Raw genomic sequence first — 72,089 nt, 5'->3', positions numbered from 1 at the left:
GGAGACTGGTTCAAAAAACACACAGGGAAAGGAGAGTATGAAAAGGTTTCAGAATATTGTGAGGACGGCGATATCTAAGGAATGCAGCCTGCCTGAGCAAGGAGTAGAATATGATTATAACATGTGTGTGTGTGTATGTGTGTGTGTGTGTGTGTGTGTGTGTGTGTGTGTGTGTGTGTGTGTGTGTGTGTGTGTGTGTGTGTGTGTGTGTGTGTGTGTGTGTGTGTGTGTGTGTGTGTGTGTGTGTGTGTGTGTGTGTGTGTGTGTGTGTGTGTGTGACCTGATGGTCAGGAGAGCAGAGGAAAACATGAGCTAAACCCAGGTACAGTGGAAATAAACAGCCCGCCTACAGCGGGGTGGGATTTTTCCTCTGACGTGTGCGTATAAAAATATTGTACGACCATTTTGTTGCAGAGCGCTCTCACGAATAAATATGCTGACCATTGCAGGATTGAGTCTTTGTTTAATGTATTTAAACGAAGAGATTTACAACCTTTTGGGAATTATTCTAAGACTTAAGAAGTAGTTGGCTTCAACCATTGAGATAACAAAATTTTTGTGACAGCTTGGTCCTTCAAGCCGGATATCAATACCCGTCCTCTGTCATCCGGGGGACACCGAAAACCGTGCACGGGTGGATGATACATCCGTATAGACAAAGACCTGCCCTCCGAAATTGGGGGTTCAAATACTGGCCGGTAACAACCTGGAGATGACAGAAACGGTGACGATATCCAACCAAAATTGAGCTGCAAAACTAAGGTCAGTAATCTTTATTCATTGGATTTTGGGGGAATTGAATCTGTAACCTGCAGTAAGGATTTATGGAGTTTAAATTTGCTGTAGTGAGGTTCCGTCAATAATCCACAACGGGATCGACATCCCGGTAGCCCGTTTTTAAACGTTTATCTAGAGAAACCCAATGCGGCAGTATTCTAGATAAATAAAAAAACGGAGGTGAAACTTCGAGGAGGGAGAGGTGATAGTGAGACGGTCTGGGACCGTCAATAAATATCAAGGAGGGAAATAAATATTCTCGTGTGAGATAGATACATTAAACAAGTCAAAAGTCATAAACAACTGTCGATTAGCCGTAACTCTATCAGTTTCAGTGAAAACTGGAGCCTTACAAACTCTGGGTTACCGATAGTGTTAACTAATAATCATATAAGGTTGTATACGTGTGAGACCTAATGATCCATCGAAAGTCGCGATAATTAATTGTTTCAAGGAAAGGACTGAAATAGGTCGCGTGAGAAATAAAGTTAATATAATTGAGTAAATTTGGACGGTTAAGATCACTAGAAAAGAGGGAGAACCCATTTCTGTTGTATGAGACTGTCAGGAATTGTCAATATTACAATTGAGGGGATAAATTACTCTGTAATGGTATGAGATAATTCTGGGGGACTAGTCAAGACTACATAAACAGAAAGGGGTGATTCCAGGTGTTAGGTGGCTAGAGGAGGGAGAACCCATTTCTGTTGTATGAGACTGTCAGGAATTGTCAAGATTACATTTGAGGGGATAAATTCCTCTGTAACGGTATGAGATGATTCCGGGGGACTAGTCAAGACTACATAAACAGAAAGAGGTGATCCCAGGTGTTGTGTGAAACTGTTTTGAATTACTTGTTATATAGAAAAGGAGTCAAGGGATAGGAGAAACCTCCATTATGTGACCAGGTGGAGGGAGAGGTATGGTTTTGAAGGACGTCTGGACGCAGACAAACTCGAATCCATGGTAAAACAGATGCACAAGGTGTGTAAAGGCAGAGTAGAGAGAGAGCGAGTGAAAGGGCTAGATAGGCCAGGGTGTGGCTCTCGGAGTCTCAAAAGAGAGAGGAGGGTGAGAGACAGAAAAAGAAAGTCAGAAAGGAAGGTCTAAGACAGAACCCACAGCTCCCCCTGTAGAACGATCTGGATCCAGATTATACCCCTCTTTGGCAGATCAGGCCTGGAGGGAAAATCCAGACAATGAAGTAGTGGTGGTGAGGGGAAGGGTGCCACAGCAGGCTGCCGCTGTGGAGCCTCCACTCCATACCAGAACCAAGGGGAAGCTGAGGCAGAAAAGGAAGAAAGTACAGTTGAGGTTCTTAAGAAACTTTTGGAACAACAGCAGCAACCCAATTGGAATTGCAGAAATTAGAAAGAGAGAGAGAGAGAGAGACGGAAAGAGAAGGCTTAAAGTAACTAGAGTACTAGGGTACAATTGGGGGGTCAAGGGACCGAAGGGTGGATGACCCAGGTCCCTGAGGAGACTTGAACCCCACAACAGACTTGGGCCCCAGCAACCTCAGATATTAGGCCAGAACAAAGGGACAGTGTCCTGGAAATCACAGTCTTTGTTTTTTTTCAGTTCAGCTGGGAGTATATTTGATGAAGGGGATTTGTGTTGAATAAGAGGCTAGAGACTTCATAAAATAATAATTGGAATAATAATTATATATTAATTTGCTCACCCAAACGTAGACATACGTCATGGGTGAGACATAATTAATATGGGGTTTCTGAATAAATTGACCAGAAGTAATGTGGTTAAAGACGTGAGTTATAATATCGTACAAAGCCAAAATTAGGGTTTCCATTAAGGAACGTCAATCACTACATTGGATATTAATTTTATGGAGATAAATTAAATATACAGTGGGGAGAACAAGTATTTGATACACTGCCGATTTTGCAGGTTTTCCTACTTACAAAGCATGTAGAGGTCTGTCATTTTTATCATAGGTACACTTCAACTGTGAGACACGGAATCTAAAACAAAAATCCAGAAAATCACATTGTATGATTTTTAAGTAATTAATTTGCATTTTATTACACGACATAAGTATTTGATACATCAGAAAAGCAGAACCTAATATTTGGTACAGAAACCTTTGTTTGCAATTACAGAGATCATACATTTCCTGTAGGTCTTGACCAGGTTTGCACACACTGCAGCAGGGATTTTGGCCCACTCCTCCATACAGACCTTCTCCAGATCCTTCAGGTTTCGGGGCTGTCGCTGGGCAATATGGACTTTCAGCTCCCTCCAAAGATTTTCTATTGGGTTCAGGTCTGGAGACTGGCTAGGCCACTCCAGGACCTTGAGATGCTTCTTACGGAGCCACTCCTTAGTTGCCCTGGCTGTGTGTTTCGGGTCGTTGTCATGCTGGAAGACCCAGCCACGACCCATCTTCAATGCTCTTACTGAGGGAAGGAGGTTGTTGGCCAAGATCTCGCGATACATGGCCCCATCCATCCTCCCCTCAATATGGTGCAGTCGTCCTGTCCCCTTTGCAGAAAAGCATCCCCAAAGAATTATGTTTCCACCTACATGCTTCACGGTTGGGATGGTGTTCTTGGGGTTGTACTCATCCTTCTTCTTCCTCCAAACATGGCGAGTGGAGTTTAGACCAAAAAGCTCTATTTTTGTCTCATCTGACCACATGACCTTCTCCCATTCATCCTCTGGATCATCCAGATGGTCATTGGCAAACTTCAGACGGGCCTGGACATGCGCTGGCTTGAGCAGGGGGACCTTGTGTGTGCTGCAGGATTTTAATCCATGACGGCGTAGTGTGTTACTAATGGTTTTCTTTGAGACTGTGGTCCCAGCTCTCTTCAGGTCATTGACCAGGTCCTGCCGTGTAGTTCTGGGCTGATCCCTCACCTTCCTCATGATCATTGATGCCCCACGAGGTGAGATCTTGCATGGAGCCCCAGACCGAGGGTGATTGACCGTCATCTTGAACTTCTTCCATTTTCCAATAATTGCGCCAACAGTTGTTGCCTTCTCACCAAGCTGCTTGCCTATTGTCCTGTAGCCCATCCCAGCCTTGTGCAGGTCTACAATTTTATCCCTGATGTCCTTACACAGCTCTCTGGTCTTGGCCATTGTGGAGAGGTTGGAGTCTGTTTGATTGAGTGTGTGGACAGGTGTCTTTTATACAGGTAATGAGTTCAAACAGTTGCAGTTAATACAGGTAATGAGTGGAGAACAGGAGGGCTTCTTAAAGAAAAACTAACAGGTCTGTGAGAGCCGGAATTCTTACTGGTTGGTAGGTGATCAAATACTCATGTCACGCAATAAAATGCAAATTAATTACTTAAAAATCATACAATGTGATTTTCTGGATTTTTGTTTTAGATTCCGTCTCTCACAGTTGAAGTGTACCTATGATAAAAAATCACAGACCTCTACATGCTTTGTAAGTAGGAAAACCTGCAAAATCGGCAGTGTATCAAATACTTATTCTCCCCACTGTATGCTGGTCAACTACGGCATGTGTTTGGTGTTATTTGTAGCATAGTTAGAAAGGACAGTTACCTATATCTGCTGTATTCTAAACAATGACAGATTGGGGGTTTCATAAGAGGTGTGTCACGATCGTCTAGGAGTGAAGGAGACCAAAGCGCAGCGCGTTGAACGAACATGACTTTAATTAGAGTAAAGCACGTAAAATACAAAACAAAAGACGACTCGTGAAGTCCACAGTACAACGACTGAAACACGGAACAATAACCCACAATGCCCACAAGAAAACATACAGAATAAATATGGCTCCCAATCAGAGATAACGAGCCGACAGCTGACACTCGTTACCTCCGATTGGGAGTCACATGACTAATCAACAAAATTACAACACTTTGACACCCAACATAGAACCAAACCACATAGACTGCACACACCCTGGCTCAACATAATGAGTCCCAGAACCAGGGTGTGACAGTACCCCCCCCTAAAGGCGCGGACTGCGACCGCGCCTCAAAACCCCCAAACAGGGGAGGGCTGGGCGGGCATACCTCCTCGGTGGCGGTTCTGGCTCCGGCCTAGACCACCACCCCACCATCGTCACTACCCGCTTACGTAGGTTCCTCCAAATGACCCCCACCGGTTTAAGGGGCAGCACCGGACTAAGAGGCAGCACCGGACTAAGGGGCAGCACCGGACTAAGGGGCAGCACCGGACTAAGGGGCAGCACCGGACTAAGGGGCAGCACCGGACTAAGGGGCAGCACCAGGATAAGGGGCAGCACCTGACTCAATGGCGGATCCTGGCTGGCTGGCTCTGGCGGATCCTGGCTGGACGGCTCTGGCGGATCCTGGCTGAACGGCTCATGGCGGGCTGAAGGATCTGGCTGCTCATGGCTGGCCGACGGATCTGGCTGCTCATGGCTGGCCGACGGATCTGGCTGCTCATGGCTGGCCGACGGATCTGGCTGCTCATGGCTGGCCGACGGATCTGGCTGCTCATGGCTGGCCGACGGATCAGGCTGATCCTGTCTGGCCGAAGGCTCTGGCTGATCCGGTCTGGCGGAAGGCTCTGGCTGATCCGGTCTGACGGAAGGCTCTGGCTGCTCCTGTCTGGCGGAAGGCTCTGGCTGATCCTGTCTGGCGGAAGGCTCTGGCTGATCCTGTCTGGCGGAAGGCTCTGGCTGATCCTGTCTGGCGGAAGGCTCTGGCTGATCCTGTCTGGCGGAAGGCTCTGGCTGATCCTGTCTGGCGGAAGGCTCTGGCTGATCCGGTCTGGCGGAAGGCTCTGGCTGATCCTGTCTGGCCGAAGGCTCTGGCTGATCCTGTCTGGCGGAAGGCTCTGGCTGATCCTGTCTGGCGGAAGGCTCTGGCTGATCCGGTCTGGCGGAAGGCTCTGGCTGATCCTGTCTGGCGGAGAGCTCTAGCGGCTCCGGTCTGGCGGACGGCTCTGAAGGCTCATGGCAGACGGGCGGCTTTGCAGGCTCAGTACAGACGGGCAGTTCAGACGGCGTTGGGCAGACGGACAGTTCAGACGGCGTTGGGCAGACGGGCAGTTCAGGCGCCGTTGGGCAGACGGGCAGTTCAGACGGCGTTGGGCAGACGGACAGTTCAGGCGCCGTTGGGCAGACGGGCAGTTCAGACGGCGTTGGGCAGACGGACAGTTCAGGCCCCGTTGGGCAGACGGCAGACTCTGGCCGTCTGAGGCGCACCGTAGGCCTGGTGCGTGGTGCCGGAACTGGAGGTACCGGGCTGAGGACACGCATCTCAGGGCTAGTGCGGGAAGCAGCAACAGGGCATGCTTGGCCCTGGGGACGCACATAAGGCCTAGTGCGGAGAGCAGCAACAGGGCATGCTGGACCCTGGGGACGCACATAAGGCCTAGTGCGGAGAGCAGGAACAGGCCAGGCTGGGCTGGCGACGCGCACCGTATCCCTGGTGCGAGAGGCCGGAACAGGCCGGGCCGGGCTGGCGAAGCGCACCGTATCCCTGGTGCGTGGAGTAGGAACAGGCCGGGCTGGGCTGGCGCCGCGCACCGTATCCCTGGTGCGAGTGGCCGGAACAGGCCGGGCTGGGCTGGCGACGCGCACCGTAGGCTTCGTATGAGGCTCAGGAACAGGCCGGGCTGGGCTGGCGACGCGCACCGTACACTTAGTGCGAGGGGCCGGAACAGGCCGTACCGTACTGGGGACACACACTACTGGCTGTACCTCGGGATTAGGAACGGGCCGGACCGGACTGGTTACACACCCCAGTACCTCTCGCCGTGCCTCTACACCTTCCTTCCCTGCCTTTCCCAGTCGCCCCCTTAACCTGGTAGCCTCCTGAATCCGTCCCTTCTCTGCCTCCGTCAGCCCCCTTAACCTGGTAGCCTTCTGAATCTGCCTTGTGGCAGCCTCCTGCTGCTCAGTCGCCCAAGCCATATGCCCCCCCCCAAAAACTTTTTGGGGTTGCCTCCCGTCCTTCCGACGATGGCCCTGCTCCTCTCCTGCCAGGTTCTCCCCCTTCATCGCCCTCCGGTACCGGACGGCCTCCTCCTGGGTAATATGTCCCCAGCCGAGGAGGACATCCACCAACGTTCTCTCCTGACCCGGCGCCTCCTCCGATGTCCAGACCCTTTGCTCCTGGACGCGCTGCTTGGTCTTTCTTTGGTGGGTTATTCTGTCACGATCGTCTAGGAGTGAAGGAGACCAAAGCGCAGCGCGTTGAACGAACATGACTTTAATTAGAGTAAAGCACGTAAAATACAAAACAAAAGACGACTCGTGAAGTCCACAGTACAACGACTGAAACACGGAACAATAACCCACAATGCCCACAAGAAAACATACAGAATAAATATGGCTCCCAATCAGAGATAACGAGCCGACAGCTGACACTCGTTACCTCCGATTGGGAGTCACATGACTAATCAACAAAATTACAACACTTTGACACCCAACATAGAACCAAACCACATAGACTGCACACACCCTGGCTCAACATAATGAGTCCCAGAACCAGGGTGTGACAAGGTGGCTATAATTTAAGTTGATAACAGAGGTAATAGGATGTAGTTTACGATGCCTAGAGAAGCAAATGTCTTATATTCATGGGAAGTCAAGTAAGGGAACTCAGAATAATAGGATTATTAAACAAACACTAAGAATAATGAAACAGTGTTGGAAGGAAGCAGAGTACCTAATTGCCACTCTGGGAGAGATGGCAGGTAGAAGTAGATTCTAGTGAGGAGGAGACTGAGGAGCCCACTGATCCAAGTTTTGAGGTGTTTGAATTAGCTACTATTGACCTAGCACTTCAACAGGAACAAAAACCTTATTTGACATTGACAGTAATGGGTAAGAAAATTAAATTGTGATACAGAGGCCTGCAGGTCAGCCATCTGTTCAGCAGACAAACCAGAGGGAGTGAATATTGATGGGGAGAAAATCATTTATTGAAAGGTTATCAGCCCCAATAACCCTAAAACATGACCAATCAGAAGGAGAGGCAACCATACCCGTCCTGATATCTATGCTGTGTCCGGTAAATTTACTAGGACGTGATGTAATGACTAAATTGAATGTGGCCGTCATTTCCACTGAGAGGGGAATGAAAGCACACATAGTCAGAGACAATATGGTGGTCTGTGGGGAAGGGGAACCATGTTATTGGTATAGTCAAGACTTGTTATGGGGGGGAATAACTGATATTCCCAAATCTTAATGGAACTTGCTGATGATGTGGTACCAGGCCCCACTAAAATGTCCCCCGATGACCTACACTGTATTCTCTGGTATAACCAACACCCAGGTCCAGATTCAATCTATGAGGAAGCACTATTTAAAACCACAGAAAGAACTGTAGCACTAAAATGGTTTCACTATGACAATACCCACGCAGCAGTGGAAGTGGAACTAGGGCCCCAAAGTCAGAGAGTGTTTAGGGAGAGATAGAGCCCACATGTGTCCCTAGCAAAGGAGCCAGCAGAGGACTGGAACGACATAGGCCAGTGGGTATCCAAGGGTAAGAGGATCACTGATTGGGTCAACATTGAGAATGGAAATCAGCACAGCACATCCATGGATAGGTATCGTTGGAAATTGAATTGGAGAGCCAATTAAATTCCTGTGGTACATTTAGATGAGGGTAGAGATTGTAGAGGATTTCCTGTGTGAAAAAAAGTAATAGAAATTGGGTGATGAGAAATGTTGAATTGCATTGTTTAAGCAAGAATGGTATTAAATTCATGCTTTCTAGTTATGTGTATGCAAATATGTTATTTGATTTTGGTGGTGTGTGGATAGAATTTACTAATGCCAGGATTTAGTAAACAAAGCAGAGGGTAATGTGAAGTGGATGTCTGAATAGTTTGTTTATACAACAGTGAGTTATGCAGACAGTTCATATTGTACAATGGGAGATCATTTTTACTATTAGGCTGATGGTGTAATAAACATTTTTCGAAGGTTCTGGATTTATTAAACAATAGGTTTATATTTTAATAAATTAATGCAACAGGTTTAAATCAGTAGATTACCGGAAGGTGGTTATGGGCCTGTTATTTATAGGTTTAGTGAATTTCATTAAACGTGGAGTTATCCGATGTGTTCTGAGTGGGGAGTTTTTAGTTTTTTGTTTTTTCCCAGGATGGAGGGAAATCCCCTACAGTATATGTTAAGGGATAGTAGGAGACGACGTATCGATTTTTAAAAAAATAGATGCCTAGGAACAAAATATCACTGCTTACTTATACGAAGTAAGGGATTATATTGGCAAATTAGTGAAATATTGACATTAAGAAGGGTGACAGGAACAATATACAGGGAAACAGATATTTTCTATGTTCATTTTGCATTTTGGCCATTTGGCAGACGCTCTTATCCGGAGCGACTTACAGTTGGTGAGTGCATACATTTTCATACTGTAAAGAAAGGGGCAATCCTACAAGATAATGTCTGGCATAAATTTATTAAAGTCACTGTTTTGATATGCGGAAATATTGACACATGGGTAAAGCAATGTGTCAATAGGGGTATGGTAGAGCAGGTTAGATGGTAGTGCAGGTTAGGAAACACTTTGTGGCCTATGGTATAACGAATTACTAAAAAAATTATCACCAAGATAGACAGAGATCACCCCAGGGGGAATATCCCCCTGGCAAAATATCCAGTCCAGCAACTAGAAATAGATTTTATAGAGTTATCACGGAGTGAAAGGAAGAAATTGTGTACAATGTCTACCGATAGTATTAATGACGATTAGGGTAACACCAGATAAATTGGGTTGTCCCCCTTTGAGAAAGTGTTTGGAAGACCTTACAGAATGCCACAGTTGGCAGGACCAGAACAGGCAGACATAGAACTAGAGAATACACTAGCAAAACACATGAGAAAATTGTTCGTTAACCATACCCTTATGTCTAAGAATTTGTGTCCTACAGGAGAATTAAAGGAGAAGGTGACTCATAGTATACAACATAGAGACTGGGTGTGGATCCAATTGTGAGGAAAAAGGTTTGAAAGCAGTCACGCTGGGAGGGACCATACCAAGTCCTATTGGTAACTGCCTTCGCTATAAGAATAGCTGAGAGAGCCACTTCGGTCCACGTTACCCACTGCAAAAAGGTAGGCCCACATACCAACACCGCTGAACACACACAGAGTTAAAGAGAAGAACCGACCAACTAGGGTTCGGGGGTAAACTCTGTTAACGAAGAAACCCTACCCCGAGCTTTCATCACTGTGGGGTGTTTATAGAGGTGTGGGTATGGGGAAGTACCAGGCAGATGGGTCAGGGACAGGATTGGGATGGCAGTTTTTGGGTTTTTGGGGTACTCTGAGCTGCATCATCATGTTAACCATATTATGGATTAATCCAGGTCAACCTAAACAGGGACATGATGAACAAAATAATACCAAGGCACTGATTCGATCTCGTAGAAATACTGAAACCAAGAAAGACAATTGGGGGAATGATTATTTTATAGTTAAAGTCAGTTTAGGACAAGATTGGGGATTCAAGATACCATTGGACTTCTCCCATGAAGAGATAGGAGGTTTTGGGGGCTTTGGTAAGAAGGGGGCGTGTACAAGAATGTTAGGTCCTAGAAGGTATGGTAAATACATTTGCACTGGGGAACGCTTATGTCCTTGGGCAAGGGTGTTTAAACATACCTGGGGAACATACTATGAGAATGGAATGGACGCAGCACACCGATGGGGAATTAAACAAACACATGATAAATGTAAAACGGAAATGGTGATAACGGTAAAGTCAATTATGCAAGATGACATAGCAAGGAACTATTGGGCCTGTGTTGATGATTTCGGGGCATATATATGTTTGAGGTTCATTTTTCAGGAAAGAAATGAATATTCCACCTCCGAGACAGAACAGCAGGTAGATCCAATGTTATCACCAGAGGTATCAAAAAATAGTCTAATACCCCTTGAAAGGCCCTCAGAAGGAATCCTAAATAGCACTAAACCACCAAGAGTAGAAGATTTCCTCATGCAGGAAATGAACCAAGGAGAAGTAGAAGGAATTTCAAAGAGAACTTCTGGGTAAGGTGGATGAACTATACAGCTAGGGCGTTGGGTCAAACTAATTGTTATGCCTGTTCAACAGGTAGGCCAACCCGTTTAACTGCACCAATGCCTCAGACCATGTTCTCTTGTGTGATAGATTTGGGATCAAACCAAACCTCACCTAATTGTTCTGATATTAAAACAACCACTCTTAAAAAGGATAATACTAAGGCACCCCAATTCACCATGACCCCCGGAGATTATCAATGTTATAGACACCAAAGTAATGCGAATCACAGATCAAACATGAGAAGGGTTTACAACAACGTTTTTCTGGTGGGTTACAATTAATAAAAATGTTGACTGGATTAATTACATCTACAAAGGTTCGTTAATTAGACAAGGTATGCAGTGAAGGGAATCTCAGACCAACTATCCGCCACCTCACTCATGACCTGACAGAATAGGTTGGCTCTCGATATGCTTTTAGCAGAGAAGGGCGGGAATTTGCAAGATGGTGGGAGGTCATTGTTTTACGTTTATCCCCAACAATACAGCCCCAGATGGTACAGTAACTAGAGCACTGGCCGGTCTCACAGCATTAAGTGAAGAATGGGCTGAGAGCTTGGGGGTGAATACATCAATGACTGAATGGTTTGATAAAATGTTTGGTAAATGGAAAACTATTGTTGCAACTATTCTGGGTGCAGCTATAGCTTGTATGGGCATGCTTGTTCTTTGTGGATGTTGTCTTGTTCCCTGTGTCAGAGGGTTGGTAAGCAAGGCATTGGAGAAAGCAGTGACCTATGGGCCCATTCCCTACTTAGACCAATGGAACGACGACCCATATCCTCCCGTTCTAGTGGACGATGCAGAAGATTTTAACCCTGAGAACCTAAATTGGATGAGACAATTTTTGATGTTTAGTATACTATCTTTTCAATGAAAGTTACAGTGAAAATCCTAGCAAGGAGAGTGAGTTATGGTTGGAAGTAAAATTTGGTAGCAAAGCAAGACAAATTGTATTTTTATAGTGTGTTTTGTACAAGTGACTAATGTAATATGCAAAACAAGTTGTATGCCTTGTTGTGTGTTTCATTTTATAAGAATGTGTTTTAAATGTGTGTGTGAAATTTAGTCAAAGGGTGGATTGATAAAGAAATGTGTGAGTAAGATATGACTAAAATGTCACACCCTCAGTTAAACTAATAATGTATGACTAATTAGTAGACTAGAGCTTAGAGAGTTAATCAAATGTGTTTATATCCCAGCAACAGAGTACGATTGAAACCAATAACAGGAGACTGGTTCAAAAAACACACAGGGAAAGGAGAGTATGAAAAGGTTTCAGAATATTGTGAGGACGGCGATATCTAAGGAATGCAGCCTGCCCGAGCAAGGAGTAGAATATGATAAGTACATGTGTGTGTGTGTATGTGTGTATATGTGTGTGTGTGTATGTGTATGTGTGTATGTGTGTGTGTGTGTGTGTGTGTGTGTGTGTGTGTGTGTGTGTGTGTGTGTGTGTGTGTGTGTGTGTGTGTGTGTGTGTGTGTGTGTGACCTGATGGTCAGGAGAGCAGAGAAAAACATGAGCTAAATCCAGGGACAGTGGAAATATACAGTCCGCCTACAGCGGGGTGGGATTTTTCCTCTGACGTGTGCGTATAAATATATTGTACGACCATTTTGTTGCAGAACGCTCTCATTAATAAATATGCTGACCATTGCAGGATTGAGTCTTTGTTTAATTTATTTAAACTAAGAGATTTACAACCTTTTGGGAATTATTCTAAGACTTAAGAAGTAGTTGGCTTCAACCACTGAGATAACAAAATTCTCGTGACAAGTATGCTGGCCATGGAATAACTGGGACATTTTCAGTTTCCAGGAATTGTGTATAGATCCTAGCGACTTGGGGATATGCATTACTATGCTGAAACATGAGGTGATGGCAACATGTGGTCACTCTCCAGGGTTTTTATTTTTCTTGCCTCCACTATCCGTGCTCTACCCTTTTGGTTCCATTGTTTACAGTGGATGTGAGATTATTTATGGCATGCATGCCCAATGCAGACATATGATGTTATTAGTATTGGCCTTGTCAGCATGTCTAATGCACTTGTACATGTGGCTTTTCATACTGAAACAGGGTTAGCAAATCCTCACATATTGTTTACATTCTGTTGAGATGTTTTCTCCATTTGAAATGATACCATTTCATTTATACAACATGCCTACCACTTTGAAGATGCAAAATATTTTTCTTGTGAAACAAGCAAGAAATGAAACCAAAAAAATGAAAACTTGAGCGTGCATAACTATTCACCTCACCAAAGAATACTTTGTAGAGCCACCTTTTCTCTGGAAGACTGAAACAGGTTTCCCTCAAGAATTTCCCTCTATTTAGCACCATCCATCATTCCTTCAATTCTGACCAGTTTCCCAGTCCCTGCCGATGAAAAACATCCCCACAGCATGATGCTGCCACCACAATGCTTCACTGTGGGGATGGTGTTCTCGGGGTGATGAGAGGTGTTGGGTTTGCGCCAGACATAGCATTTTCCTTGATGGCCAAAAAGCTCAATTTTAGTCTCATCTGACCAGAGTACCTTCTTCCATATGTTTGGGGAGTCTCCCACATGCCTTTTGGCGAACACCAAACGTGTTTGCTTACTTTTTTTTTTAGCAATTACTTTTTTCTGGCCACTCTTCATTAAAGCCCAGCTCTGTGGAGTGTACAGCTTAAAGTGGTCCTATGGACAGATACTCCAATCTCTGCTGAGGAGCTTTGCAGCTCCTTCAGGGTTATCATTTGTCTCTTTGTTGCCTTTCTGATTAATGCCCTCCTTGCCTGGTCCATGAGTTTTGGTGGGCGGCCCTCTCTTGGCACGTTTGTTGTGGTGCCATATTCTTTCCATTTTTAAATAATGGATTTAATTGAGCTCCGTGGGATGTTCAAAGTTTCGGATATTTGTTTATAACTCAACCCTGATCTGTACTTCCCCACAACTTTGTCCCTGACCTGTTTGGAGAGCTCCTTGGTCTTCATGGTGCCGCTTGCTTGGTGGTGCCCCATGCTTAGTGGTGTTGCAAACTCTAGGGCCTTTCAGAACAGGTGTATACAGTGAGGGAAAAAAGTATTTGATCCCCTGCTGATTTTGTACGTTTGCCCACTGACAAAGAAATTATCAGTCTATAATTTTAATGGTAGGTTTATTTGAAAGAATAACAACATAAAAATCCAGAAAAACGCATGTCAAAAATGTTATAAATTTATTTGCATTTTAATGAGGGAAATAAGTATTTGACCCCCTCTGAATCAGAAAGATTTCTGGCTCCCAGGTGTCTTTTATACAGGTAACGAGCTGAGATTAGGAGCACACTCTTAAAGGGAGTGCTACGAATCTCAGCTTGTTACCTGTATAAAAGACACCTGTCCACAGAAGCAATCAATCAATCAGATTCCAAACTCTCCACCATGGCCAAGACCAAAGAGCTCTCCAAGGATGTCAGGGACAAGATTGTAGACATACACAAGGCTGGAATGGGCTACAAGACCATCGCCAAGCAGCTTGGTGAGAAGGTGACAATAGTTGGTGCGATAATTCGCAAATGGAAGAAACACAAAAGAACTGTCAATCTCCCTCGGCCTGGGGCTCCATGCAAATTCTCACCTCGTGGAGTTGCAATGATCATGAGAACAGTGAGGAATCAGCCCAGAACTACACGGGAGGATCTTGTCAATGATCTCAAGGCAGCTGGAACTATAGTCACCAAGAAAACAATTGGTAACACACTACGCCGTGAAGGACTGAAATCCTGCAGCGCGTCTGACCTCTGTGATTGCCAACAAGGGTTTTGCCACCAAGTACTAAGTCATGTTTTGCAGAGGGGTCAAATACTTCTTTCCCTAATTTAAAATGCTAATCAATTTATAACATTTTTGACATGCGTTTTTCTGGATTTTTTTGTTGTTATTCTGCCTCTCACTGCTCAAATAAACCTGCCATTCAAATTATAGACTGATCATTTCTTTGTCAGTGGGCAAATGTACAAAATCAGCAGGGGATCAAATACTTTTTTCCCTCACTGTATATACTGAGATCATGTGACAGATCATGTGACACTTAGATTGCACACAGGTGGACTTTATTTAACTAATTATGTGACTTCTGAAGGTAATTGGTTGCACCATATCTTATTTAGGGGCTTCATAGCAAAGGGGGTGAATACATATGCATGCACCACTTTTCCGTTATTTATTTTGTAGACTTTTTTGAAAAAAGTTATTTTTTCATTTCACTTCACCAATTTGGACTATTTTATGTATGTCCATTACATGAAATCCAAATAAAAATCCATTTAAATTACAGGTTGTAATTGTCATGTCTCCTCCCGTTGCTCCCCTCCAGCGCTCTGATTCGCCGGTCTACTGAGCCACCGGTCTGAGCGCACCACCTCGGTAACACTGGAATGGTGCCGGAGAAGGTATGGCGCCGTAGAATAATGGTGCAGGAGAAGATGGCTGCCGTTTTACAGCCCTCTAACCAATTGTACTATTATGTGTGTTTTTCCGCGTTATTTGTAATTTATTTTGTACATAATGTTTCTGCCACTGTCTCATATAAACAATAAGAGCTTCTGGATATCAGGACAGCGATTACTCACCTCGTATTGGACGAAGATTTTTTCTTCAACGAGGTGTCCGCGAAGGATATCCTACAGACAACTCACAAGGCCCAAATCCCTGTCATTCGCATGTGGAAGAGACAGAGATATCGTGGACGTAGGTCGGGGTGCCTTGTAAGGATCCGACGGCGAGCGAGTAAACTGCCACATCCATCAATCCTATTAGCCAATCTTCAATCATTTGAGAATAAATTGGATGACCTAAGATTACGGTTATCCTACCAACAGGACATTAAAAACGGTAATATCTTATGTTCCACCGAGTCGTGGCTGAACGACGACATGGACAACATACAGCTAGCGGGCTATACGCTACATCGGCAGGATAGAACGGCTGACTCCGGTAAGACAAGGGGTGGTGGTCTGTGTATATTTGTAAACAACAGCTGGTGCACAAAATCAAATACTAAGGAAGTCTCGAGGTTTTGCTCGCCTGAGGTAGAGTATCTCATGATAAGCTGTAGACCACACTATTTACCAAGAGAGTTTTCATCTATATTTTTCATAGCTGTCTATTTACCACCACAAACCAATGCTGGCATTAAGATTGCACTGAATGAGCTGTATAAGGCCATAAGTCAACAGGAAAACGCTCATCCAGAGGCAGCGCTCCTAGTGGCCGGGGACTTTAATGCAGGGAAACTTAAATCCGTTCTACCTAATTTCTACCAGCATGTTAAATGTGCAACCAGAGGAAAAACAACTCTAGACCACCTTTACTCCACACACAGAGACGCATACAAAGCTCTCCCTCGCCCTCCATTTGGCAAATCTGACCATAACTCTATCCTCCTGATTCCTGCTTATAAGCAAAAACTAAAGCAGGAAGCACCAGTGACTCGGTTAATAAAAAAGTGGTCAGATGACGCAGATGCTAAGCTACAGGACTGTTTTGCTAGCACAGACTGGAACATGTTCCGGGATTCTTCAGATAGCATTGAGGAGTACACCACATCAGTCACTGGCTTCATTAATAAGTGCATCGATGATGTCGTCCCCAGAGTGACCGTATGTACGTACATACCCCAACCAGAAGACATGGATTACAGGAAACATCCGCACTGAGCTAAAGGGTAGAGCTGCCGCTTTCAAGGAGCGGGACTCTAACCCGGACGCTTATAAGAAATCCCGCTATGCCCTCCGACAAACCATCAAACAGGCAAAGAGTCAATACAGGACTAAGATTGAATCGTACTACACCGGCTCTGACGCTCGTCGGATGTGGCAGGGCTTGAAAACTATTACAGACTACAAAGGGAAGCACAGCCCCGAGCTGCCCAGTGACACAAAACTTCCAGACGAGCTAAACCACTTCTATGCTCGCTTCGAGGCAAGCAACACTGAAGCATGCATGAGAGCACCAGCTGTTCCGGATGACTATGTGATCACGCTCTCCGTAGCCGATGTGAGTAAGACTTTTAAGCAGGTCAACATTCACAAGGCCGCAGGGCCAGATGGATTACCAGGACGTGTACTCCGAGCATGTGCTGACCAACTGGCAAGTGTCTTCACTGATATTTTCAGCATGTCCCTGACTGAGTCTGTAATACCAACATGTTTCAATCAGACCACCATAGTCCCCGTGCCCAAGGACTCTAAGATAACCTGCCTAAATGACTACCGACCCGTAGCACTGACATGAAGTGCTTTGAAAGGCTGGTCATGGCTCACATCAACACCATTATCCCAGAAACCCTAGACCCACTCCAATTTGCATACCGCCCCAACAGATCCACAGATGATGCAATCTCTATTGCACTCCACACTGCCCTTTCCCACCTGGACAAGAGGAACACCTACGTGAGAATGCTATTAATTGACTACAGCCCAGCATTCAACACCATAGTGCCCTCAAAGCTCATCACTAAGCTAAGGATCCTGGGACTAAACACCTCCCTCTGCAACTGGATCCTGGACTTCCTGACGGGCCGACCCCAGGTGGTAAGGGTAGGTAACAACACATCTGCCACACTGATCCTCAACACGGGGGCCCCTCAGGGGTGCGTGCTCAGTCCCCTCCTGTACTCCCTGTTCACCCATGACTGCATGGCCAGGCACGACTCCAACACCATCATTAAGTTTGCCGACGACACAACAGTGGTAGGCCTGATCACCGACAACGATGAGACAGCCTATAGGGAGGAGGTCAGAGACCTGGCCGTGTGGTGCCAGGATAACAACCTCTCCCTCAACATGACCAAGACAAAGGAGATGATTGTGGACTACAGGAAAGAAAAGAGGACTGAGCACGTCCCCATTCTCATCGACGGGGCTGTAGTGGAACAGGTTGAGAGCTTAAGTTCCTTGGTGTCCACATCACCAACGAACTATCATGGTACAAACACACCAAGACAGACGTGAAGAGGGCACGACAAAGCCTATTCCCCCTCAGGAGACTGAAAAGATTTGGCATGGGTCCTCAGATCCTCAAAAAATTATACAGCTGCACCATCGTTAGCATCCTGACTGGTTGCATCACCGCCTGGTATGGCAACTGCTTGGCCTCCGACTGCAAGGCACTACAGAGGGTAGTGCGTACGGCCCAGTACATCACTGGGGCCAAGCTTCCTGCCTTCCAGCACCTCTATACCAGGCAGTGTCAGAGGAAGGCCCTCAAAATTGTCAAAGACTCCAGCCACCCTAGTCATAGACTGTTCTCTCTGCTACCGCAAGGCAAGCGGTACCGGAGTGCCAAGTCTAGGTCCAAAATACTTCTCAACAGCTTCTACCCCCAAACCATAAGACTCCTGAACAGCTAATCATGGCTACCCGGACTATTTGCACTGCCCCCCCACCCCATATTTTTACACTGCTGCTACTCTGTTAATTATTTATGCATAGTCACTTTAACTCTACCCACATGTACATATTACTTCAACTACCTCAACTAGCCGGTGCCCCCGCACATTGACTCTGCACTGGTACCCCCCTGTGTATATATAGCCTCCCTACTGTTATTTTATTTTACTTCTGCTCTTTTTTTCTCAACACTTTTTTGTTGTTTTATTCTACTTTTTTATAAAAAAATAAATGCACTGTTGGTTAAGGGCTGTAAGTAAGCATTTCACTGTAATGTCTGCACCTGTTGTATTCGGCACATGTGGCCAATAAAATTTGATTTCATTTGATTTGAAACCCAACACACCCTAATCACCTCCAGCGCACCTGCACCTCATCATCTCATCACCACCCCTATATGGCCCTGGACTGTTCTGGATGATGTTGTGTGTGATTGTTAAGCTTCGTATCGTTTACTCTATCTTTGTTATTTATCTTGCTCATTGTTAAGTAAACCTTGACCTTGTTAATTCCTGCGTTTGCGCCCTGCCTCTTCGTATACTCAGTACGCATCACAGTAATGAAACAAAATAGGAAAAACGCCAAGGGGGATGAATACTTTTGCAAGGCACTGTAGGCTTGGGCCTTCAGCACATTACTTGTGTGAGAATTATACTATAAACACACAGAAGAGCCTTATCTAGAATAACCACCTGAGCTGCAAAATAGAAAGTAAAAATGATTTAGGCTATTCCACTATTTAAATATGCCATGCTGTTGTGTGTTATTTAATGGCCATATAATTGCATAATTTATTTTTATAGCCACGAGGGACTACTGTGGAGATCATGTAACGTAATGAATCACACTTTTTCCAGTATTTGGGAGCACGGACTGTGGGCCTTATATTAGGCATTTTGACTTGTATTCGCGAATTCCACTCTGTATTTAGGGTTGTTATAGCCATTTGCATTGCACAACCCCATCACGCAGAGGCTACATCCGTTACAATAAATGAGACAAAACAAAATATTGATTAAGTCTTGGCTATAACCTGTCCTGAGCGAAATAGCCAAGGGGCCCCAAATGGTCCAGACTATCTATAGCCTATTCTTGCCAGTACTGTTTTCCCCATCAGCCACTGCATGTGCTTCTTCAACTATTTTGTTTCAAATGTATTTAGAGGCTATATTTAGAGGCCTGTGAGCTAGGGTCTCTTTTTAAGGGGAGGCCTATAATAAAAACAGTTATAAAACACAAATAGAGTTCTAAAATTATTCAGCAAGACACCAGTACCCAAAATGATAGCCTAAATTGCAATGCCTACAAGTTGAATGCCTACTTTTTTTTTTTTTTGGTTAGGCCTAAATTAAACATTACATTATTAAAGTGATAGGCTAAAGAACTTTGGAGAATTTAGATCATTTTAAATTCACACATGGATTTCAATAAACAAATAGGTAAGACTGTTCCATTCTCTTTGATTTAGTTCCTATTGAAACTCAGACAAATGACAGAATGGATGACATGCTGACTGACTGAACTGAATGAAGGATTCATTAAATGTTCAAATATGTTGGAATGACGAGTTGCACGCATCATGCATGCTCTGCACTTCGTCTAGTAGGCAAATAGGCCTACATTAGGCCTACACAAGGCCAAATAGGCCTACACAAGGGCATCTTCTGAGGCTGAGAAGAAGCATGGTGCTGTGGTACTGCATGTAGATCACAAGCTCTTCAACTGGGCAGCAGTGTCGTGATGGAAGGCCCACTACATCACTCAGTGATGTAGTGGGCCGTACGCACTACCCTCTGTAGCGCCTTGCGGTCGGATGCAAAGCAGTTCCCATACCAAGCGGTGATGCAGCCAGTCAAAATGGAAGGAATAGCCTATACGGAGACTACCTAAGACCACTGCAACAGAGTTATTGTAAAGTGTGGGAATAAGCTTATGCCAGACTTAGCCTATGTTTAACCTCTCCCTTGTTCATTTCAAAGTCCATATGTTCATGACCCGATTCATATAAATCATATTTTAAATTCATATTAACCCCTCCTACAGAATATGCTTTGGCAAGATTTTGAGTGATAAAATAAATGTCAAAATATTCTATAAAATAATATTTTGAGTGGCAAAGACACCAGTGGTCATACATCATTCATAGATTCACCAAACATCTATTATTATTCTATGTTTCATTATTCCTGGTATATACTACTGGTTATGATTGCAGACAGAGCCCAGAGAATGGAATATTGAATTATTCATATTTTGATAAGGTACATGCATGGGTCTTGCACCTCTTTGGTAATTGGATATTGCCCACTCACTCGCATGCTGTGGTTCGGCCCACTTGGGCACTGGACGCAGCCAGGGTGTGTAGGACAACACTTTTAAAATGTAACAGAGCATTTCCGGAAGCCGCTGTCATTCAAAGCAGTGTGAAGGAACCCCGTTGTCATTGCAGTTATTTGAATAAACTCTAGACGGGGCACTGACAGTGTGTGTGATTGGCATAACTAGGGCCTGAAGGGGCAATTTTGGCAACTGCACAAGGATGGGTAAAACAAATGTGGCCTCCATCAAGTGGATCAACAGGGATTCGCATCTGCAGAAACAGACCAGTTCAATTGTGACGAAGCACCCAAACACTGTAAAGACGATATGAGATTTATCAGTGGTATGAGAACAATGTGTTAGATAAGATCTGTGATTTGTGCTAGCAAAGGAATATGACTAACACACACACTCGCCACAAGGGAACCTAAGACTGACCAGGGGCTGAAATACACTGAGAGACCAAAATATGTACAGTACCAGTCAAAAGTTTGGACACACCTACTCATTCAAGGGTTTTTCTTTATTTTTACAAATTTCTACATAATACTGAAGACATCAAAAACTATGAAAAAACACATATGGAATCATGTAGTAACCATATTGTATATGTTAGATTCTTCGCAAGCCACTGTATGGAATCATGTAGTAACCAAAAAAGTGTTAAACAAATCAAAATATATATTTTATATTTGAGATTCTTCAAATAGCCACCCTTTGCCTTGATGACAGCTTTGCACACTCTTGGCATTCTCTCAACCAGCTTCATGAGGTAGTCACCTGGAATGCATTTCAATTAACAGGTGTACCTTCTTAAAAGTTAATTTGTGGAATTTCTTTCCTTCTTAATGCGTTTGAGCCAATCAGTTGTGTTGTGACAAGGTAGGGGTGGTATACAGATTTATGGCAAGAACAGCTCAAATAAGCAAAGAGAAACGACAGTCCATCATCACTTTAAGACATGAAGGTCAGTCAATATGGAACATTTCAAGAACTTTGAAAGTTTCTTCAAGTGCAGTCGCAAAAACCATCAAGCGCTATGATGAAACTGGCTCTCATGAGGACCGCCACATGAATGGAAGACCCAGAGTTACCTCTGCCGCAGAGGATAAGTTCATTAGAGTTACCAGCCTCAGAAATGGCAGCCCAAATAAATGCTTCACCGAGTTCAAGTAACAGACACATCTCAACATCAACTGTTCAGAGAAGACTGTGTGAATCAGGCCTTCATGGTCGAATTGCTGCAAAGAAACCACTACCAAAGTACACCAATAAGAAGAGACTTGCTTGGGCCAAGAAACACGAGCAATGGACATTAGACCGGTGGAAATTTGTCCTTTGGTCTGGAGTCCAAATTGGAGATTTTTGGTTCCAACCGCCGTGTCTTTGTGAGACGCGATGTGGGTGAACGGATGATCTCCGCATGTGTATTTCCCACCATAAAGCATGGAGGAGGAGGTGTTAGCTCAGTTGGAGTGTATGGTGTTTGCAACGCCAGGGTTGTGTTTCGATTCCCACGGGGGCCAGTAAGAAAAATAAAAAATAATGTATGCACTCACTAACTGTAAGTCGCTCTGGGTAAGAGCGTCTGCTAAATGACTTAAATGTAAATGTAAAAATGTTATGGTGCTTTGCTGGTGACACTGTGATTTATTTAGAATTCAAGGCACACTTAACCAGCATGGCTACCACAGCATTCTGCAGCGATACACCATCCCATCTGGTTTGGGCTTAGTGGGACTATCATTTGTTTTTCAACAGGACAATGACCCAACACACCTCCAGGCTGTGTAAGGGCTATTTTACCAAGAAGGAGAGGGATGGAGAGCTGCATGACCTGGCCTCCACAATCCCCCGACCCCAACCAAATTGAGATGGTTTGGGATGAGTCGGACCGCAGAGTGAAGGAAAAGCAGCCAACAAGTGCTCAGCATATGTGGGAACTCCTTCACGACTGTTGGAAAAGCATTTCATGTGAAGCTGGTTGAGAGAGTTTGCAAAGCTGTCATCAAGGCAAAGGGTGGCTATTTGAAGAATCTCAAATACAAAATATATTTTGATTTGTTTAACCCTTTTGGTTACTACATGATTCCATGTGTTATTTCATAGTTTTGATGTCTTCACTATTATTCTACAATATAAAAAATAGTACAAATAAAGAAAAAACTTTTTTCACATGCTTCGTAAATAACAGGTGTAGACTAACAGTGAAATTCTTACTTCCCAACAATTTAGAGAGAACAAATTTGAAATAATATAAAAATAATAACACAATGAATAAATACACAATGAGTAACGATAACTTTGCTATAAACACGGGGTACCAGTACCAAGTCGATGTGCAGGGGTACTAGGTAATTGAGGTAGATATGTACATATTGGTTGGGTTGTTTCCAGACTTGGTGCATTGGTACCGCTTGCTGTGCGGTAGCAGAGAGAACAGTCTATGACTTGGGTAGCTGGAGTCTTTAACAATGTTTAGGGCCTTCCTCTGACACCGCCTGGTATAGAGGTGCTGGATGGCAGGGAGCTCGGCCCCAGTGATGTAGTGGGCCGTACGCACTACCCTCTGTAGCGCCTTGCGGTCGGATGCGAAGCAGTTCCCATACGAAGCGGTGATGCAGCCAGTCAAAATGCTCTCAATGGTGCAGTTGTATAACTTTTTGAGGATCTGAGGGCCCATGCCAAATCTTTTCAGCCTTCTCAGGGGGAGAGGCGTTGTCGTGCCTTCTTCACGACTTTGTTGGTGTGTGTGGACCATGATAATTCCTTAGTGATGTGAACACTGAGGAACTATAAGCTCTTGACCTGCTCCACTCCACTACAGCCCCATCGATGTTGATTAGGGGCGTGCTCGTGTGACAAAGGGAAAATGTAGGGTTTCCAACAACCTCGCTCGCACTGCACGCAATGTAGATATCAAAGAACACCGCAGTTCGCAGGCAGAGTAGTGGGTGAAACCATTCACTTCAGAAAAAGGTGTGAAATAAATAACGTTTCCTTTCATTATGTGTTGTCGAATTCATAAAAATATTTGCTGCCATTGTAGTAAGGTTGGCAATATAAGAGGTCTTCAGACACCTTTTTAATTTTATTCTTGAAAGAACAACTGGTGGGTTTTGAGTGCTTCTCCCCTATTTGGAAAATTGGTCTGCCTGCTCTTCAGTCTGAGAGAGATATTCTGAGAGCAGGTTTGTGTCTCTTTCCTCTGTACATAAAAAACTGTTTAAAACTGTACAACACAATAGTGCCTTTGGAAAACTGGTTCATATATCCCGATGTCATTTACAAAATAGCCTCCAACACTCTACTCAGCAAATTGGATGTAGTCTATCACAGTGCCATCCGTTTTGTCTCCAAAGCCCCATACACTACCCACCACTGTGACCTGTACGCTCTTGTTGGCTGGTCCTCACTACATGTTCGTCGTCAAACCCACTGGCTTCAGGCCATCTATAAATCACTGCTAGGCAAATCCCCGCCTTATCTTATCTCATTGGTCACCATAGCAGCACCCACCCGTAGTCTGCGCTCCAGCAGGTATATCTCACTGTGTCACGGTCGTCTAGAACAGGAGACCAAGGCGCAGCGTTGCGAGTGAACATATTATATTTATTAAATGCTCACAACAACAAAAGCAATAAACAACGAAAGCGTGACGTCCAGTGTACAACACGAACACACACGAACAAAATCCCACAACCCGAAAGGAAAACAGATAGATTAAATATGGCTCCCAATCAGAGACAAACAGCCGACAGCTGACACTCGTTTGCCTCTGATTGGGAGTCACACCGGCAAACATAGAAAATAATCCACCTAGAACACCCACCAGAGAAACCGAAAACATAGAATGAACACACCCTGGTTCAACATAATGAGTCCCCGAACCAGGGTGTGACAGTACCCCCCCCTAAAGGCGCGGACTGTGACCGCGCCTAAATACGAGCAAAACAGGGGAGGGCTGGGTGGGCATTCTTCCTCGGCGGCGGCTCCGGCTCCGGGCCTGATCCCCACTCCCTCTCCAACCCCCCAAAGTACCCCCGGTCCCGTCTAGCCCCGCTGGCCGGAGCCGGACTGACGACACGCGCCCCTGGCTTGGTGCGTGGAGCAGGAATGGACCGGAATGGGCTGGCGACGCACACCACCGACTTGGTGCGGAGAGCAGGAACGAGCCGGACAGGGCTGACGAGACGCACCACAGACTTGGTGCGGGAAGCTTGGATGGGCCGGACTGGGCTGGCGACGCGCACCACAGACTCGGTGCTGAGAGCAGGAACGGACCGTGCCGGACTGACGACGCACCCCACTGGCTTGGTGTGGACAGCAGGAACGGGCCGATCCGGGCGGCCGAAACGCACCACAGACTTGGTGTGGGGAGCTTGGATGGGCCGGACTGGGCTGGCGACGCGCACCACAGACTCGGTGCGGAGAGCAGGAACGGGCCGTGCCGGACTGACGACGCACACCACTGGCTTGGTGTGGACAGCAGGAACGGGCCGATCCGGGCGGCCGAAACGCACCACAGACTTGGTGCGGGGAGCAGGAATGGGCCGGACCGGGCTGGCGACGCGCACCACAGGCTTAGTGCGGGAAGCAGGAAAAGGCCGGACCGGGCTGGCGACGCGCACCACCGGCACGATGCGAGGAACAGGACCAGGCCGGCCCGTACTGGAGACACACACCACTGGCCCCACGCAGAGATCAGGAACGGGCCGGACCGGACTGGACACACACCCCAGTACCTCTCGCCGTGCCTCCACACTATCCCTCTCCTCTGTGACCAGTAGCCCCCTCAACCTGGCGGCCTCCTCTTCACACCCGCTGGACCGCTCCATCGCGGCCTCCTGCTGCCCCGTCGTCCACGTCGTGAGCCCCCCCCTAAAAATTTTCTGGGGTTCTCTCCTCCCCGTGGACCAGGCCTCCCTAGCTCTCGTCAGACTCTCGATCCATTGCTTCATCGACCAGCCTCTCTCCTCTTCATTTAGCGTGGCCCAGCCGAAACTCCTACTCCCCTGATCCCAGGTCCTTCCTTTCTCCTCCTCACGCTGCTTGGTCTGGTACTGGTGGGATTTTCTGTCACGGTCGTCTAGAACAGGAGACCAAGGCGCAGCGTTGCGAGTGAACATATTATATTTATTAAATGCTCACAACAACAAAAGCAATAAACAACGAAAGCGTGACGTCCAGTGTACAACACGAACACACACAAACAAAATCCCACAACCCGAAAGGAAAACAGATAGATTAAATATGGCTCCCAATCAGAGACAAACAGCCGACAGCTGACACTCGTTTGCCTCTGATTGGGAGTCACACCGGCAAACATAGAAAATAAACCACCTAGAACACCCACCAGAGAAACCGAAAACATAGAATGAACACACCCTGGTTCAACATAATGAGTCCCCGAACCAGGGTGTGACACACTGGTCATCCCCAAAGCCAACACCTCCTTTGGCCGCCATTCCTTCCAGTTCTCTGCTGCCAATGACTGGAACGAATTGCAAAAATCTCTGAAGCTGGAGACTCTTATCTCCCTCACTAATTTTAAGCATCAGTTGTCAGAGCACCTTACCGATCACTGCACCTGTACACAGCCCATCTGTAATTAGCCCACCCAACTACCTCATCCCTATATTGTTATTTATTTTGCTCTTTTGCACCCCAGTATCTCTATTTGCACATAATCTCTTGCACATCTAGCATTCCAGTGTTAATACTAATTGTAATTATTTTGCACTATAGCCTATTTATTGCCTTACCTCCATAACTTGCAAAATTTGCACACACTGTATATATATTTTCTGTTGTATTTTTTGACTTTATGTTTTTTTACCCCATATGTAACTCTGTGTTGTTGTTTTTATCGCACTGCTTTGCTTAATCTTGGCCAGGTCGCAGTTGTAAATGAGAACTTGTTCTCAACTGGCTTACCTGGTTAAATAAAGGTTAAATAAAAAATAAAATAAAGGGTTGTGCTTGTGCTCTGTATTTATGGTTTGATGTCACTTCACATTGTGGGCATGTATTGTTACTGTTGCTCGTATCTATCTAAAATATATCTTGTGTCCTACTAACCAATGAACGTGTGGCTGTGACCGCCCTGTCAATGCCTGTCATCACTGTTTGATATCTTTTACTGCATATAAAAACCAAGTCAACCTGAAGTGTGGGTGTCCGTGTGCCTTTCTTCTGGGTGGCTACATGAAGTTGGTTACACTCGGCCCTACGTTTCCAGTAGTCCATGATCATCTCCTTTGTCTTGCTGATGTTGAGGGAGAGGTTTTTGTCCTGGCACCACACTGCCAGGTCACTGACATCCTCCGTATAGGCTGTCACATCATATTCGGTGATCTTTATCAAGGGTGCTAATCATTTTGGAGGTGACTATTTCTTATGATTTGCTTTTATTCAGAAATATCCGATGACTAGAGAAAGGGCAGAGTTATTTCCATCTCTTCATGTGTGGTTGACAATATCATTAAGGTTACCAAATGCAGAGGGCGACAACTGTCAGAAGGTGAATACAGTGCCTTCAGAAAGTATTCATACCCTTTTTCCACATTTTGTTGTGTTACAGCCTTAATTAAACAAATATTAAATTGAGATTTTTGGTCACTGGCCTACACACAATGCCCCATAATGTCAAGTGGAATAGTGTTTTTCTAAACTTTTACAAATTAATACAAAATGAATAGCTGAAAGGTCTTTATTCAATAAGTATTCAACCGCTTTTTTTGCATGGCAAGCCTAAATAAGTTCAGGACAAAAAAATTGCTCAAAACGTCACATAATAACTCACTCTGTGTGCAATAATAGTGTTTAACATGATTTTGAATGACTACCTCATCTCTGTACCGCATACAATTATCTTTAAGGTCCTTCAGTCGAGCAGTGAATTTCAAACACAGATTCAACCACAAAGACCAGGGAGGTTTTCCATTGCCTCGCAAAGAAGGGTACCTATTGGAAGATGGGTAAAAAAAAAGCAGACATTAAATGTCCCTTTGAGCATGGTGAAGTTATTAATTACACTTTGGATGGTGTATCAATACACCCAGTCACTACAACGATACAGGCGTCTTTCCTAACTCAGTTGCCGGAGAGGAATGAAACCGCTCAGGGATTTCACCATGAGGCCAATGGTGATTTTAAAACAGTTTAATGGCTGTGATAGGAGAAAACTGACGATGGATCAACAACATTGTAGTTACTCCACAAAACTAACCTAATTGATAGAGTGAACAGAAGGAAGCCTGTACAGAAAAAAAAATATTACAAAACATGCATCCTGTTTGCAACAAGGCACTAAAGTAATACTGCAAAAGAATTTGCAAAGCAATTCACTTTTGGTCCTGAATACAAAGTGGTATGTTTGGGGAAAATCCAATACAACACATTACTGAGTACCACTGTCCATATTTTCAAGCATAGTGGTGGCTGCATCATGTTATGGGTATGCTTGTAATCGTTAAGGACTGGGGAGTTTTTCAGGATAAAAAAGAAACGGAATGGAGCTAAGCACAGGCAAAATCCTAGAGGAAAACCTGGTTCAGTCTGCTTTCCACCAGACACTGGAAGATTAATTCACCTTTCAGCAGGACATTAACCTAAAACACAAGACCAAATCTACACTTTAGTTGCTTACCAAGAACACAGTGAATGTTCCTGAGTGGCTGAGTTACAGTTTTGACTTAAATCTACTTGGAAATATATGGCAAGACCTAAAAATGGTTGTCTAGCAATGATCAGCAACCAATTTGACAGAACTTGAAGAATTTTGAAAAGAATAATGGAAAAAAGTTGCACAATCCAGGTGTGGAAAGCTCTTAGAGACTTACCCAGAAAGACTCACAGCTGTAATCGCTGCCAAAGGTGCTTCTACAAAGTATTGACTCAGGGGTGTGAATACTTACAGTGCATTCGGAAAGTATTCAGACACCTTGACTTGTTCTACATTTTGTTACGTTACAGCCTTATTCTAAAATTGATTTTTTTTTTAAATTTCCCTCGTCAATCTACACACAATACCCCATAATGACAATGCAAAAACATATTTTTAGTAATGTTTGCAAATCTATTCAAAATAAAAAACAGATTATTTACAAAAGTATTCAGACCCTTTGCTATGAGACTCGAAATTGAGCTCAGGGGCATACTGCTTCCATTGATCATCCTTGAGATGTTTCTACAACTTGATTGGTGCAGTTGAAGTCTGAGGTTTACATACACCTTAGCCAACTACATTTAAACTCAGTTTTTAACAATTCCTGACATTTAATCCTAGTAAAAAGTCCCTGTCTTAGGACAGTTAGGATCACCACTTTATTTTAAGAATGTGAAATGTCAGAATAACAGTAGAGAATGACTTATTTCAGCTTTTATTTCTTTCATCACATTCCCAGTGGGTCAGAAGTTTACATACACTCAATTAGTATTTGGTAACATTGCCTTTAAAAAGTTTATCTTGGTTCAAATGTTTCGTGTAGCCTTCCACAAGCTTCCCACAATAAGTTGGGTGAATTTTGGCCCATTCCTCCTGACAGAGCTGGTGTAACGGAGTCAGGTTTGTAGGCCTCCTTGCTCGCACACGCTTTTTCAGTTCTGCCCACACATTTTCTATAGGATTGAGGTCATGGCTTTGTGATGGTCACTCCAATACCTTGACTTTGTTGTCCTTAAGCCTTTTTGCCACAACTTTGGAAGTATGCTTGGGGTCATTGTCCATTTGGAAGACCCATTTGCGACCAAACATTAACTTCCTGACTGATGTCTTGAGATGTTGCTTCAATATATCCACCACATTTTCCTTCCTCAATGTGCCATCTATTTTGTGAAGTGCACCAGGCCCTACTGCAGCAAAGCACCCCCACAGCATGATAATGCCAACCCCGTTCTTCACGGTTGGGATGGTGTTCTTCAGCTTGCAAGGGACCCCCTTTTTCCTCCAAACATAACGATGGTCATTATGGTCAAACAGTTCTATTTTTGTTTCATCAGATAAGAGGACATTTCTCCAAAAAGTACAATCTTTGTCCCCATGTGCAGTTGCAAACCGTAGTCTGGCTTTCTTATGGTGGTTTTGGAGCAGTGGCTTCTTCCTTGCTGAGCGGCCTTTCAGGTTAGGTCGAAATAGGACTCGTTTTTATGTGGATATAGATACTTTTGTACCTGTTTCCTCCAGCATCTTCACAAGGTCCTTTGCTGTTGTTTTGGGATTGATTTGCACTTTTCGCACCAAAGTACGTTAATATCTAGGAGACAGAACGCGTCTCTTTCCTGAGCGGTATGATGGCTGTGTGGTCCCGTTGTGTTTATACTTGCATACTATTGTTTGTACAGATGAACGTGGTACCTTCAGGCATTTGGAAATTTCTCCCAAGGATTAACCAGACTTGTGGAAGTCTACAATGTTTTTTCTGAGGTCTTGGCTCATTTCTTTTTGATTTTCCCATGATGTGAAGCAAAGAGGCACTGAGATTGAAAGTAGGCTTTGAAATACATCCACAGGTACACCTCCAATTGACTCAAATGATGTCAATTAGCCTATCAGAAGCCATGACATCATTTTCTGGAATTTTCCAAGCTGTTTAAAGGCACAGTCAACTTAGTGTATGTAAACTTCTGACCCACTGGGTCACATGGGTGGAACTATATTAATATGTTTCACTGGAATTGTGATACAGTGAATTATAAGTGAAATAATCAGTCTGTAAGCAATTGTTGGAAAAATTACTTGTGTCATGCGCAAAGTAGATGTCCTAACCGACTTGCCAAAACTATAGTTTGTTAACAAGAAATTTGTGGAGTGTTTGAAAAACGAGTTTTAATGACTCCAACCTAAGTGTATGTAAACTTCCGACTTCAACTGTAAATTCAAATGATTGGACATGATTTGGAAAGGCACACACCTGTATATATAAGGTCCCACAGTTGATAGTGCATGTCAGAGCAAAAACCAAGCCATGAGGTCGAAGGAATTGTCCGTAAAGCTCAGAGACAGGATTGTTTCGAGGCACAGATCTGGGAAAGGGTACCAAAACATTTCTGCAGCATTGAAGGTCCCCAAGAACACAGTGGCCTCCATCTTTCTTAAATGGAAGAAGTTTGGATCCACCAAGACTCTTCCTTGAGCTGGCCGCCCTGAGCATTCGGGGGAGAAGGGCCTTGGTAAGGGAGGTGACCAAGAACCCGATGCTCACTCTGACAGAGCTCCAGAGTTTCTCTGTGGAGATGGGAGAACCTTCCAGAAGGACAACCACCTCTGCAGCACTCCACCAATCAGGCCTTTATGGTAGAGTGGCCAGACGGAAGCCACTCCTAGGTAAAAGGCACATGACAGCCCGCATGGTGTTTGCCAAAAGGCACCTAAAGGACTCTCAGACCATGAAAAACAAGATTCTCTGGTCTGATGAAACCAAGATTGAACTCTTTGGCCTGAATGCCAAGCGTCAGCAGGAAACCTGGCACCATCCCAACGGTGAAGTATGGTGGTGGCAGCATCATGTTCTGGTGATTTTATTCAGCAGCAGGGACTGGGAGATTAGTCAGGATCAAACGAAAGATGAATGGAGCAAAGTACAGAGATCCTTGATGAAAATCTGCTCCAGACCGCTCAGGACCTCAGACTGGGGCGAAGGTTCACCTTCCAACAGGACAACGACCCTAAGCACACAGCCAAGACAATGCAGGAGTGGCTTTGGGACAAGTCTCTGAATGTCCTTGAGTGGCCCAGTCAGTGCCCGGACTTGAACCCGATCGAACATCTCTGGAGAGACCTGAAAATAGCTGTGCAGCGATGCTCCCCATCCAACCTGACAGAGCTTGAGAGGATCTGCAGAGAAGAATGGGAGAAACTCCCGAAATACAGGTGTGCCAAGCTTGTAGCGTCATACCCAAGAAGACTCGAGGCTGTAATCGCTGCCAAAGTTGCTTCAACAAAGTACTGAATAAACGGTCTGAATACTTATGTAAATGTTATTAAATGTGTGTTATTTTTGTCAATTTTAGAATAAGGCTGTAATGTGGACAAAGTGAAGGGGGGCTGAATACTTTCCGAATGCACTGTATTTAAATGAGATAATTCTGTATTTCCTTCTCAATAAATTAGCAAAGATTTCTAAAAACATGTTTTTTCACTTTGTCATTATGGGGTATTGTGTGTAGATGAGTGGGGAAAAAAACGATTTAATCAATTTTGAATTCAGGCTGTAACACAACAAAATGTGGAATAAGTCAAGGGTATGAATCCTTTCTGAATGCACTGTTTATCCGTTCACAATCAGAGTGAAAGAGAGAGAGAGCGAGAGAGAGAGAGAGAGAGAGAGAGAGAGAGAGACAGAGAGAGAGAGAGAGAGAGAGAGACAAATGCGAAAAAATAATGCTTTTCATGCTCGGAGGGACAGGGAGCAAGTCTTGGCCATGCCCATGTTGTTATTTTGTAGCCCTTTCCTGCAGTCAAATGACCAAGTGGCCTCATGGGTGGAACTATATTAATATGTTTCATAATTTTATAATTAATAAACATATATATTTTGTATATATTATGTCAAAAAGACCCATGGGGTGGTGCGCAATTGGCCCAGCGTCGTCCAGGGTAGGGGAGGGAATGGCCGGCAGGGATGTAGCTCAGTTGATAGAGCATGGCGTTTGCAACGCCAGGGTTGTGGGTTCGATTCCCACAGGGGGAAAAATATATAATGTATGCACTAACTGTAAGTCGCTCTGGATAAGAGCGTCTGCTAAAATGACAAAAAAAAGTAAAAATAAAAAATAGGTTTTGTTATATTGCAGTCTGCTGTGATGTTCATAAAGTGTAATATTGGGATGCAAACTCAAAATCGAATAAATTTCAACTCTATATCTGACATGGTTCAGGTGTCTTTTTTATTTTAAGCCCATAACCATGTGTGTGAGGTGTATACTTTTGTTTTGAAGTAGATTTGTTTAAGACTACCAAGAAACACTCTGTGTGACCCTGATTTATCCCACCGCAGTAAAAGGTTAAGGAGCCATGTGTGGTCCTTTCCTTTCTCAAGAACTGGGTAATTTCTCATCATAATGGGTCATTTTGTGACTCATGTTTTCTTTCAACTAGGTTGTTTGTCATTTAAGTGGCTCCAACCAACTTGGTTAGTTGCATTTGTGTCATAAATAGTCATGAGTCACATTTTCACTCCTTATTTCCTTATTGAGTGGAAAAAAGCAACAGAACAGGCTTGCCAAATGCTCCCTCTGCAGACGAGTGCGAGGAACAAGAAACTAGGTAAATCAATCGAATCATCCGCTTTAGTTGAACGCTGTCAAAACTGTCAAAAGGTCACGGACTGCGTTCCCCAGCTGAGTCCGGCAGGTCACCCGGGTGATCTCCTCCCATTCAGTGCCATTGACCCAGTCCCAAGGAAAAGCCAAGCCAACTGGAAGTCATTAATGTCGCTCAGTTACCACTGGGTATCCATTGTCCTCGCAGTGCAGGATGGAAGAAGAGAATCCAGGGATCTAGGTCAGGGCTGGGGCCATCGGCAGCCAGTATTGGGCCATTGCTTTTAATTGCCTTAATCAGTAAAGGTGGGTGGGGGGCGGGGGTGGAATGTGGTTTACAAGGACCGTCCCCATTAATGCAGAACCCCCCCCCCCCCCCCCCGTCTTTTAGATGTAGGAGATGTCAATCATTTTGCTTCCCCCTCACCCAGCCGTCAATGTGTGGTGAAATGGGGGGGCGGGTGTACCTACTACTATGGAGTTGAGTGTCTAATTAGGCTTGGTGGTTTAAGTGTGTGTGTGTGTTTGTGTGTGTATTTGTGTGGCTGTATTTGTGTGTGTGAGTCACTGCACATGGGTGTTGCGGGTTTGTATGATTGAGTGTGTGTCAGAAGCAGCCTCGAATGCAATACTGTTGTACAGGGGAGTGGCTCATCTGTCTGTCTGTGTCTGCCTGCCTGTGTCTGTCTGTCTGTCTGCTGCTGGTCTTGGAAGCTTTTAAAATCTGCAGCCTTTATTGTGGCACTGTCATGGATGTGTGTCTGTGGGGGGCTTAGTTTGTGGTTGAGCCCCTGACACAAAATGAAGGAGATGAGTGGAGTGAAAGCAGGCCGCATCCTCATTTACAGTAAGAGGGAGAAGCAGCTCCCGCTGTGATACTTTGATCTGCCTAAAGAGCCTCTGGCCTTTAGCATTAGACCGTAAACAAGTCTTAAAGAGCAGAAATCAGCTTTTAGTCAGACGACTGTTTGGGAATGGAGCACGCTTCATTATATAGCAGAAGTGGAGAGGGTGACAATAATATAGTGGTTATATGGGTGTTTGTGCCTTTGTGGGTGAGTGTGTAACTGAGTGAAAGTGTGTGTGTGTGGGTGGGTTAGGACGAACTCAATATACTATACTTTAAAATGACTAAAACCAAATTGAAACTGTGTAGAAATGATAATGGATCTACATTCATAACGTTTCTTGACTGTCCAGCTCGCTAATATGCCGCTTTCACGTGCTAGTCGGAACTAGGAAACTTGAAAATGTTGCTTTTACCACATGTAATGATTTGCATGATATTAATAAATATGAAGCTTAGTTTGTTGTAATGTGGTAAGGTAGGCCTACTGTAATTTTACATTCTTATGAGAGGGTTAATCATTCATTTTTGATAGGCTAACGTTACTTGATGAAGAAATGCTGTTAGCAACTGTGCTTTTGTCTTGAAGCTAAAATGTAATGATGAATTCTGATAAATTATATTTCATTACCTCTGAAATTCCATGAAAATTATAGAATGACAAAGTAAATAAATATGTTTGCTATAGCAGCCTATAGGTAGGTAAATTGTGGTGTCTTCCCTGTCTTCTCTCTCTCTGTCAGTGGCGCGAATGATAAATAACTGTAGGTGTGCAGAGGCCCGTCGATCGGAGGCTTGACCACTTGAGTGGGCCAAATCCAACGTAACAAGAACAGACACAGACAGAAAACTCTACCAGGGGTTGCTAAAACGTCTGTCCTCAAAACAGTTTGTTATGGACTTGGGGCTAATGTACGACGCACTTGAACTGTCCGAGTGCTTAGCTTACAGAAATGTACCACCTCTATTACGTATGCAGACAAACTGATCCACTGCATGAACCTTATCATCACACCAACGAGATAGAGGATCCAAATTTACCGTGTCTGCCTTAATGTTAATAAAACTCCATGGACCTTGTGCAGTGGAACCCAGAACGATGTGTGGCCACTTGGTTCCGGTGCTGTCGTTTCAGCACCACAATTCAAAGAACGCTCAAATCGCTTAAAATAACCCTCATCAATATCTGTTGCCTATGCCTAATAGTCCTACCCATCACATTATTATTATTAAAAATAGATTATCACTTCTCACAATGGTGCTCGTTTAGTAAAGTTAGATCAAAGTTGAATCGATATCTCGCAAGATCACATAATGATTAATTAGTATTTTAGCATAGTAGGCCCATGTTACACCAAAAACACCTCCTCAATCATTTCTTATCTGAAGCTTTGATTGAAACAGGCCTAATAGTTTATTGACACCATCTGCTTTAATTCGCTCACGAAACAGTAATTCAAGAAGATCTAAATGCAATGATTGGCATGCAGTTTGGACATCTTACCGGTAAAACGTGAAGAATTATCTTTCACGAATAACAGTGATGATGGACTAACTGAAATGAGGTATGCCTAATAACCCTACATTGCAAACACCAACCCCAAGCTGGAAATGTGCATGTATCGGCAGCCACAGCATTCAGTGGTGGATCCTGTCAAAATCATTAAAGGTACATCTTTACATTTACAATTTAGTAATTTAGCAGACGCTCTTATCCAGAGCGACTTACAGTTAGTGAGTGCATACATTTTCATACTTTACTCACTTGCCAATATTCAACTTGGTGTTTATGCAATCTACATTTCATTGGTTTCTGATGTTCCTCTCAGTGCTGCAGGTGAAGACTATCTGCGCATCAACAGACTACGACCATCTCAACAAACTGCTAAATCCCACCATCTATTGGCAGGGGAAGACTGACCAGAGGGCCCTCATTTAGCTGGCTTCAGAGCAAGCTTCTGTGACACTTGGTGGGGCCATGAGAGCTGACACACCAGGTAGGCACCACAGGTACCACACTACTATATATCACAAGGTCTTCATGATTTGCCCTTGTAGAGCAAACTTAGTGTACTGTCTCACCCCTACTAAGTCTCTCATAAGAAAGAGGCCCCCAGTTATTTGAAAAGGAAATCATCTCCCAAATATCACAATTTCTAAAACAAGCCATAGAAAGTTGGTTGCAATTTCAATTTAATCCTCCAGAAACGACAAAACAAATAATGCAACAAATATTGTGGTTAAACTCAAATATACTAATTGACAAAAAACCTTCTTTTTTTGGACACATTTAAAAAAAAGGTATAATCTTCGTAAATTATATCATCGGTAGGACTGGTGGAGTTATGTCGCACATGCAGCTAACAAAAACATATGGAAATGTCTGCTCTACCCAAAATTACAACCAAATAATTGCAGCCTTACCGCAAAAATGGAAGAGGAAAGTGGAAGGGGGAGAAAGTAAGGAACTTGTCTGTCGGCCTTGCATTAAAGAACATAATTGGTTAAGGAAAACTGTCATAAATAAAAAAGTATACCAGTTTCATTTCAGGACCAAAGGATTGACAGCCGTCCCATATAGATTGCAAAATAGTTGGGAAGAGATTTTTGACGTACCGATCCCATGGCATATTGTTTATGAATTGATACGCAAAACGACACTGGATTCAAAACTTAGAATCTTTCAATTTAAATTAGAATATAAAATTCTTGCTACCAATAGAATGTTATTTATATGGGGGATACAATCTTCCCAGCTCTGCAGATTTTGCTGCGAAGAGACAGAATCATTAGATCATTTGTTTTGGTACTGTCCATCTTTAGCTTGTTTTTGGACACAGGTCCAGGAATGGCTAAAGGATTGTAATATTGACCTGGAGCTAACCTTGCAGATAGCATTACTGGGTGATCTGAAAAGTCATAGTCAATTGAACAATAATATTATAATACTTTTAGCAAAAAAAAATATTTTCAATTCACAATCTGTAGAAACAATAAGAATAGAAAGGTTCAGAACTTTTGTAAAACATCACAGTACAGTTGAAAAATAAATGGCAAATAGAAATCCTATATGGATGGTGTTAAGAGATAGATGGGTGGTGTTGAATGGAGTTGAAGGATGGGACTAATAACAACTAACAACAAATAATAACAAGATAACTAATAATGTAAGCATACTGTGTCCATAATAAGTATATAGGTTGTAGGTTGGGAGCTTTTGTGACAGAGCACAGTTAGAAAGATATGGCATATAGAAGCAAGCCGGATGGACATCATGAAAATGATTGGAGAGGTTGAGAGTAGAAGAAGTTCAGGAGAAAAAACAAACAAAATATAATTAGTGTCCATAAAATGTATATAGTAAGTATAAGCTGGAAGTAGAGGCCTAAGCATTGTTGTTCACTAGTTTACTCAAAGTAGGGAAAGGGTGGTGGGGTTGGAAGGTAATAAAGGGGATTTTTTAAAGGATGTATATGTGTATATGAGTATATATATATATATATATATATATATATATATATATATATATATATATATATATATATATATAAAACATGGGGGATTGGAAGTGATGCAGACAATTACATTGATGGAAGTTACAATCTATCTGCAATATTAAGCTGCTCTACCCCCTTAGATTAAAAAAAATATATAAAATATAAAAATAATAATCAACCAATAAAAATAAATAAATACAAAAAGAAAGTGGCCCCCATTTTTGGTAAATTGTACTTAATTCTGCCACAAATATGCCCCCCCAAAATAATGTAAAAAAAAATAGATAGTACTTGTTTGAAACATTACATGTTTAAATTACACAATATTTAAAATCTTTACAAAATTTGTGCAACAATCACATGTAACCTTTCTTTCAAAAGGCTACATTGACACACTGCAGAGACTCCTGTTTGAGGAGGTGGTCCAAAGACCCAGGCACTGCCAGGCTCTGCTGGCACAGGTGGAGGTGCTGGACAGTCTCTGCTCCAGCTACGCCAGGCCAGAGAAAATGGGCAATCAAGCCAGTGTAGTTTCCTGTCACATCAGGGAACTCTGCACAGGACGACACGAATCCGCCTTCACAAATACTGCCAACACCAGCCAACAAAACTGCGATATGCATTATGTTTGTAACGTCTGTAAATAGAGAACATGAAGCAATTACTTTTTCGTATTGTTGTGCTTGCTCCTGTGATGTGGCATTACATTTTCTGAAACATGGTGCCTGACTCTGCTACTCCTCTTCCCCATTCCTCTGTCTGTCCATGTATTTGGGATGCTGCAGCGCCCACCGAGCCAAACAGACTTCAGCAAATCCAGGGTGCAGGGTCATGCATCTGACACTGTCTTGTAACTCGGGGTCCTCTCATTTCTCCATGACCTGTAAAACAATACATTTTTGCGTTAGAGTATTAGACCTAAATAAGGATGACTATGGGACATGTATAGCTTGGTAACCCATAGGCAACAAACAACACATGGTCACCGGAACTAATCAGTTCTAGTCAAGCTACTGAAACTTACCCGAGTCACATTTCGACAGCAGATGTTTTCCTCAGCTGTTGGCATGTTTTCGCAGTGGCCACCACAAGAACACCTATGGGTAAAAAAAATGTTATTATTAAGTAGCAGATCACTGCAGCTAATTAAGTAATCTCCATTCATTCTAAACAGTGGCATGGAAATACACTGGCATGGATAAAGTAAGCAAATAGCTAGCTAGCTAAGAAGCTAATAACAAACCACTGTCATAATCGCCAGTTTTACATTTAGGCTGATGGCTATGTTGCCATTACCTAGCAACTATCACCATAAGCACCATAAACTAAACCAGTGAATAAACAAATCGGTAAGGCTCTGGTTTATAATGTTTACAGATAACATTTATATAGAGGCTTTGTCATAACTTTCAGTGTTGTGCCAGCTAGAGATACATTTAGCAAGCTAACATTAGCTATCTATAACGACGTACTACATAACGTTACATACCATTCAGACACGTCGCTGGGCAGGGATGGCTGAACTCCGTTTTCCAAACTCACATCTTCTTCGTCGCTAGAAGCCAACGGCTCGAACATATATGGTTGGATCTGTTGGAATTCTCTGTAGATCTTCCAAGGGAAGAGAATCTCCCTCTGGGATGTAGTCAGACACAAAGCTGCTCTCGCTGTCAGAGACATCTGTGTTGCCCATTTTTACACCGTGTTGTGTGTGTGTGTTGCCGGAACTATAAGCCAGCACAGGTAAACACCCACTTTTGCAAGGTAACACCTGCCCTTCGACCTTACGCCTGCCCACATGTGAAAGTTCATGTAAATCATGTGATTAATGACGTGTGTTTTGGAGGTGTGTTTTGGGTCATTGTCCTGTTGAAAAACAAATGATAGTCCAACTAATCGCAAAGCAGATGGTAGCCATGCTGGTTAAGTGTGCCTTGAATTCTAAATAAATCACCAACAGTGTCACCAGCAAAGCACCCCCACACCATCACACCTCCTCCTCCATGCTTCACGGTGGGAACCACACATGCGGAGATCATCCGTTCACCTACTCTGCGTCTCACAAAGACATGGCGGTTGGAACCAAAAATCTCACATTTGGACTCATCAGACCAAAGGACAGATTTCCACTGGTCTAATGTCCATTGCTCGTGTTTCTTGGCCCAAGAAAATCTCTTCTTATTATTGGTGTCCTTTAGTAGTGGTTTCTTTGCAGAAATGTACCATGAAGGCCTGATTCACGCAGTCTCCTCTGAACAGTTGATGTTGAGATGTGTCTGTTACTTGAACTCATTTATTTGGGCTGCAATCTGAGGTGCAGTTAACTCTAATTAACTTATCCTCTGCAGCAGAGGCAACTCTGGGTCTTCCTTTCCTGTGGCAGTCCTCATGAGAGCCAGTTCCATCATAGTGCTTGATGGTTTTTGCGACTGCACTTGAAGAAACTTTCAACGTTCTTGAAATGTTCCGGATTGACTGACCTTCATGTGTTAAAGTAATGACGGACTGTCGTTTCTCTTTGCTTATTTGAGCTGTTCTTGCCATAATATGGACATGGTCTTTTACCAAATAGGGCTATCTTCTGTATACCCCCCTACCTTGTCACAACACAACTGATTGGCTCAAACGCATTAAGAAGGAAAGAAATTCTACAAATTAACTTTTAACAACGCACACCTGTTAATTTAAATGCATTCCAGGTGACTACCTCATGAAGCTGGTTGAGAGAATGGGAAGAGTGTGCAAAGCTGTCATCAATGCAAAGGGTGGCTAGTTTGAAGAATCTCAAATATAAAATATATTTTGATTTGTTTAACACTTTTTTGGTTACTACATGACTATTTCATAGTTTTGATGTTTTGACTATTTTTCTACAATGTAGAAAATAGTAAAAAATAAAGAAAAACCCTGGAATGAGTAGGTGTGTCTAAAATGTTGCCTGGTACTGTACCTACTACAGTACATACCATTTTATTTTCCAATGCTATACACTCTTAGAAAAAAAAGGTGTTATCTAGAACCTAAAAGGATTCTTCGGCTGTCCCCATAGGAGAACCCTTTGAATAACTATTTTTGGTTCTAGGTAGAACCCTTTTGGGGTCCATGTAGAAACCTTTCCACAGAGGGTTCTGCATGGAACTCAAAATGCCTCTACCTGGAACCAAAAATAGTTATACCTGGAACCAAAAAGGGTTTTCCTATGGGGACAGCTGGAGAACCGTTTTGGAACCCTTTTTATAAGAGTGTACACCACATATTTATATTCTGGATTCTGACATTTCTTGATTTCTTTTTTAGAATTGTTGATCATTTATGTATTTGTATTATATTTGCTAGAAATTCTACTGCACTGTTGGAGCTAGTAACATAAGCATTTCGCTGCGCCTGCTATAACACCTGCAAATATGTTGACACGACCAATAAACGTTGATTTGATTTATTGAGTCTCGCTAGAAAACTGGGTGTAGTAATGGCAAAATATGGAACTACAATGTACAGAAGGCTTGTGTAAACTGATGTTCATTGGAAATCATTAGTTCCTGGTATTGATTAAGAAAATCTGACATGGTCAGGAACATTTGGATGGCTCGGTACATACTGTGTGAACGACTGATGCTGTGTGTGAGAACGAATGACAAACTGAACAAACAGATTTGATCAGAACTTTCTCGTTTTTTTACATTTAAATTTTTTACATTTTAGTCATTTAGCAGACGCTCTTATCCAGAGCGACTTAGAGTTAGTGAGTGCATACATTTTTTCATACTGGCACCCCGTGGGAATCGAACCCACAACCCTGGCATTGCAAGCGCCATGCTCTACCAACTGAGCTACACGAGACCCGTCAATACTTTAGCCAGTGTCAATGCTTTGGTAACACTTAATTTGAAGGGGTCCTTATTATAGTGTAATTATATATGTCATTACACTGTAACAACTATTGTAGTTAATCACAATAACTCATAGTTACACTGTAATAACAACATGTAACTGGTGGTAATTGCAGTCTGTAATTACAGAGGTGTAACAACAAATGCTTCTTTCCATGCTTGTTACAACTGGGCAAGTTTCCACTAAATTCACCAATTTAGCGTTAAGTTTCTTCTTAGCTGCATCCGATTCAGTAATAACTGTCACAAGGTTGTAATCTCGTGGCCAGATATGATGGGTGTCCGAGATTACAAAGATTGGAGGCTCAATAGGCTCTAATTACCTACCCGTGAATGCACACTTTTCAAACTTTCCGCTCAATGTTGTTGCTTGCACTTGCCCCCAAAAAGTGTACTATCTGGGTTAACTTGGTTGAGTTTACAAAAACAGATCAGATATAGGTCAACCTCACTGACAGGATTTAAATAATTAAAATGAAGTGTATCTTGAGGTGTACTTACTTGTAATTATTGTGTACCTAAGAAGTATGTCACTCATTCTGACATCTAATCGTCAGCTTCTGAAAGCGCCATCCAAGTGAGAAAATAAACACACTAATACATCACAGAGTACATATCTGTAATATCTGCATAAGTACAAGGTCGTCGCTACTTGTTATACAGGATTTAGCTATTTAAAGTTAAGTGTAACTTTATAGTTACCTATGAGCAATTTCTATCTAATACGTATTACTCATTGCCAAGTGAAAATACCTACAAACAAAAGATGAGCTTCTACTTTAGTCAACTTTATTGCAACGTAAAAAATTCCTTACATTTCTTTAAAAAATAATAAGGAGTTTTATTTTTAGACTAATCATTTTATTAAACAAAGATATAGGCCTATTCAATAACATAAAAATAACTATTCTAGTGGTGACTCAATTCTGTAGCCTACAGTATGATGAGTAGCCTAGATAGCTAATTTAGAAAAATGGGATTGTCTTTTTCTTCCCTTTTTAACATTACAAGTAAATATGGAAATCGCCAACTCTGTCTCTGAGTCTGACTTCATCGGTTTCTTTCTTGTAAGCATTTTCCCATCCTGGATTCTGAGACCTTGTGAGAATCTGCGGTAGAGAAAAATAATGTATGACAATTTAGCATAGACACTACATTACCCCTAGTTATCATCATCATGATTTATATAGTTTTGGCTATAGCTAGCTAGGCCTAGCTAGCTACCTAGGTAGTTGTTGTGTTATCCAGCTAGCAATAATAGTGCTTGCTAAAACTAAGTTAGCTGGTTTAGCTACATTGAAAAGGAACTAATGTTACTCATAATGTGTTGACACAAGTAGCTAACTAACTAGCAAGCTAACGTTAACATTCTGGGTGTGTCACACGTAATACCCTTGGGTAACAGATACCCTAAGAACAAGGTTTGGGGAAGATAAGACCATCGAGCCCAGTTAATGTTAGCTAGCTAGCTAGTTAGCTAGATAGTAGCGACCATAGCCAGTCAAAGTTAGAAAAGTAGCTAGCTAGCGTGCTAGCAAATAAAAACCAACTAGTTGGTAGGCCCAACAAAAATGCCAGCTAACATTTGCTATCTAACTAGCTACAGTTAGCTATTCAGCCAACACTAGGCTAGCTAGCTAGCAAATGCTAGCTAACCACCTATGCTAAGTCGTCCGGCAGAATTAATGTATACAAACAATTTTAAAAAAGCATGCAAAACGTACTTTCTATCTCCTGTGTTGATGTTTTTGAGCTACAGCACTTTGTTATTGCGCGGAAATCTTTCATGTCTGGATTTTGTACACTGACCTTCTTCTGGACCCTGTTCTTTGCGCACTGTTACATGACATAAGAGTAAACACATGTGGGCACGTTCGAGGTCGTCATTATTTTGAGCGTGTTGCACAGATCTTGACATGTTGCCTTAATTCCTTGGATGAATAAATTATTGCACCAATGCATCCCATCCAAATGTGAGAATGTTCTTCAACAGTGAAACCCTTGCAAGGTTGCATGATGGAATAAGAGTTTGTCTTATGACCATTTTAAGTGCATTTATAAACCATTATTCAACCAAGCATAATAGCAAAGATTTGTATAACTAACCCAAGACAGACCACAGCCTGTCACTTCCAATGGGAGCAAATTAATCATAGTGGGCAGAACAATCAAGGAGGTGGGCAGTGCCAAGCATGAGCTAGCGAGATCCTATTGGCGCGTTCTAGCATGTATTTGAAAATTAGCAGAATGTCGGCCAAAATCCATATTGCTCCATCTTCTCCCACTGGGCTTCCTCTCATCACAGTACTTCATAGTGAGTGGAAACGCAAACCGGATGCTCACAGTTATACATCCGGTGAGAAAATGTATCTGGCTCATTGTTCTATCTGTGATAATAGGTTTTCAATTTGACAAGCACAAATGACAATTTTAACTTTAACTTTTTATTAAAGGGAAATTTCACCATGGCTCTGCCACGGCATATAGTCATTACTATTTTAACAACATTAAGTTTTTGTCATAAACATCAAAATGATCCAAATCACAAGCTAGAACGAGTTTTCATTTCACTGGTAGAATCAGGAAGTTTCGACTTCCTGTGTATTCGTCTGCTCATAGTGAACCACAAAGGCTAGCATTCATAGCGAATGCAGATACCGTCTGGCTAGGTAGATGGGGCGTACTCACAAACTTGAAGTTCTCTATGAAAATGGCTGTGATAGGAGAAAACTGAGGATGGATCAACAACATTGTAGTTACTCCACAATACTAACCTAATTGACAGAGTAAAAAGAAGGAAGCCTGTACAGAACAAAATATTGAGGCAAAGCAATTAACTTCTTGTCCTGAATACAAAGCGTTATGTTTGGGGCAAATCCAATACAACACATTACAGAGTACTAACCTCAATATTTTCAAGCATAGTGGTGGCTGCATCATCTTATGGGTATGCTTGTAATTGTTAAGGACTGGGGAGTTTTTCAGGATAAAAATAAATAAATGGAATGGAGCTAAGCACAGGTAAAATCCTAGAGGAAAACCTGGTTCAGTCTGCTTTCCACCAGACACTGGGAGATTAATTCACCTTTCAGCAGGACAATAGCCTAAAACACAAGGCCAAATCTACACTGTAGTTGCTTACCAAGAAGACAGTGAATGATCCTCAGTGGCCGAGTTACAGTTTTGACTTAAATCTACTTGAAAATCTATGGCAAGATCTGAAAATGGTTGTCTAGCAATGATCAACAACCAATTTGACAAAGCTTGAAGAATTTTGAAAATAATAATGGACAAATGTTGCACAATCCAGGTGTGGAAAGCTCTTAGAGACTTACCCAGAAAGACTCACAGCTGTAATTGCTGCCAAAGGTGCTACTACAAGGTATTGACTGAGGGGTGCGAACACTTTGTCATTACATTTACATTTACATTTACATCATTTAGCAGACGCTCTTATCCAGAGCGACTTACAAATTGGTGCGTTCAACTTATGATAGCTAGTGGGACAACTACTTTTTTATGGGGGGGTGGGGGAGGGGGGTGGGGGTTGAAGGATTACTTTATACTATTCCAGGTATTCCTTAAAGAGGTAGGGTTTCAAGTGTCTCCGGAAGGTGGTCAGTGACTCTGCTGTCACCATTGCAAATAGCTTTGACTGGGCTGAGCGGGAACTGTGCTTCCGTAGAGGTAGGGGAGCTAGCAGGCCAGAGGTGGATGAACATAGTGCCCTCGTTTGGGTGTAGGGTCTGATCAGAGCCTGAATGTAAGGAGGTGCCGTTCCCCTCACAGCTCCGTAGGCAAGCACCATGGTCTTGTAGTAGATGCGAGTCTCAACTGGAAGCCAGTAGAGTGTGCGGAGGAGCGGGGTGACATGAGAGAACTTGGGAAGGTTGAACACCAGACGGGCTGCGGCGTTCTGGATAAGTTGTAGGGGTTTAATGGCACAGGCAGGGAGCCCAGCCAACAGCGAGTTGCAGTAATCCAGACGGGAGATGACAAGTGCCTGGATTAGGACCTCTGCCACTTTCTGTGTAAGGTAGAGTCGTACTCTGCGAATGTTGTAGAGCATGAACCTGCAGGATCAGGTCACCGCTTTGATGTTAGCGGAGAACGACAGGGTGTTGTCCAGGGTCACGCCAAGGTTCTTTGCACTCTGGGAGGAGGACACAATGGAGTTGTCAACCGTGATGGCGAGATCATGGAGCGGGAAGTCATCATAGGTACACGTCAACTATGACAGATAAATTGAGGAAAAAAAATCCAGAAAATCACATTGTAGGATTTTTAATGAATTTATTTGCAAATTATGGTGGAAAATATGTATTCGGTCACCTACAAACAAGCAAGATTTCTGGCTCTCACAGACCTGTAACTTCTTCTTTAACAGGCTCCTCTGTCCTCCACTCGTTACCTGTATTAAATGCACCCGTTTGAACTTGTTATCAGTATAAAAGACACCTGTCCACAACCTCAAACAGTCACACTCCAAACTCCACTATGGCCAAGACCAAAGAGCTGTCAAAGCACACCAGAAACAAAATTGTACACCTGCACCAGGCTGGGAAGACTGAATCTGCAATAGGTAAGCAGCTTGGTTTGAAGAAATCAACTGTGGGAGCAATTATTAGGAAATGGAAGACATACAAGACCACTGATAATCTCCCTCGATCTGGGGCTCCACGCAAGATCTCACCCCGTGGGGTCAAAATTATCACAAGAACGGTGAGCAAAAATCCCAGAACCACACGGGGGGACCTAGTGAATGACCTGTAGAGAGCTGGGACCAAAGTAACAAAGCCTACCATCAGTAACACACTACGCCGCCAGGGACTCAAATCCTGCAGTGCCAGACGTGTCCCCCTGCTTAAGCCAGTACATGTCCAGGCCCGTCTGAAGTTTGTTAGAGTGCATTTGGATGATCCAGAAGAGGATTGGGAGAATGTCATATGGTCAGATGAAACCAAAATATAAATTATTGGTAAAAACTCAACTCGTTGTGTTTGGAGGACAAAGAATGCTGAGTTGCATCCAAAGAACACAATACCTACTGTGAAGCATGGGGGTGGAAACATCATGTTTTGGGGCTGTTTTTCTGCAAAGGGACCAGGACAACTGATCCGTGTAAAGGAAAGAATGAATGGGGCCATGTATCGTGAGATTTTGAGTGAAAACCTCCTTCCATCAGCAAGGGCATTGAAGATGAAACGTGGCTGGGTCTTTCAGCATGACAATGATCCCAAACACACCACCCGGGCAACGAAGGAGTGGCTTCGTAAGAAGCATTTCAAGGTCCTGGAGTGGCCTAGCCAGTCTCCAGATCTCAACCCCATAGAAAATCTTTGGAGGGAGTTGAAAGTCCGTGTTGCCCAGCGACAGCCCCAAAACATCACTGCTCTAGAGGAGATCTGCATGGAGGAATGGGCCAAAATACCAGTAACAGTGTGTGAAAACCTTACAGAAAACGTTTGACCTGTGTCATTGCCAACAAAGGGTATATAACAAAGTATTGAGAAACTTTTGTTATTGACCAAATACTTATTTTCCACCATAATTTGCTAATAAATTCATTAAAAATCCTACAATGTGATTTTCTGGATTTTCTTTTCTCATTTTGTCTGTCATCGTTGACGTGTACCTATGATGAAAATAACAGGCCTCTCTGATCTTTTTAAGTGGGAGAACTTGCATAATTGGTGGCTGACTAAATACTTTTTTTCCCCCACTGTATGTCTGCCAGACATGCAGAGAATCGATTCGCCACCTGGTTATCAGAAGGGGGAAAGGAGAAAATTAATTGTGTGTCGTCTGCGTAGCAATGATAGGAGAGACAATGTGAGGATATGACAGAGCCAAGTGACTTGGCGTATAGAGAGAATAGGAGAGGGCCTCGAACTGAGCCCTGGGGGACACCAGTGGTGAGAGCACGTGGTGCGGAGACAGATTCTCGCCACACCACTTGGTAGGAGCGACCTGTCAGGTAGGACGCAATCCAAGAGTGAGCAGCGCTGGAGCTGCCCAACTCGGAGAGGGTGGAGAGGAGGATCTGATGGTTCACAGTATCAAAGGCAGTGGATAGGTCTAGAAGGATAAGTGCAGAGGAGAGAGAGTTAGCTTTAGCAGTGCGGAGAGCCTCCGTGACACAGAGAAGAGCAGTCTCAGTTGAATGACCAGTCTTGAAACCTGATTGGTTTGGATCAAGAAGGTCATTCTGAGAGAGATAGCAGGGGAGTTGGCTAGAGACGGCACGCTCAAGAGTTTTGGAGAGAAAAGAAAGAAGAGATACTGGTCTGTAGTTGTTGACATCGGCGGGATCAAGTGTAGGTTTGAGGAGGGGTGCAACTCTCGCTCTCTTGAAGATGGAAGGGACATGGCCAGCGGTCAAGGATGAGTTGATGAGCGAGGTGAGGTAAGGGAGAAGGTCTCCGGAAATGGTCTGGAGAAGAGAGGAGGGGATAGGGTCAAGCGGACAGGTTGTTGGGCTGCCAGTCGTCACAAGTCGCAAGATTTCATCTGGAGAGAGAGGGGAGAAAGAAGTCAAAGCATAGGGTAGGGCAGTGTGAGCAGGACCAGCGGTGTCATTTGACTTAATATATGAGGATCGGATGTCGTCAACCTTCTTTTCAAAATGGTTGACGAAGTCATCCACAGAGAGGGAGGAGGGAGGGGGAGGAGGAGGAGGATTCAGCAGGGAGGAGAAGGTGACAAAGAGCTTCCTAGGGTTAGAGGCTTGAATTTTAGAGTGGTAGAAAGTAGCTTTAGCAGTGGGTATTGTGTGTAGATGGGTGAGATGTTTTTTTTTAATATGTACATTTTGAATTTAGGTTAACACAACAAAATGTGGAATAAGTCAAGGGGTATGAATAATTTCTGTAGTCACTGTAGGTCTTTGAGATGAGGAAGGGGGTTTTGGTTGTGCTTAGAGACAGTAAATGTAATGCTGTGTATGAGAATGATTGAAAGGTGCCATTTCTCCTCAATCTACCATACACAACAATACATACTGTGTCAGAACTGCCCTCCTAAGACTTTTCACACCTTCTGCAGCCCCCCAGTCCATTCACTTTGTTGACTGATCGTTCCTCTCAAAAGCAGCTCATAATGTCCCTCATTGTCCCTAAACAATACACTAGTCTGTTTCTAAACACTTAGGTCCCAATCGGTGGACACCTTTACCAACAAAGGCGTGCTGCCCTACGTCCCTTCCACAAAAAGTGTAAAATGGTAACACCACAACCATGTCTTGACGTGCAGTACCAGCAAATCTTCTGCAAGAGGTCCAAACAGTTGGTGGTTAAGGTCTACGAGCCCTACACCCCTTCCGGCAGAGTCTTATCCAGCTGGTCGTACACCGCAGACAGGACAAGACCATTCGCCACAAGCACAAAGAGTCTCAACTTCCACAGCCCACCATGCCAAACACCTTTGCCAGTGTACCAAAGCCGGATAAAGGACAGTGCGTCTCAGCATAAGATCATGTAGAACCATCATAAAATTAATATGGATATTTTCTATCAATCCTCAAAATCTGTCTGCCTATATGATTTCTCAGAAGAAATGTATATGCTATACTGGGCTCTGTAGCATGAAACAGATGTTAGACATTCAGATATATCCCCCCAAAAATGTATTTGTCAAAATCTAAAATACAGGGGAGTGTACAATATTTAATGTTAACTCAAAAAGAGAACTGGGTATTGAACAAGAATGTTATATAGTAAAAGTATGAACAGCGTAGTACAGTTCAGTGTGTCTCAGGTGTAGTAAAGTGCAGAGAACTGTAGCTACAGATTGTTACACCAGATAATTTGATTTATCCATTACTGAGAGTTACAGTATAGGTACTGTTTGGTGTAGCACAGAGAATATTCGACCAACCTTAGCATGGCAATACTGTCTTCGTCCTCGAAACAGGAGTCTCATAAAATGTCTGTGTGCAGTTGCAGGGGGTCCATTTGAATTTAGGAAACTTAAAAATTTGTAACAAGCATTCGTTGTTACACCCCTGTAATTACAGACTGCAATTACCACCAGTTACATGTTGTTATTACAGTGTAACTATGAATTATTACAATTCATTACAAAACTTGTTACAGTGTAATAAGGACCCCTTAAAATGAAGCGTTACCAAAGCTTTGATACGAGCGTGATTCACACAAAGGTTAGCATCAACCTTTTACGGACTGGCTGAGAATTGCAAGCCCTTAGCTGTTAATAGTCACATAGTCACATAGTCACAGAGCTGACAGAAAGTTTGCTACAGTGCTACTCTTTTAGATTTGTCAGACTCAGATTTTTGTTACTGTTGTAAGGACAACATAGACGTGACAGATATGCCAGTGCCGACAGTATGCCGGTGCATGCATGTCCAACCTTTGAGAAAACTGTAGCCATTGTTTACATTATTAAATCACCTGAGTGATATTAGGGCACATTCATTAGAATCCTTGACAACTGTCACTAAAACATATAGAGGAATTGGTCCCACTTTAAACAAATACAACTTATAAAGCCTCTATACACTGAGTATAAAAAAAACATTAAGAACACGTGCTCTTTCCATGACATAGACCAACCAGGTGAATCCAGATGAAAGCTATGATCCCTTATTGACATCATTTGTTAAATCCACTTCAATCAGTGTAGATGAAGGGGAGGAGACAGGTTAAAGATGGATTTTTAAGCCTTGAGACGATTGAGACATGGTTTGTGTAAGTGTGCCATTCAGAGGATGAATGGGCAAGACTAAAGATTGAAGTGCCTTTGAACGGGGTATGGTAGTGGGTGCCAGGCGCACCGGTTTGTGTCAAGAACTGCAACGCTGCTGTGTTTTTCACGCTCAACCGTTTCCCATGTGTATTAAGAATGGTCCACCACCCAAAGGACATCCAGCCAACTTGACACAACTGTGGCAAGCATTGGAGTCAACATATGCCAGCATCCCAGTGGAACGCTTGAGGCTGTTCTGAGGGCAAAAAGGGGGTATACTCAGTGTAAATGCTTCACAAACCACTTATAAGCGTTTGTCATACACTATGACCAACATGGGCACATGAACCTCCTCTCTCAACAGGGTACTATCTCTCCCTAACTAAAATTAGCCATTCTTCCCCACACAGAGAAACATGCAGAGCTACCAGTTCTGCTGCACGCTGGCCAACTTTCGCATCGAGAAGATTGGCGGGGCCAGTTCAGCAAGGTGTACAAAGCCACCTACCTTCCAGGTGGCTCTGAAGAAAGTCCAGGTACTGTAATTAGTCCTTCTTTTTTGGGTGAATCTCAATAGTCTAAAGTGGCTTCTTTTCCTTGTATTCTCTCCTTCATTTGCACTGATCTGTAAAACGATATGGTGAATACCTGGTTATACCAGACAAGCTATTTGTTTTACCGACATAGTCCTTTCACATCAGCGCTGATTAAGGACTATTGAGATACATCCAATGGTTGGCAAAGGCAGTGTTCTTCACTTCTGGTCCTGGAAGGCCACAGCTATTGCAGGTTTTTGTTCCCACCTATTGCAAGAAATCACTGAACCAAGTTGGTAAGTGCTTGGAACAGAGGCCTGCACACAGAGGCCTGTTATGTGTTAAAGATAGCTGAAGATTCTGTGGGCTACCTCTGACAATACAGTCAGATAACGGTAATAACTTCTCTGTTCTCCTCTTTAGATATTTGAAATGATGGACGCCAAGGCTCGCCAGGACTGCATCATGGAGATTGACTTGCTGAAGGTAAAGTTGATGGAATGCTTTTTAACTGCCTAAGTCTCTTCATGGTTTTCTTATAATCTGGTTTAACATTGGGACACACTTGAAATCAGTAGGTATAGGTAAGGAAACATTTTAGAGATGGGGGTGAGTAGGGCTGTGGCGGTCATTACATTTTGTCAGCCGGTGATTGGTCAAGCAAATAACTGCAGGTCTCACGGTAATTGACTGTTAATTAACATAAACACATTTAGCATCTCCTGGCTTCCACACATAGCCTACACGCCACTGTTGCAGACCTTTGGACCATCTACATTTTAAACAGTCTAATAAATCCATGTAATATAACCTTCACCATCACAATAAATCCATTATTTATTTTAGGCAGGTCTAAAGAAACATGATATGAAGAAAATGTAGTCTATTTCAGAAGAACAGAATAGCATACTCTGCATTGTCCTTATGTTAGACCCTGATCTGGCTATGCCATATGGCTGTGGGCTACACTAGTTCATTTAGCAGACAATATTTGATTAGAATTACGTGGCATTCTTTTATAGTATGAAGAATACAATTGAACATAGCTGACTAAAATAGAAAGGATATTTTCTCCAAACGATTTGAGGGAGTGTGCATGCATTGAGCGGTTAACAAATAAACAGGTACTCCTATATGCTTAATTTAGAGTTATTTATGTAACTTTAGTTGTGATACAAATGTTGGGCTATATGTTCTGATTTTATATACATTCTAAGGCTGCATGAGCAAATCCAATGATGATTTGAAAAAAGTTGCATGAAAGGCATAAGCTCTGCTTTGTTTTTTTGCGCATTACACACTTCATCAGTCTCGCATTCACAATTTGACAAGCACTTGATAATGCCTCTAATTTCCCGGCTGCATCCCCTTTGTGTGGCCATAATCCCCCCAAAGAAATCCATGCCTTTTGCAGCAAGTGGCCATTGTGCCTTTGGGCTGAATATAATAATTATAATTCCCTTCTCCCCGCTGCGTGTCGAAGCACCTCTCACTCACATGGCTCTCAGTCACGTGATCGGTTCTTCTCACAGGCTATAAGTGAAGACAGACACATTGGGGGCGCAACTGCACGCGTCCTTATCCAATTCCGAGGCGCATATTGAAGATATTGGAAGAACTGTCCACATTTACTTTTCGTCAGCCAACAAGATGAGTAGGCCTAGCGAACAGCAAAAGCACTAGCCTATGTCAATCTACTGTCCCCGATAGTACAAAAGTTGACTTATTCAATTCTGTGCGATAAATAAATATTCCAAACATAGTCCGGGACAGTTGTGGGATGCGATAGATCCCAAATTAATACAACCAATAGCATCAAAAAAACTGTTTTAAGCAATGAGCCTGATGCAACAAATGATAACATATAGCTTAAAATGTTGATAAACTATTAGGCTATTTCTTCACATTATATATAAGCATGAATGTTCCATTAGTAGGAAAACACCATTCTCAAAAGTGATCACAAATGTGATTATGCATGTAATGCTTTTATTATAAAGGTGCATTTTTATGGTGAAAATAATCTTCCCCAAAATTGAAACTCACGCGCTGCATATGTATGCCATTTAGGCTCTACACCCATTGTAAAGTGGATTAATGTGCTTCAATTTAAGAAGTTATTTGGCCACTTTAGTTGTTATACAAACCTTATCAGAACATATAAGCCTATGGGCTACGCTACATGAGGTGTGCGACTATGATTTGAAAAGGTCGCCAAAAAAAGAATGCGCTTTTTGCCTTAAGCTGGGCATCATTCACAAGTGATAATATATAATTCACAAGTTATAGGCTAATATTGTCACCCATCACACTATTATTGATTTAATCTTGACTTTATATATACTAAATAATATACAGTGCATTCGGAAAATATTGAGACCCATTGACTTTTTCCACATTTTGTTACGTTACTGTCACGGTCGTCTTCGAAATGAGCGGACCAAAGCGCAGCGCGTTGAGTGAACATGACTTTTATTTATATAAAGCAACCACGAAAAAACAACAAATGACGATACGTGAAGTCCAAAAGTTACAAATACTGAAACACGGAACATGGAACACTGGAACAACAGGAACAAAAACCCACAAACACAAGGTGAAAAACACACAGTATAAATATGGCTCCCAATCAGAGATAACGAGCCGACAGCTGACACTCGTTACCTCCGATTGGGAGTCACCAGACCAATTACCAAAAACACAAACAAATGAAACTCACCCATACCCAACACCACCAAATGAAATACACCCTGGCTCTAACACACAGTCCCGGAGCCAGAGTGTGACAGTACCCCCCCCCAAAGGCGCGGACTCCGACCGCGCCTAACCCAAAAAATGGGGAGGGCTGGGTGGGTGTTACTCCACGGAGGCGGCTCTGGCACTGGTCGTGATCCCCACCCCACCATAGTCATTACCCACTTAAGTAGCCTCCTCCAATCGACCACCCTACATCCTAACCCCACTGGATTAAGGGGCAGCACCGGACTAAGAGGCAGCACCGGACTAAGGGGCAGCACCGGACTAAGGGGCAGCACCGGGCTAAGGAGCAGCACCGAGCTAAGGGGCAGCACCGGACTAAGGGGCAGCACCAGGATAAGGGACAGCACCAGGATAAGGAGCAACACCGAGCTAAGGGGCAGCACCGGACTAAATGGCGGATCCTGGCTGGCTGGCTCTGGCGGATCCTGGCTGGCTGGCGGATCCTGGCTGGACGGCTCTGGCGGATCCCGGCTAGACAGCTCTGGCGGATCCCGGCTGGACGGCTCTGGCGGATCCCGGCTGGACGGCTCTGGCGGATCCCGGCTGGACGGCTCTGGCGGATCCCGGCTGGACGGCTCTGGCGGATCCCGGCTGGACGGCTCTGGCGGATCCCGGCTGGACGGCTCTGGCGGATCCCGGCTGGACGGCTCTGGCGGATCCCGGCTGGACGACTCTGGCGGATCCTGGCTGGACGGCTCATGGCTGGCTGACGGATCTGGCTGCTCATGGCTGGCTGACGGATCTGGCTGCTCATGGCTGGCTGACGGATCTGGCTGCTCATGGCTGGCTGACGGATCTGGCTGCTTATGGCTGGCTGACGGATCTGGCTGCTCATGGCTGGCTGACGGATCTGGCTGCTCATGGCTGGCTGACGGATCTGGCTGCTCATGGCTGGCTGACGGATCTGGCTGCTCATGGCCGACTGACGGATCTGGCTGATCCTGTCTGGCGGAAGGCTCTGGCTGATCCTGTCTGGCAGAAGGCTCTGGCTGATCCTGTCTGGCAGAAGGCTCTGGCTGATCCTGTCTGGCAGAAGGCTCTGGCTGATCCTGTCTGGCAGAAGGCTCTGGCTGATCCTGTCTGGCGGAAGGCTCTGGCTGATCCTGTCTGGCGGAAGGCTCTAGCGGCTCCGGTCTGGCGGACGGCTCTGATGGCTCATGGCAGACGGGCGGCTTTGCAGGCTTTGGGCAGACGGGCAGTTCAGGCCCCGTTGGGCAGACGGCAGACTCTGGCCGTCTGAGGCGCATCGTAGGCCTGGTGCGTGGTGCCGGAACAGGAGGTACCGGGCTGAGGACACGCATCTCAGGGCTAGTGCGGGGAGAAGCAACAGGGCATGCAGGACCCTGGGGACGCACCGTAGGCCTGATGCGTGGTGCCGGAACTGGAGGTACCGGGCTGAGGACACGCATCTCAGGGCTAGTGCGGGAAGCAGCAACAGGGCATGCTTGGCCCTGGGGACGCACCGTAGGCCTGATGCGTGGTGCCGGAACTGGTCGGGCTGGGCTGGCGACGCGCACCGTACACTTGGTGCGGGTGGCAGGAACAGGCCGAACCGGGCTGGCGACGCGCACCGTAGGCTTCCTACGAGGCTCAGGAACAGGCCGGGCTGGGCTGGCGACGCGCACCGTACACTTGGTGCGGGTGGCAGGAACAGGTCGGGCTGGGCTGGCGACGCGCACCGTACACTTGGTGCGGGTGGCAGGAACAGGCCGAACCGGGCTGGCGACGCGCACCGTAGGCTTCCTACGAGGCTCAGGAACAGGCCGGGCTGGGCTGGCGACGCGCACCGTACACTTGGTGCGGGTGGCAGGAACAGGCCGAACCGGGCTGGCGACGCGCACCGTACACTTAGTGCGAGGGGCCGGAACAGGCCGGGCTGGGCTGGCGACGCGCACCGTACACTTGGTGCGGGTGGCAGGAACAGGCCGAACCGGGCTGGCGACGCGCACCGTACACTTAGTGCGAGGGGCCGGAACAGGCCGTACCGTACGGGGAACACACACTACTGGCTGTACCTCGGGATTAGGAACGGGCCGGACCGGACTGGTTACACACCCCAGTACCTCTCGCCGAGCCTCTACACCTTCCTTCCCTGCTTTTCCCAGTAGCCCCCTTAACCTGGTAGCTTCCTGAATCCGCCCCTTCTCTGCCTCCGTCAGCCCCCTTAACCTGGTAGCCTTCTGCATCTGCCTTGTGGCAGCCTCCTGCTGCTCAGTCGCCCAAGCCATGTGCCCCCCCCAAAAAATTTCTTGGGGTTGCCTCTCGTCCTTCCGACGTTGGCTCTGCCGACGCCGTTGCTCCTCTCGCCGTCGCCTCTCCACCGTCTCGCTCCATGGTCGGCGATCCATACCATCCAGGATTTCTTCCCACGTCCAGGACCCCTTTCCGTCCAATAACTCTTCCCATGTCCAGACCCTCGGCTCCTGGACACGCTGCTTGGTCCTTTGATGGTGGGTTTTTCTGTCACGGTCGTCTTCGAAATGAGCGGACCAAAGCGCAGCGCGTTGAGTGAACATGACTTTTATTTATATAAAGCAACCACGAAAAAACAACAAATGACGATACGTGAAGTCCAAAAGTTACAAATACTGAAACACGGAACATGGAACACTGGAACAACAGGAACAAAAACCCACAAACACAAGGTGAAAAACACACAGTATAAATATGGCTCCCAATCAGAGATAACGAGCCGACAGCTGACACTCGTTACCTCCGATTGGGAGTCACCAGACCAATTACCAAAAACACAAACAAATGAAACTCACCCATACCCAACACCACCAAATGAAATACACCCTGGCTCTAACACACAGTCCCGGAGCCAGAGTGTGACAGTTACAGCCTAATTCTACACACAATACCCCATAATGACAAAGCGAAAACAGGTTTTTAGAAATATTTGCACATTTATACAAAATAAAAAACAGAAATACCTTATGTACATAAGTATTCAGACCCTTTGCTATGAGACTCAAAATTGAGCTCAGGTGCATCCTGTTTCCATTGATCATCCTTGAGCTGTTTCTACAACTTGATTGGAGTCCACCTGTGGTAAATTCAATTGATTGGACATGATTTGGAAAGGCACACACCTGTCTATATAAGGTCCCACAGTTGACAGTGCATGTCAGAGCAAAAACCAAGAGGTCAAAGGAATTGTCCGTAGAGCTCCGAGACATGGTTGTGTCAAGGCACAGATCTGGGGAAGGGTACCAAAAAAATTCTGCAGCATTGAAGGTCCCCAACAACACAGTGGCCTCTATCATTCTTGAATGGAAGACGTTTGGAACCACCAAGACTCTTCCTAGAGCTGTTCGCCCGGCCAAACTGAGCAATCGGGTGAGAAGGGCCTTGGTCAGGGAGGTGACCAAGAACCAGATGATCACTCTGACAGAGCTCCAGAGTTCTTCTGTGGAGATGGGAGAACCTTCCAGAAGGACAGCCATCTCTGCAGCAGTCCACCAATCAGGCCTTTAGCAGTCCACCAATCAGACGGAAGCCACTCCTCAGTAAAAGGTACATGACAAGCGTCACGTCTGGAGGAAACCTGGCACCATCCCTACGGTGAAGCATGGGAGTGGCAGCATCATGCTGTCGGGATGTTTTTCAGGGACTGGGAGACTAGTCAGGATCGAGTGAAAGATTAACAGAGCAAAGTACTGTAGTGGAATTTTACTGTGTCTCTTTCTGCTTACAGTGTCTCACACTTATCATTCATGTTTGAACTGTTGCATAGTTAGAAATGCGCCTGCCATAGACAGACAGGGTGTCTGAGGTTTTCTCTCACAAGGTCGGCTCAGCGGGAGTGGAAATATTGGCTGAACACACAGACAGTGGTTGCCAGGTGTTCTCCTCCTTTGCAGCCGGTCTCTGGGAGCAAACGCTTTGCTGAGAAAGGATGCACTTGGCTATCTTTGTGTAACCCAAAGTGATAGTATAACATTGCTGAGGGGCAAGTATTTCCTCAGAGCTTCTGACTAACTTGTACATCAAGTGCTGTTTGTCTGTAATCTCTCTGCTGGCGTGAATAAACTAATTCATTTAAGCTTGACTTTGGGGCCCTTAGTGGTAATTTCCACGACAGTACAGCAAGATCCTTGATGAAAACCTGCTCCAGAATGCTCATGTCCTCAGACTGGGGCGAGGGTTCACCTTCCAACAGGACAACAACTCTAAGCACACAGCCAAGACAACGCAGGAGTGGCTTCGGGACAAGTCTCTGAATGTCCTTGACTGGCCCAGCTAGAGCCCGGACATGAACCCGATCGAACATCTCTGGAGAGACCTGAAAATAGCTGTGCAGCGACACTCCCCATCCAACCTGACAGAGCTTGACTCGTGACCGCCGGTGTTGCGGTAATACGGTCACCGTAACAGCCCTAGGGGTGAGAGTTTGAGGGAGTGGATTGAATGCCAATAAGAGTTTTAGTATGGCCCTTTGTTCCAGGAGCGGAAGACGTGTGTTTGTGCAGCTTTTGTGTGGTTGTGACTGAGTGGGTCTTTATGTGTTTCTAGTTAGTATTTCGCACATTGTAATGTAAACACAGACTCATTGACACACGCACACTTACACAGTGGCATATACTGTATGCATACACACACATACACACACACACACAGACACACACACACTTATATGCATAAATATGTAAGTGGAATATCGTTATAGGCATATATTTTTCCATCTGTCTGTTCATGTGTGTGTGTTACTCTTTGTCATTGTATGGGATCAAAGAGAGCCTCTGTTCTGACACTCCAAGTGTGTTTGCTGTCATCTCACAATGGCTGGGAAGTGTGTGTATGTGTGTGTGTGTGTGTGTGTGTGTGTGTGTGTGTGTGTGTGTGTGTGTGTGTGTGTGTGTGTGTGTGTGTGTGTGTGTGTGTCATCGCATGGTGTGGGTGGAGGGACTGTTTAGCGTCGGCTGTGCTGTGTGTGTGTGTGTGTGTGTGTGTGTGTGTGTGTGTGTGTGTGTGTGTGTGATCGCAAGGTGTGGGTGAAGGGACTGCCACAGACAAAGTGATGAGTGTATAAGAAGGAGAGGAAGAAGAAGAAAAAGGAGGGAGGGAGGAAGGATGAGGCGGTGGCCCTCCACCTCACACACACTGTCAGGTTCTTGATCCCGCCTGCTTGTCACTTTAACGACCCGTCAAATCACACACGCCTCATCTGCTGCTTGTTCCGCCTCCCGGAGTTATTGGCGGCTGGGGTTTTAGTGGCCGCATAAATTGAAGTGGATTGTTGTTGTTTTTTAAGAGAGGACAATGACACGATCTTCATCATCATCAGTGGGGACTCAGGTGACATTGTTTTGGTGCGGAGTGCCAGCGGTAAAGTGGAGTTTATGACAGGGACTTGAAGTGTATGGGCAGAGACCCGTCAGGAAGACTGGATCAGATTACCATACGAGCAGTGTGTGTGTGTGTGTGTGGCTGCCGTGATAAAGGAGTGCAGCACAACAGGCAGTTAGGCACACATGTACAGATGCACAAACACACGCACACACACACACACACTGCTATATAAAGTGGGGGGAAAAAGTATTTATTCAGCCACCAATTGTGCAAGTTCTCCCACTTAAAAAGATGAGAGGCCTGTAATTTTCATCATAGGTACACGTCAACTATGACAGACAAATTGAGGAAAAAAAATCCATAAAATCACATTGTAGGATTTTTAATGAATTTATTTGCAAATGATGGTGGAAAATAAGTATTTGGTCACCTACAAACAAGCAAGATTTCTGGCTCTCACAGACCTGTAACTTCTTCTTTAAGAGGCTCCTCTGTCCTCCACTCATTACCTGTATTAATGGCACCTGTTTGAACTTGTTATCAGTATAAAAGACACCTGTCCACAACCTCAAACAGTCACACTCCAAACTCCACTATGGCCAAGACCAAAGAGCTGTCAAAGGACACCAGAAACAAAATTGTAGACCTGCACCAGGCTGGGAAGACTGAATCTGCAATAGGTAAGCAGCTTGGTTTGAAGAAATCAACTATGGGAGCAATTATTAGGAAATGGAAGACATACAAGACCACTGATAATCTCCCTCGATCTGGGGCTCCACGCAAGATCTCACCCTGTGGGGTCAAATTTTTTATTTTTTTTAACCTTTATTTAACCAGCTAAGCCAGTTGAGAACAAGTTCTCATTTACAACTGCGACCTGGCCAAGATAAAGCAAAGCAGTGCGATAAAAACAACACAGAGTTACATATGGGGTAAAAAAACAAAGTCAAAAATACAACAGAAAATATATATACAGTGTGTGCAAATGTAGCAAGTTATGGAGGTAAGGCAATAAATAGGCTATAGTGCAAAATAATTACAATAGTATTAACACTGGAATGCTAGATGTGCAAGAGATTATGTGCAAATAGAGATACTGGGGTGCAAAAGAGCAAAATAAATAACAATATAGGGATGAGGTAGTTGGGTGGGCTAAATTCAGATGGGCTGTGTACAGGTGCAGTGATCGGTAAGGTGCTCTGACAACTGATGCTTAAAGTTAGTGAGGGAGATAAGAGTCTCCAGCTTCAGAGATTTTTGCAATTCGTTCCAGTCATTGGCAGCAGAGAACTGGAAGGAATGGCGGCCAAAGGAGGTGTTGGCTTTGGGAATGACCAGTGAGATATACCTGCTGGAGCGCAGACTACGGGTGGGTGCTGCTATGGTGACCAATGAGCTAAGATAAGGCGGGGATTTGCCTAGCAGTGATTTATAGATGGCCTGGAGCCAGTGGGTTTGACGACGAACATGTAGTGAGGACCAGCCAACAAGAGCGTACAGGTCACAGTGGTGGGTAGTGTATGGGGCTTTGGAGACAAAACGGATGGCACTGTGATAGACTACATCCAATTTGCTGAGTAGAGTGTTGGAGGCTATTTTGTAAATGACATCGCCGAAGTCAAGGATCGGTAGGATAGTCAGTTTTACGAGGGCTTGTTTGGCAGCATGAGTGAAGGAGGCTTTGTTGCGAAATAGGAAGCCGATTCTAGATTTAACTTTGGGTTAAAATGGTCACAAGAACGGTGAGCAAAAATCCCAGAACCACACGGGGGGACCTAGTGAATGACCTGCAGAGAGCTGGGACCAAAGTAAAAAAGCCTACCATCAGTAACACACTACGCCGCCAGGGACTCAAATCCTGCAGTGCTAGATGTGTCCCCCTGCTTAAGCCAGTACATGTCCAGGCCCGTCTGAAGTTTGCTAGAGTGCATTTGGATGATCCAGAAGAGGATTGGGAGAATGTCATTTGGTCAGATGAAACGAAAATATTACTTTTTGGTAAAAACTCAACTCGTCGTGTTTGGAGGACAAAGAATGCTGAGTTGCATCCAAAGAACACCATACCTACTGTGAAGCATGGGGGTGGAAACATCATGCTTTTGGGCTGTTTTTCTGCAAAGGGACAAGGACGACTGATCCGTGTAAAGGAAATAATTAATGGGGCCATGTATCGTGAGATTTTGAGTGAAAACCTCCTTCCATCAGCAAGGGCATTGAAGATGAAACGTGGCTGGATCTTTCAGCATGACAATGATCCCAAACACACCGCCCGGGCAACAAAGGAGTGACTTCGTAAGAAGCATTTCAAGGTCCTGGAGTGGCCTAGCCAGTCTCCAGATCTCAATCCCATAGAAAATCTTTGGAGGGAGTTGAAAGTCCGTGTTGCCCAGCGACAGCCCCAAAACATCACTGCTCTAGAGGAGATCTGCATGGAGGAATGGGCCAAAATACCAGCAACAATGTGTGAAAACCTTGTGAAGACTTACAGAAAACGTTTGACCTGTGTCATTGCCAACAAAGGGTATATAACAAAGTATTGAGAAACTTTTGTTATTGACCAAATACTTATTTTCTACCATAATTTGCAAATAAATTCATTAAAAATCCTACAATGTGATTTTCTGGATTTTTTTTCTTCTCATTTTGTCTGTCATAGTTGACGTGTACCTATGATGAAAATTACAGGCCTCTCTCATCTTTTTAAGTGGGAGAACTTGCACAATTGGTGGCTGACTAAATACTTTTTTTTCCCACTGTATATTACCAAAAACAGTGTTATTCAAATTCAATGACAGAGAAGTTTTTCTGTCTAAATGTCAACCAACAGAGACCAGACTAGGGGCTGGATTTAATCCTTATCGCCAAAGTATCGCGGAAGATCCACGTTATAGGTAAATTTTTATTTAAAGGCAATGTTCCCGGCTCAATCGGAAATTACCTTTACATTTTAATGAAGATCTTCCGCTATACGGATTGAATCCAGCCCTAGAACCTGGACTGACACGCATTTTCTTTCTCCTGGTACCTCACAGCAGTTGAGCCACCCCAACGTGATTAAGTACCTGGACTCGTTCGTCGAGGACAACAAGCTCAACATCGTACTGGAGCTGGCAGATGCTGGCGACCTCTCCCAGATGACCAAGGTGTGTGTGAGTGAGTGAGTGAGTGAGTGAGTGAGTGAGTGAGTGAGTGAGTGAGTGAGTGAGTGAGTGAGTGAGTGAGTGAGTGAGTGAGTGAGTGAGTGAGTGAGTGAGTGAGTGAGTGAGTGAGTGAGTGAGTGAGTGAGTGAGTGAGTGAGAGAGAGAGAGAGAGAGAGAGAGAGAGAGAGAGAGAGAGAGAGAGAGAGAGAGAGAGAGAGAGAGAGAGAGAGAGAGAGAGAGAGAGAGAGAGAGAGAGAGAGAGAGAGAGAGAGAGAGAGAGAGAGAGAGAGAGAGAGAGAGAGAGAGAGAGAGAGAGAGAGAGAGAGAGAGAGAGAGTGAGTGAGTTTTGGGGAGATGCAATTTTTTTGTGGGATGTGTGTGTGAGAGAGGGATGAGGAAAGGAGAGTCCCCCAGGCTCTGACAGACACGAACTCTCCATAGCCTCTCTGTGGCTCTAATCGCCTGACACTGTCACGCCCCATCACACACACCCTCCACACAATCTCTCTCCTCATCGCTCCACCTTCCTCTCCTCATGACTTTCCTCATCTGTTCTCTTCTCCTTCTTCGTCTGTCTCCGCATCTGTTTTTCTCTACCTCTTCTCATCTCTCTTTCCTCTCCTCTTGCCTCTCTCTTCCCTCTGCATTTTCTTCTTATTTGTTCCTAATCTTTGCATGTTGTCCAGTCTTTGTCTGTCTCTCTTCTCCTCTCATATCATGTCCTTGTCTGTCCTGCTCCTCTCATTGCCCCAAATCATTCATCTTTGATACTTTCTCCTCGTCCGTGTCCCTTCCCCAATCCTCATCTCTACTTTTCCCCCTTTTCTACTCTGTTCTTTTCTTCCGCCATTGTTATGTCTGGCTCTTCTTTCTCCCTATTCCTGATTAATTTTTTATTATTCTCCCTCTTAATTCACTCAAGAGGCACTCACTCTTCAGTTCACACAGTTCATACACAGTTCATACATGCAAATGTATTTCGGGACACCTTTCTCTCTCTGCAAAGTTCCCAAAAAGTTCAAATCCAAACTGTTCCCTTCCCCATCTTCAGTTTGACTTTCTCCCTGTCTTTTCTTTTATCAAGGCATCATTATGACGTAGAAAGATATTCCTAATTCCAAGCTCTCAACTCAACCAATTTGCAGATCACAGTCAAAAACATCTCTTGCTGGGGGCAAATTTCATAGCTATCATTAAAATACACGCTTCATTCCAAAAAAACTGAAGAAGTTCAGTGGTGGTAAAAAGCGGAAAGAAAATAAACATTTGTTGTTTTGGGGCAGTTTAATTAGCCAGATTAGTGTTAATTAGGTGCTTGGCTCTGTGCGCAGGCGGTGTAAACTCTTGTTAGGCTGCCTCTGCCAAATGGCTTCTCATTACGCACTCAAACAGAGGTAGGGAGGGGGCTAAATGGTAATGCACAGATTAATAATTCTTTAGATGTTACACACTATTTTGGGGGCTGTCTGACATTGAATCAGGGGTTTTTGAGAGAGAGTGTGTAAGGGGAATACAGGCTTTCCTTGCAGCTCTGTTTCTATCTCCCTCTCCTGCAGTCCTTTAGGAAAAAAGAGGAGGCTCATCCCGGAGAGGACAATATGGAAATATTCTGTCCAGCTGTGCAGCGCCCTGGAGCACATGCACTCCCGTAGAGTCATGGTAAACAACCGGTACCACTCATTCACTAACTCCTCTTCCTCTCTTCACTTCCTAACTTCTTGGCTTCTTTCTTCTCTCTTTTCTATCTGCCTAATCCCTCTTTCCATTTCTCTCTCTCTTTGATTCAGTCCCACCTTTCACATTCTCTCGCACCTAGGCTATTCATTTCTCCTCTCTTCTTTTCATCTCTCATTCACCTCTCTTTACATCTTTATTCCTTCACCTTTCCCTTTCTCTCACTCACACCCTTCTTTCTCTTCCTTCCTCTCTCCTCACTCACTCACCCCCTTCTCATTCTCCATCCACTATTTTTTATCTCTCTCTCACTACCTCCCCCTTTTCTCTCTTACGACTTTCAAACCAATATGTTTTTCCACAAATTTCAGCAAAACCTGCCAACCTTTGCCAACTTTTCTTTATACAGTATATTACATTTATTGCCGGCGACAAAGCCTCTACTTTTATTTCCGCCAACCGACCTAGTCATGATTGCGGTTAAATTCTGAATGCTTAGTATGAAATGTAGCTGTAATGCTGAGGCGGCATTACGCTCAGCTCCCATTACTACTATCCTCCTGGTAGTTCTAAACTTTGCGACGTATGTCACTTCACCCATCCCTTCGCGTAGCCCACCACATGCACTGTTTTCTTAACCACAACTGGATGGCTCCATAAAGAATTACTGTGGGAATAAAATCACTGAATGACGAAAATATTGGAATAAAGCAGGGTAATGCAATTGAAGGCATCAAATGATTGCTTAGGCCTATTGAAACTCCCAAAGTCATCCAATTTAATACATTTCAAGCAATAGCCTACCCGTGTGTGGTCAACTATTTCAGCACCATTTCGTGCTGTTTTGGGGACTCGTCTTGATAAATCAATCAATGTTAGATTTTTATTTTCACGAAATCTCAGTTTGGATATTGGTTAAGCTACATTTAGGCTGTGTAAATGTTAGCTAAATTGAGGTGAGTGCGGCTCATGATTATCTTGTCTAGTTGGCTCATTTATTAGCACTGATCAGAATATTTTGCCAACACTTTATTAGTTACAGTATGTAACTTATCAGGTGGATTATTTTGTTCTTCACTCGCAGTCGCTTAGTAGCCTAGACCTACTCTCGACCAAAAGTCTGTGACTTGTCTTAATCAATCAATGTGATTTTGTTTAACTGAATCTCCATCTGTATAATCAGTTAATTCTTTGGCTGGGTAAATACAGTGGGGAGAACAAGTATTTGATACACTGCCGATTTTGCAGGTTTTCCTACTTACAAAGCATGTAGAGGTCTGTAATTTTTATCATAGGTACACAAACTGTGAGAGACGGAATCTAAAACAAAAATACAGAAAATCACATTGTATGATCTTTAAGTAATTAATTTGCATTTTATTGCATGACATAAGTATTTGATACATCAGAAAAGCAGAACTTAATATTTGGTACAGAAACCTTTGTTTGCAATTACAGAGATCATACTTTCCTGTAGGTCTTGACCAGGTTTGCAGACACTGCAGCAGGGATTTTGGCCCAATCCTCCATACAGACCTTCTCCAGATCCTTCAGGTTTCGGGGCTGTCGCTGGGCAATATGAACTTTCAGCTTCCTCCAAAGATTTTCTATTGGGTTCAGGTCTGGAGACTGGCAAGGCCACTCCAGGATCTTGAGATGCTTCTTACGGAGCCACTCCTTAGTTGCCCTGGCTGTGTGTTTTGGGTCGTTGTCATGCTGGAAGATCCAGCCACAACCCATCTTCAATGATCTTACTGAGGGAAGGAGGTTGTTGGCCAAGATCTCGTGATACATGGCCCCATCCATCCTCCCCTCAATACGGTGCAGTCGTCTTGTCCCCTTTGCAGAAAAGCATCCCCAAAGAATGTTTCCACCTCCATGCTTCACGGTTGGGATGGTGTTCTTGGGGGTTGTACTCATCCTTCTTCTTCCTCCAAACACGGCGAGTGGAGTTTAGACCAAAAAGCTCTATTTTTGTCTCATCAGACCACATAACCTTGTCCCATTCCTCCTCTGGATCATCCAGATGGTCATTGGCAAACTTAAGATGGGCCTGGACATGCGCTGGCTTGAGCAGGGGGACCTTGCGTGCGCTGCAGTATTTTAATCCATGACGGCGTAGTGTGTTACTAATGGTTTTCTTTGAGACTGTGTTCCCAGCTCTCTTCAGGTCATTGACCAGGTCCTGCCGTGTAGTTCTGGGCTGATCCCTCACCTTCCTCATGATCATTGATGCCCCACGAGGTGAGATCTTGCATGGAGCCCCAGACCGAGGGTGATTGACCGTCATCTTGAACTTCTTCCATTTTCTAATAATTGCGCCAACAGTTGTTGCCTTCTCACCAAGCTGCTTGCCTATTGTCCTGTAGCCCATCCCAGCCTTGTGCAGGTCTACAATTTTATCCCTGATGTCCTTACACAGCTCTCTGGTCTTGGCCATTGTGGAGAGGTTGGAGTCTGTTTGATTGAGTGTGTGGACAGGTGTCTTTTATACAGGTAACGAGTTCAAACAGGTGCAGTTAATGAGTGGAGAACAGGAGGGCTTCTTAAAGAACAACTAACAGGTCTGTGAGAGACGGAATTTTTACTGGTTGGTAGGTGATCAAATACTTATGTCATGCAATAAAATGCAAATTAATTACTTAAAAAATCATACAATGTGATTTTCTGGATTTTTCACAGTTGAAGTGTACCTATGATAAAAATTACAGACCTCTACATGCTTTGTAAGTAGGAAAACCTGCAAAATTGGCAGTGTATCAAATACTTGTTCTCCCCACTGTATGTGTTTGTGTAAGGTGGAGTAAATAAAACCCTTAATACGTATTCCTGCGCCTGTCTAATCATTATACAACATGACATAAGCTAAATAGTTGTAATTGTTTTTAGAAGTTCATACAAAGGATCATTTTGATATTTGATTTTGAAGACCCCTTGAAGTATAAAAAATAAATATACACAAATTATTTGATGAACATTTTTATTTGTTCTTACTGTTATTAGCCCATACAAATGCATTGAATAACAGATTAACTACATCGGACAACAGATAATAAAGCAAGTTTGTTCTGAAGTGTCTGTCCTATATCTGAGAGACATAAGAAAGATCAGGAAACATTTTTTTTTTGTACATGTATTTAATCCTTTTTTTTTTTGTCACTAAACAATCTCCATATATACTTCCATTAAATTTTTCAACTGGTACCGGGGGACCTTCAGACGAGTCTTGTGAGGCCTGTGGGCATCTTAGAGCAAAACAACCAATATGTACGTGAGAGTCTCATCTTTCCACTAAGGGGTCATATTAACGTGAATCCCAAATGGTTCAGACGCTACAGACAGAAGTTGGCAGATCGGGTGTACCGACTTCAGACGAGTCCCATCAGGCCTGTAGGCGTCCTAGAGCACTTTAAAAAATGTTTTTTATTTAAAAAAAGAAACCCCTAAACACACCCCTCCCCTAATTGGAGTAAATTAATGGACAACAATACTTCCAGCTTATACATCCTATATACTGTACATTTTACGGACACAGTATACTTTACATTAGTTATATTATTTTAATGCTAAACTTTTAAACACTTCAAAATTTGGTGTTTGAGAAACATGGATGAACGTCTAATTCTGACGTCAGACTGTGAGAGCTTGTTGAGGAAATGTGTTTCCTAGGTAGGTGAGTGAGTTCTCTGCTGGGAGTGATTCAGGTCAGAGTAGGTACAGGAAACAGATTGTTGCCATTACATCAGCTCCAGCCTTGCCGCAGGTTAATCTCTCACAGGAAGAGGTGAGGCTGGTTCAGAGGCAGTCAACAACACAATCACCGGCCGGTCAGATCGGTGACACTACACTTCCCACTCACACAATCGAGGGAATGGTGTTGCCATAGCCAACTATACCGGGGACAAGTGCCAACGCAGGGTCCTTAGGTTGAGAAAGACTCACCTAGGAGATGTAATTTATTTTATCATCTGAAATGAATATAAAACGACCATGTCAATGCAGAGAGATTAGATGTCTATACTATATGATAATCCCAGTATTGTTAACAGCCAGAGCTCCCTTAAAAGTGAATTCTATCTCAATGGGACTCATCTGGATAAAGAAACAATAAAAAAATAACTGACTGTCTGTTCTCTCTCTCTGTGACAGACATCAAGCCAGCCAACGTGTTCATCACAGCTACAGGAGAGGGACTGGGACGCTTTTTCAGCTCCAAGACCACCGCCGCACACTCCTTAGGTAACACACACACACACATACTCAGGAACGAAGACACACAGGAATACAGAAACACAGAAACACACACACAGATGCACAGAAACATACACGTGCACATACACGTACACGCACACACACACACCCTAGGTAACACATGTACAAACACACATAGGCACAAAGTGAGAAAAACAATCATGCTCATATGGTCATACACTCATTCTCAAATGCTCTCTCTCACAGAAAAACACAAACATTTTGAGAAACACAAACACATGCAGGGCTGCATGTACACACAGTGTACATACATGCCTGCATGTACACACAGTGTACACACAATTGCAACACACACACACACACACACACACACACACACACAAGATGCCTCCATCAATAACTTTGGGTATAGCCTCAGAGAGCAGCACCTTTTCTAACAAGCCATTGCCGGTCTCCTTGGCAACCACTCACAGTGCCATAGCGCCATTAAGGTCGCTGACCTATGCATTTGCATTTGCAAATCTATTCAGTGTCTGCGTCTGCTTTCCCCCTTAAGGTAGAGATGGATAGATGGGATGGCTTTTAAGGGGGTTGGGGCTGGAGCTGGAATGAGTGTTGAGCCAATTAGTGTATGATGCCTTACGGTTTTGTGGATCGACTTTCACCCAAACAAAAGCAAGCATCAGTGTATTGTCGCTAGTGAGGTGTTTTACATATTGGTAGTGGATCCTTTACATTAGCTGCTGGTTTGGGGGCCCTATTCAATCACAAACTGGCAAAATGATTTGGGGTATATAAGTTAAGTGATTGTTCCTTTGTGTTGTACTTTGTATTGTCACTTCTCTATTCCGATCTCTGTTGGCAAATCAATGTGAATTGCAGTGTAGCTGTAGTCATCAGTAAAGCTACGTATTAATGATTGCTTAACCCATGCACTTGTGTCATTTTCAAATTAAGATTTCTTGCTAAACAACAGTTGTCTAAAACCCTTTTTGTATCAGTGGGGACGCCATACTACGTCTCCAAAGAGGATCCACGAGGGTGGCTACAACTTTAAGTCAGACATCTGGTCCTTGGGATTTCTTCTCCATGAGGTAGGTTTACTGATTCTAACATACGACCACACACACTTCTGTCCTGTAAACCAGGGTCTCTAACTTCCATCCAGGGGCGCTACTAGGTTTGCAGGTACCTGTTGTTGGTAATTAACTAATCATGATCATCAGTCTGGATCATGGTTAGTTTAATCAACTGAGTTAGTGCTGGGCTAGAACACAATCCTGCACACCCAGTAGCTCTTTAGCAAGCATTGAAGCATCTGAAACATATAAAAAACCTGAAGCAACACAGTAGTGATGCTGACACAAACTATCAATGAAACCTAATTCATCCAAATCCTGCTTGGCTGGGAGAAACAAAGCTAGATGGAGAGGCCCACTTTGCCTAAGTAATTTAGGGGGAAAACAGATTATTACTATTCCCAATACAATTCAGTAGAAATTAGACTAAACGGAAGTTAAAATATATTTTGGTATTTTGCAATGTATCGTTTACAGGCAGTTAAAGACTTGTGAATGCTACACATTCCTATGAGCTTTATTATATGTGACACCCTGGTTGTGGTTAGGCATCTATTGGGCACCTGACAAGCCTCATCGTATCACACCTCAGTGCTATAAAGAGAGTCCAGGGATTATTTTTATTTTTTTATGACTGAATGAGTTTTCAAACCAAATATAGAAAAGTGAGAATGTTCCTCGTTCTCTTCACTTCAGATGTTAAAGGTTTTTATGGTTTCCCTTCCCACAGTTTCTTTGCTGTACGAATGTGTGTATCTGTGCACGTATCCACATTTTTTGCATATGTCTATATTCTTGTTTGTGCCAAAATTTACATTTTATTCATTTAGCAGACGCTCTTATCCAGAGCGACATACAGTTAGTGAGTGCATACATTTTCATACTGGCCCCCAATGGGAAACGAACCCACAACCCTGGCGTTGCAAGCACCATGCTCTACCAACTGACCTACCGGGGACTAAAATGTGTGCGTGTGCACACACGAACATAACAGAAACAGCTCTTTCATACAGCTCGCAATTCCATTTTTCTGGAGGCTGATGCCGTGTCAGCATTATATTAAACCGTCAATAACAATGCTACTTCAGTCAGTCATGGACTTGGCATTCTCTGTTGATAAGGACAAGGACTGTGTCCCAAATAGCACCCTATTCCCTGTACAGTGCCCTATGGGCCCTGGACAAAAGTAATGCACTACATAGAGATTATAATTCCACTGGAGCAGAGCTATTTAGACCCAGATGTTTTTCAAAAGAAAGTACTGGAGGACTATAGAGACCTGAGATACATAATAATTATCTTATACATGCAGACACCATGATCATCTTCAAAGACCCAGGCCTATTTATCTTCAGATACACGCACGGTTAGAGCTAATATAACCACAATTAGAGCAGAACAGGGTGTGTGTGCGTGTGTGAGAGAGGGTGAAGACAATACATCACTCTCACACATCGTGAAAAGAGACCATTGGTTTGGTTAAACAGAAGTGTTAACGCCGCACTCCAAAGCTCTTCTTCTTTCTGTCTGACTGTGCTTGCTTTGAGATTCATCTTTTTTTGTGTTTTGTTGTTGAGGACAGTGCCAATGTCATTGGGGTGAGTTTCAGTCCATTGACATGCAGAAAAACGGACTATTGACAACAATTATCAGATTCCGCCCTATTAAAATAGAACCATCTCTACCATGCAGGTCCACTCTGCCGCTCTCACCATTACCAGGCAACAGGGGGAGAATGAGCGAGAGATAAGAGAAACAAGAGATGAGAGAAAATAAGTAATGATGAAATGAATGATGATTAAATACAGTGTACAAAACATTAGGAACACCTTCCTAATATTGAGTTGTACCCCCTTTTGCCCTCAGAACAGCCTAAATTCAAATTGCCATCGATAAAATGCAATTGTGTTCGTTGTCCATTGCTTATGCCTGCTCATACCATAACCCCACCGCCACCGTGAGGCATCAGCAAACCTCTCACCCATACGACGCCAAACACGCTGTCTGCCATCTGCCCGGTACAGTTGAAACCGGGATTCATCCGTGAAGAGCACACTTCTCCAGCTTGCAAGTGCCCATCGAAGGTGAGCATTTGCCCACTGAAGTTGGTTTTCAATGCCGAACTGCAGTCAGGTCAAGACCCTGGTGAGGACAACGAGCATGCAGATGAGCTTCCCTGAGACGGTTTCTGACAGTTTGTGCAGAAGTTCTTTGGTTGTGCAAACCCACCGTTTCATCAGCTGTCCGGGTGGCTGGTCTCAGACGATCCCAACAGGTGAAGAAGCCAGATGTGGAGGTCCTGGGCTGGCGTGGTTACACATGGTCTGCGGTTGTGAGGCCGGTAGGACATACTGCCAAATTCTCTAAAATGACGTTGAGGCGGCTTATGGTAGAGAAATGAACATTAAATTATCTGGCAACAGCTCTGGTGGACATTCCTGCAGTCAGCATGCCAATTGCACGCTCCCTCAAATCTTGAGACATCTGTGGCATTGTGTTGTGTGACACAACTGTACATTCTAGTGGCCTTTTATTGTCCCCAGCACAAGGTGCACCGGTGTAATGATTATGCTGTTTAATCAGCTTCTTGATATATGCCACACCTGTCAGATGGATGGATTGTCTTGGCAAAGGAGAAATGCTCACTAACAGGGATGTAAACAAATTTGTGCACAACATTTTAGAGAAATAAGCTTTTTGTGGTATGGAAAATTTCTGGGATCTTTTATTTCAGCTCATGAAACATGGGACCAACACTTTACATGTTGCATTTATATTTTTGTTCAGTATATGTTCACGGACGTGGAAACGCTTTGATCGTCAACATATTAGCTTTATTAACAATTACACTTGTCGTTTGTGTTTGAATATTCTTGATGGACTGTAACGTTTTGTACAATAACCAATACACTGAATGCCTTCTTGTGTCATCCACAGTTGCGAGACCTGGTCAGCATGTGCATCAACCCTGACCTGGACCAGTGCCCTGACATCGTGTTTGTCCTTCAGATAGCCAAACAGATGCAGCTGTGGACCTCCAGCAGGAGGCCCCAGATCCCTCCACTAAGCGCCTCAGTCCTCCAAGTGGACCCCCATCCCTGACGACTGAACCTCAGACCACCAGACCCACTGCCAACCTGCCTGGCTTGGTCTCACTGGGTCTCAGAAATCAAGAAACTGATGAGACGATGGAGACTTTGGCATGTCTGGACTAAGCTGTTTTGACTATTATTTTCTTTATATTCAAATGAGGACTTAGGCCTAACTCTATTGTTTTTGTCCTCAATGACCTGGGGAGGCTCTTTGACGGTGGTAATGGGAAATTGTGTTTTTAGACTGTTGCGGTGATTCTGGCAAATTAAGGCGTCTTGTCTGGCCTCTTCACTAACGGGAGAGAGCTCTGTCTCACGATGATGTCACAGAAGGTACTCACATCAGTGAGGCATGCCTTTTTTGACAAGGCAGGGGTTGCTTTCCAAATTGATCCCCTGTCTCTTTCAGGTAAACCATGTGGATTCACTCAATTGTCCTGTGACACGTAGAACCGAAAGCCTAGATACAAATCTCTTTCCGTGCTCTTTCTTTTTTGCTTTATTGTTTTAGTACACACGTTTACCATTGTTTAGAAATAAT

General features: G+C 44.0%; 1 pseudogene across 1 annotated transcript; it reads left to right on the top strand.

Moving 5' to 3' along the window:
- The first annotated feature begins 42,070 nt into the window (after positions 1-42,070).
- On the top strand, positions 42,071-71,558 carry LOC311099361 (serine/threonine-protein kinase Nek6-like; annotated as a pseudogene). Its single transcript has 8 exons — positions 42,071-42,121; positions 50,171-50,296; positions 50,720-50,782; positions 61,384-61,498; positions 63,056-63,161; positions 67,313-67,404; positions 68,379-68,471; positions 71,394-71,558. The product of its transcript is annotated as a serine/threonine-protein kinase Nek6-like (transcript).
- The last annotated feature ends 531 nt before the right edge of the window (positions 71,559-72,089 follow it).

Source organism: Coregonus lavaretus, assembly GCF_964263955.1.
Source record: "Coregonus lavaretus genome assembly, chromosome: 24".
NCBI lineage: Eukaryota > Metazoa > Chordata > Actinopteri > Salmoniformes > Salmonidae > Coregonus > Coregonus lavaretus.
This window is presented reverse-complemented; position numbering and strand designations above follow the sequence as displayed.